At 40.0% G+C, this 61,682-nt stretch overlaps 1 protein-coding gene across 2 annotated transcripts; it reads right to left on the reverse strand.

Moving 5' to 3' along the window:
• Positions 1–1,256: 1,256 nt before the first annotated feature.
• shisal1b (shisa like 1b) lies at positions 1,257–36,233 on the reverse strand. Of its 2 annotated transcripts, XM_026175355.2 has the most exons (5): positions 35,963–36,233; positions 18,538–18,744; positions 12,606–12,819; positions 8,992–9,294; positions 1,257–1,675 (listed from the first exon to the last, which is right to left on the reverse strand). In XM_026175355.2, coding segments are annotated over exons 2-5 (585 nt in total). In that variant the 5' UTR covers positions 18,605–18,744; positions 35,963–36,233; the 3' UTR covers positions 1,257–1,674. The 2 variants fall into 2 exon arrangements, with proteins under 2 accessions (XP_026031140.1, XP_026031138.1); XM_026175353.2 differs by lacking the exon at positions 1,257–1,675 and having other exon boundaries at positions 8,988–9,294.
• Between the last annotated feature and the right edge of the window lie 25,449 nt (positions 36,234–61,682).

The raw sequence follows: 61,682 nt of genomic DNA on the forward strand, positions 1-61,682 counted from the left end.
ACTCAATGAGGTGCAAATCAATTTATAACTTTTATTTAATGTGTCTTTGTTTTATGGATTTTTGGTTGAGATTCTGTTAAAATGAAACTACTATAAAAATTAGAAACTGTTCATTTCAGCAGGGGATCAAATAATTATTTCCCCACAACATTCGCCAAATCACTGGTTTTAGATCTGAGGGATAAATAAAACAAAGATTTAAATAAATAAATACCATACTGGTGGCGGTTTGAAATAATAATTGACAGTTTTTGCTATGAAATACACTGAGCGTTAACGTAAAAAGTGTGCAAGAGTTTCTTTTAGTAAGAGATAATCATGTCTTTTTTCTTAAAGAGCTGACAAAAAAAAGAGTTCATTATCCAGAAAGAGTATATCTCCATTTAACTGACATCACCGTCTTATTAAATGCAAACTGAGCCAAAAATTCTGTGATACACCTCAGTGATTACCCATTGCTCATTTAGCTGACTCTGATTTTTACATACCATGTGATCCTCTGGTTAAGCTTCTGTACATTATTGCTGACAGTGAAAGGGGTTTACTGATATTTCTTTTGGAAACATTTTCTGTTATGGCTAGTTACTTACAGTTGCCTGTTACCCATGTGGAATTTGGAGCACTTCGTATAAAGAGACTAATGGATATTATTTTGCGTCATATTGCTAATGAAGCTGATCTCAGGCAGCCCTAATAACGAGGAAGGTCAAATAGGTCAGTGGGTGATGTTATAGAAAACTGTCACAAACTTGTAATTTGATAAGTAAGGGTTTCACTCAGGTCTTTAGGCTCTTTGCCAAGGGATACGGATATGTGTAAATTAGCATAAAGACTGTGGCTGTTATGAAGGCATCCCTGATCCTCATTAATGCTTGTGTGAAGATGGAAAACCCTCATGTTTTGAAGTTTCAGCAGTTTATTTTTATGGCCTTACGTCCTTTTCCGACACTGTTTCAAGAAATCGCTTGTTTTGCAGAAAGGAGACCAAAAACATTTTGTATAAGATGTTTGTTTTTCATCGTGGCTGCAGAGGCATTTTTTCTGGTTTCAGTAGGTAACAAAAACATTCTACTCTAAGTGAGATGCTCAGCATCAACCTAAGCCATTACATAATCAGATTGTTAGCCACTCATATATTTTCTCTGACTACTTCACATAAATAAATCACCAAATAGATAACCCACAACTGTGTCTAACTGCTACTGAACACAAAGTGACACAGCAGTTTAATAAACATGTTATATCTAGAAATAAGCTTTTTTTTCTTATTTTTTTTCTTTAAATAGGCAAGCTTTCTCACTTGTGAGTACAGTTTATCCAGTTCATCTTGGATTTGTTTGGGGTACTCCAGGCCTTGGCAGATACTTTAGGGAATCAGTTAAACCCTATAAGCAGATAAATGCATCCATCTCTCCCTTCTGTAGAAGCAGCGATACATTCGTCTGTGTGGCTTTCCAGGCTTTCTTCAGCTGTTTCGCCTGATTCTGTTAGTCTGTGGGTATTTTGTGCTCATTAGAAAGGGGACAGTAGTCACTTCTAGCTACTACAGTATGGCTAGCCCACCAGTGATGCTGTGTTTGTGGTCCAGAGAGGGGTGACTGGGGAACATCTCCTCTGTACCATGTAAGGAAACCAGGTGTTGCTACTCTTCTGTTCATCCACTCACAGCATCATTCTGCCAGAAAGGAAAAAAAGACAAAGCATCAGGGTTCATTCTTAAGCTTGTAATATGTTTTCTGAATTTTCTGAAGCTTTCAACCGTATATTAACTTTTGTGTGGTAAGCCTCAAACTAAGTCCTTTGGCCATTATCAACATGGTGTTTTCAAACAGGATGTGATAAGGAGATCTGAAACCGAAGGAAACTGCATACTAGCAGTTTTAGATAGCGACTTGTCTGACACGAGAGATACCTGCAAAAAGATCATGTCGCATTAGCCTCCTTTTTATTCTAAATCGCAGTATTTACAGTATTTTTAGTCACTTAAAACTTCTGGTCAATGCCGTAAACTGAGTTCAGTTAGCATTTTCCCATAGAGTTCTCCATAACCGGGCAAATTTTGGAAACCAGCCCTCTGCTGGCCTTTACAATAAAATGCAGGTTAAAGGCGCTTCCACACTGGCTTTGCATTTCACACTAGACAGCTGTGCCCATCTTTTATACACTGTCTATGAAATCAAAAGAGCGGTAGGATCATTTTCTCAGCCTTTTTTCTTCCCAGCACCCTGCTGGCCATTAGAAAGGATTCAGTACACTCCCGTGCTGGCTTCAGTTTTCAGACCTGAAAGAGCAGTGCCAGTCACAACACCACCAAACACAATCTAAGGCAGTTTCATACAGAATGTCTGTTGGTGCTGGATGATGTAACCACATCTAGCTTTCCATTGGCTGTGGTTTCCAGTTTTCATTGTACTGGTTAAGTGGCTAGACACTGACTGAATGCCAGAGGAACATAACTCTAACTGTCTGGGAAACAGAGGTAATCTCAGGACTAAAACCTGGCTTTAGGAGAAAACAGAGAAAAGCACTGATTTTAAATATCAGCTATTATCCACCTGTTATCACATGACTAAATTTACATACTCAGGTCACGTGGTAACAACCAGACTTTATCCTTGGTAACTCTCACACGACACCCACTGATGAAGGCCAAGAGATGATTTAAAACAATGGAAAAACTAGCGAGTGAAGAAGATGGTATTTAGGATAGCAAACATGCTTACATATTTTAAAGATCTCATAGAACTGGAGCCCACAGAATAAAAAAATGGTTGATACTTTGTGGATATATTGTTGCTTTATCCTCTCCAAAAAGCCAATTTATAGCCCAGAGTGCACATGTCTGTATCATCAAATTCCAGAGTAGCCACAAAAGTTGTTTGGGAAAAACTGGCAGGATCCCGGACAACAGAGACTCAAAACTTAATACTTTTAGCTTCATGGATAAAATTGCCTCAGTGTGTGCTCTGTGTTTCATGGTCCACACTGATCTTTATATAACAACATATTGGCTTGAAAATGAGCTCAAGGCCAGAAAACACAAAAACTAATAAAATGGGCCAGCTCTGCTTTTCAAAAAGCAGCCAGCTTCACAGGAATATTTTACAAGTCTGTAATTCTTGTTAAGACTCCCATCACAGCTCTATGAATCACATCCACCAACTGAAAATAATTTCTGCTGCCCAAACAATACGACTGCACTTTAATGGGAAAAGAAAAATTTCCACTTTCCACACCTTAGCAGTGATTTACCCTCCATCCTTGTAGGGACACAGAAATATTCTTTTATCAACAGTGTGACACAGAGTGCTTTTGGTTCTTGAAGGATACTTGACTGCACTTTAGAGAAAATGCAAAGTAAATGTGTGAAAACACGTCTAATAAAAGATCACAAGCACAAAAATAAACACAGAAAGTTGCACCAACCCCATCTTGCTTTTGGCAGTGCCAGACGTCACTGCACGACTTTCAAAGAGCTAAACCTGCTCTTCTTCTCTTTTAGCAGAACTGTCTGTGCGTCTGGCTGTCTTTGTAGCATCTATGATGTTAATTAACTCACACCACATGGTGTGTGTTGCTTTAATTGGACAAGGTCTTGGCATGCTGCTCTGTGGACAGACAGGCCAGGAATAATTTCATAATGTACAATTACATTATTACCTCAGAAAAAGGGAACCAGTGAGTTCAAAGATGGATGTGAATATTCAGGAGACAGAGGTAGGCTTTGATCACACTGACAGAAAAAAAAAAAGGGAAAAAATGTGAAATTCTGTTTTAGCCTTCTGGGTCTATCTGAGTGTCCTGTGCAGGCAGCACAGCAGGCGTTTAAGTGCAGGTGTCGGGCATGCCTACCTGTGACCGATCTGATGTAACAGACAGACTGCTCGAGTGGCGGAGGTGGCGTTTACTAGACTGGGCTATAACGCTGAGTCACTGGTGACTGACTGTAAGAAGCAGTGTTACAAAGGCTGGTGAGTCAACTATATATTGAATAGGCTGACAGATGCCACCTCACCTAGACCACTCTACCCATGGCTAAGCTCAGCTGGCCCAGTAAGCTACCAGCCTTGAGTGAGTGGGAGGTTGCTGGCATGAGGTGCTGCTCTAAGTCGGTGCCAAGTGATTCATCGGCCACCAGGGGAATCTGTGTGACGTGTTCTGCTCAAGTGAAGTGGTGTCATTTGATGTTGCTCAACACCTCATTTCTCCCGCTTTAATCTATGACTTCTCGCTGATGCTCAGCATATATTAACCAGAGTTGAGTTATGTATTTTTAATTTTACCACCAAACACGAGCAAAAAAAAAGTAATAAAAAATCTGCTTTTTTTGCCTTCCCCAGATTGCACACTTATTTTTGCTGGGTAAGTCTTAATCAGCGCTGACTGAAGGCAAACTAAATCTATCTAACATATGCAGTAAAAAATGCCAGACTGAATGACAGGAGCAGATCACATTTGTTCCAATTATGAAGTGGGGAGCGTCAAAGTGAGTACACTACACAAGGAATGTAAAATAAGTGATGATATAGAAAATTCTCACTGCCACTTCTTTTAAATCTGCCTTCTAGTGTCATGATGCTGCTCAGTACCACTAACTGCAAGGAGGTGGACAAGCAGGCAAAAGGGGGATGTGCAGATACTGGGAAGCCAGCCAAAGCTTTAATGTCCTAATAGCTGCGGGTGGACAACCAAGCAGGGCTCTAATGCTGCTGAACTTCCTGGAAGGTTTCAGTGCTTTTAAAGGGCTACATGAGAGCCCTGCTAAAATGAGTGACGCCAAAATGTTTTTCTGTGGCAATGTGATATCTTAATGGGTTCCCAGTAGTTTTTGTGCTACCACATCCTGGTCATATGAGCTCAAGAGCTACTTGATCTATGTCATCCAGGACACATTAACCGTCTCAGGCTCAAATTAAACTTTTTGTTGCTAATGCACAACCAAGTCCTGCAGTGGTACTTCTGAGTAAAAAATTAAAATATGCATGTGGGGTAATCAGGTTGTTAGTTTTTAACTGTTACAAATCTGCAACGCCTGCCTTGAGAGGGTTAATGTGAATGGATTTTAAACTGGATACTGAGTGCTAAATGGGAAAATCATTACTGCTATCTGGTAGCACATCTGTATGGTAAACATAAGACTACACCTTTATAGTTTAACCAAGCATAAAGAAAGGAAATGGGGAAAAAATGTTTCCCTGCCCAGATTATAAGTAGATGAGATAAGTAGATGATTTTTGTGCTCCAAGAGTTGTCAATGCTTCCTTCAGTTTTAAACAGCTCCATGTGATCATCTGCTGAGCCAGCTATGATAATTTAACCTCTATCGCCTGATGGTTTTAACTCATTCCACGACCACTCTGAGGCCTCCAACACCACCACCTTCTCCAGGTTCACGTCCTCGCAGGATGACCCCTCCTCTCAGTGTGAGAGCAGCAGAGTTAAGGATGACTGCTACTACTAAAGCTACTGTTGCAACGTGCATCAAGACAGCCACCATAGTTTAATAGGTCAGTTATGTATTTATTAGGTTGTTATTATTATTATTTTATTACATTTAACTTTTATAGTATTTTTATTATTTTATTTTAATTAGGTCTAATCATTGTGTATAAAGATTAATCAGGTGACCATTTACGAATCTTATTTATATGTTCCTCTTTGACCTAAACACAAATATTTGAATGATTTTTGTGAAATCATGATTTCATTTTCAGCTCATCCACCCGAAGGACTAATGAGCTGGGAAGACGTCCGTCATCCATCCATCTGTCAATAATCTACAAGAATTGCTGACATTATGAGTGAGGATTTAATCAAACCTATGCACAATGATCACCCTCGAGGTCAGGGTCATATTTGTCGTTCTCAGTGGATTTGAATTCTCATTAGTTTGTGCAGTACAGCCAGCCAATGATAGGAAAACTTATCACTGCTTTCTGTATTTCACACATTATAATAACCTGTAAATTACAATGGATCGTGTGCCAGATGAGCTGCATCAGTGATGTTCTAGTTTTTTTCTATTTTTTTCTCATTAGCTGAGCGAGTCCACAATCTTTTAAGTGCAGAAAGACTTCCTTGAACTCCTCTTAATAATCATTAGTTTAGTTCATTTGCAGGGATAAGGCGTCCCCAGGCCAGTAGATATAAGACACATAAAGGTCCAAGCCAAACAGCTCCTACATAAATGTATTTTTTATCAAGCTAATGGACAAACTATAACTGCCCATCCTATTCAACACTAGGATAAGCACTTGAACAAATAGCGTGTAGAAAAACAAAGAGTTTGCAATAGTGTTTTTCACAAATCCGTTGTTTCCACTGAGTGACATTACCCTGTGAGTAAACTCTGCTTGGAAACAAACAGTGTGCCCCCCCTGTAATGATAATCCATGACTCCTGGTGTGGCAGGCTGATCATTCGTCTCTCACCTGGATCATACATCGTTAGGTGAAGAAAGAGACAGTTATGTTTTTGTACTTTATTCAAACCGAAGTGAATACGTGAATATGAGATTTTAATAAAGGGCATCCACCGAGGAAAAGTAATAACAGTTTCTCAGGCCGCCCACGCTGAACCCTGAGCAGATCTGCAGCAGCACATACCAGCCTGCTTATGTGCAACGTGGTAAGCAGGATTCCCACACGCTGAGTGCAAAGCTGCGCTCTCTCCCCCTCTCGCTCTCTCTCTTTAAGACCTGACTTGCCATCAGGACCTGCTTTGCTGCATGGGTTACCATTTGTGCTGGATTCCAAAGTTGCTGCGCGACTGGGTTGTTTTTAGATGCTGCTGGGCCTGTAATGGGACTTGACCCGATCTCTGGTTGTTTACATTTGGCCAACAGATGTCCAACTAAGTGGACCCAGTTTTTTGAGCCATTACTCTGCATCCTCTCTGGGGATAAAGATCTGTACCCCCGCAAATAAAACCCAGCTAATGACGCACCGTGTGGGCAACGTCAACTGCGGTATACACACAGAGAGAATCGCCCATAACGGTTACTTAACACATTTAGGAAAAAGTGTAAGCGTTATCTGGATTCTCAGAAGTGTTTCATTGTGTGAAACTTTCCCCCTCCCCCCCAAAAAACTATTCTGATCTTGCCCCAGAAACTGCTCGTGACTGAATTTATCTCGCAGCATCTGTCACTTTATTATTGATGTCAATGATTATGCAAGAACATATTTAGCTCATGGTAAATTTTGTCCTGTTTGTAAAAAATGCGGTTACATTTTTTTCTTGGTATTTTTAGATAGAGATCTTACAAAAGATGATACCAAAACACTATCAATCCTAAAGCAGTTCCCATTACTCATCACAATGAATTACTATGAACTTATCTTGCTCTCATTTTCCGAGCCCACTTAGTTAATAAGCAGTTTGCTGCTATTTCAAACACCTTTTTTTTTTTTTTAAATCGACTTCCTCTGCCTTAATGCTGGCTTCTCGCCAGTGCAGGTCAACCTCACTAGTCAAGGATTGATGAGTCCTATCATACTGAACTGACTTCACGTCTAATGAGGAGGCTCCGCGGATATGTTCAGTCTTAGTTAACCACGTTTATACCAGCAGAGCAGCCCCAGGATCCCTCTGCAGCATCTCAGCTCGTCTATCTATGGCTTCTACAGTCCACAGTGCTTCTTAAAGCCATTTGTCAAAACTCTACCCACATTAAATTATCATGACCCGAGAGAGATGTCTACCTCTAGGAAGAGACTGAGCCACAATCAGAGACAGATAGGGTGCACGGTGTCTGGAGACGCGCAACCGGATGAAAAATCGACTGCACAAAAATGTACGGTTGTTCAGGCTGCGCTCTGCGATTGTGCAGCTATATTCTGAAAGTTTAAACAATGTCTGGCAGAAGAAGAAAGGTTCCCCGCAGCTATGGCGTGTTACAGGTCACTCCTGGCATCATAAATCATCGCGTATGTTCTAACAGCAGTCACATGCAGCCTAACACACCTTCAGACGCCTGTGACTGCTCTCAGCGGTAATAAAAAAGATACGCTGAACACATAGCAGATGGTGTTTTGCCGCAGAAACTCCACAAATGATTTCTAATGCGACTCACAGTCGACTCATTCAAGTTAAATATGAGCTAGGAGCCCCAGGCGGGCACTGCAGCTTTCACATTATCCTTTTCTTTTCTATTCATTAATAATGATAGCTCCCTAATGAGTTGGTCAGACTTAAAACCAAGAAATATCTCTCACCCAAATTCCTCCTATAAAATAAAAGAAAAAAAAAGGTTGCAGCTATTTTGAGATGAACGACGCATACAGATCAGACGCTTTGCAGAAAATGATTCACTGCTGGGCAGAAGGGAGTGGAGCTCTAAAAGTTCTGTTGAAGTCTGTAACCCAGTGAATTGACAGTTGGTAATACCACTGGTCGGATCTAATCGCGAGTGTGATATCTATATCTTTGTGTTTACAGTGCGCCCCTAACGAGCGACTCTAGGAAATTAGGATCCGGAATGTTTGAGCTTCCTTGCTGCTGGCTTTCGGAAAAGTATGCTAAAAATGTTTTAATTTGTCCTGCTAGACACAGTTTCCTTGCCATGTTGCTGTCTGCAAACAAAACAATGAGCACAAAAGAAAACACGCAGACAAGAAAATGAGAGGCAGAATTAAAGGAACGATTTTTTAAAGGGTCGGCCGACTTTGGTTCTTAGCATCTGTAGCTATTAATGCTTTATTTTGTCAAACAAGCAAGAGGGTCTCTACTGCATATTTGCTTATCAGAGCAGAACAAGTTATTTTGTATAATAGGCAACAAATGGTTACGTAACACTTCCTACTCTATGGCGTCAAATGAGGGTATCACTGTTTCTGAACTTCTGTGGTATAAATATTGAATTTTTCACTACTTGTAATTCTGTTTTTCTCTTTTGACCGGAGACAGATAATTTTAGTAGTTGCAGAAATGCATCTGTCTATGTCCATGGCATCGAAGTTGACAGCTGTCATGTGACGGGCAGTGACTCACCATGCGGTGGATGTGTTGTAGGGCAGGAGCGTAGGGCTGTGGCTCTCCCCTCTGAGGCTGTGTCTGGGCTGGAAGTGGGTGGGGACCATGGGCTGCGCTTGAGCCTGGGCTTCGCTCTCCTCTGGCATGGACCTGTGCCACTGACTCCGAGCCTTCTTCAGCCAGCGTCCTCCAAGACCCCATTTCTCCAGGTAGATCCGGCACAGCTCGTAGTTTATGGCTGAGTAGTAGAGAAAGTCCAGAGCCAGCAGCACCATCACAAAGAAGCCGTAGATCCACACACCGACCAGGGCTGTATAATTACTGCAAGAGACGCAGACTGGGAGAATTAATGCTGGATAATCTGAAAAAGATGATGATAAACACTTTTCATATCCTCAGAACCATCATCTAGTTACCCTTACACTGGGCTTAAATCCCAAAAGCAACGATAGTGCCTGCCAGGTGTGAATGTTTGCTGTTTATGTGGCAAGACCAAGACATTTATCAAGTCCTCCCTTGATAAAAACTTAAAAAAATAAATATAGGGGGGGGAAAAAAACACCATCTGTTCCATTTACTGCTTCTTAAATACTGCTTCCTAAATTGGACAAAGAATTTCATTAGCACAAGAGAGTTTTATACATCTCGTTTTGGCTCTTACATAGTTTTCTCTAAAAATCAGCGCTCTTATTTTTCCACCTCTCATAAATTTTCTTCATGTATTACATGATCCAGCTGGATTTATGTGGGGTGCATTTGAACTTTTTGTTTTAGTCCACCCACATCCATAAAGTATAACAAGGTGAATGAGCAGAAAGGGCTTCAGAAAATAGCTTCCTGAGAGGTTGGGAAAGCAAAATTTACACACATACACAAAAAAATAAAAATAATCTTGTGGTGTCACATTGCTGCTTAAATGCTCAGGGCATGTAGGGTGGAAATATTACACATGTTCACGCACTGAATAAATATTCTGACTCTGAGAGGCAGAGATGACACAGGGTGTTACTTCAAAATAGAGATTTATTTGGAGTGAAACCATTCTTTTAGTTATGCCTTAATATGCAATTAGTGTGACTCCACTGATTAAAGCCCTTAGAAAAAGTGATATTCGAGTGGTTGTAATTCAGTAAATCAACTGAATCCGCTTCTGTCTGGAAACAATGCAGCCTTAGGGGTGTTTATCTGAATAAACTGCTTTAAAACAAACACCGAAGCTGCTTGAATGAATACCATGTCAGTAAATGCTTAACTGCATTTACCTTCCCTCACCTCTGCATCAGAGGCATTTACCTGCTATAATTTAGTTTGTATGTGTTCTAACAGACTAAAAATGCAGGGATATATTTGAGTCAGTCTGATCGCAGAGCAAAGAACGCAGATTGTGCACTGTTTTTAGCGAAACTGATCAGAACCGCACCGCTAACACCAACGCCATTCAATATTAATCACAGCTTTCCCAGAGACAGCAGATTGAAAGGATTATCTGTCAAATATATAACAATATTTGATGTTTTCCTGTGAATTTCTTGGACATTTACTCTAAGATGACTTCTCCATATGTTTCAGATCCACGATATTTCAGCTGCTCTGTTACTTTATAGGAGACGGCGCACAACATTGTGACAAAACCCTTGGAGTCAAAATGCCTTTAGTTTTACCTCAAACTCAACTCTAATCCCATTTTAACCATGAAGTGTAAGAAGGGAGCGCAAAATTATGGCCAGTTTAACTCGCTTGGCCAGCAGTAAATATCAAGCCTGCAGTCTTATTGGCCACTGAGCCAAGATAAAAGAGAGGCCCAACAGGCCATCTGACACTAAAAATGAAATATCATGACCTGCTGCAGGGCACTGTGTACCGTTTGAGACAGAGGCATGCTGGGAGGGCATTAGTACAAAGAGCTGTGGTTTTGTCACCCAAGCCTCCCACTGGGTGCTCCCACAGAAGAAGAGGGACATTTTTCTGTGTCCTTCACTCAGTTTAAATCTGCTTATACTCCACGCCATAAGCACTTCTTTCAGTTTAGTTGTCCTCTGTGAGAAATCTGTCATATCTTGGCATGTGTGCAGTTTTTTTTAATAATGCCACACTGATACAGCTCTGCAATTTTACACAGACTTTTACTTTGAAACAGTCTAGGACTTTATAGACTCTATATGCTTAATAGCCAGCACTTAACCCCCGGCTTTGCAAAGGGTTTCATGTGGAGGCGTCATACTCAAAACACATAGGCTGCTTTTAGCATCTGCTCTCCTCTGTGGTGGTATTGAATACCGCTTCAGGTGTAGGTCAGTGTCAACAAGGTCTCTGAGCACGATACCATCAAGAAGGTCTGGAGACCAAAACAAGCTGGTTTCATATGATCTGAGATAAATTTATCTGTCGCTGTAGCAACTCACATACAGCTCTCCCAAGATTCAGCGAAGCCAGTTTTCACTAATTAACTGTGACATGCAGGTTATCTTTTGGTATTGTTTGTTTCGTTTTAGCAGGATACTACTTAATGGTGTGGGTATTTTTTTTTAATAGTTTGATTTGTATTGGTTTTTATTAACTCTCCTCTCTCGATTCGGGTTGGTGGATGATGGTGTTTTCATGAAGTACACATGAGGATACTCCACCTGACTTTCATTTTTCAGTCAGGTGATTGGGCTGTACCACTGAGGATAGAAGGAGGAATGGGATGATTTCTGTCTTGGGCTTTTGTTGAAATGCTTTTGTTATTATTTAAATGTCTGTTATAGTATTAGGATACTCATGCTATTTATTGTAGGAGTTTTTTTCTGTGAATAAATTGTAAATATCTCTAGGTTTGACCCCCATGATTACAGCGGAAAGAAAGTATAAGTTAGGGTTATTCAGGGTTGTTGGGGGATTTGATTTTTGTGGACTGGAGTCACTGTTAGGTTCTCTAATGTCCCTCTGTTTGTAAAGTTTTTGGTAAAAAATCAGTCAGAGCTCTGCTCTTGCACTTGATATAATCTCCATACACTTCAAACAATGTAGTTACTGCCCTGAAAAAGGATTGTTTTCCCCATAAAACCCTACAAGTGTGTTTCATGTTTTAAATACAGTCAGCCGAGGGTATGTGAGACATGTTTAAAATATTTTAAAACCCTCACAGCCTGAATTAAAATTCTGCACATTAAGCTAGCTAAGACTTGCAATTTTTTTCTTTGCAAATGCAACTTTTGCCTGAAGTTCACGTTTACTACTACCACAGGTCCTATTGGGCAATTATAATGCCTGATAGCGAACAGCGTGACAAAACTTATAATGATAACAAAAACACACACACACCTAAAACAAGAGGTTTAGAAACAGACTCTGATGGAAATATGTATAAAACTCCATGTATTTAGTCCTTGTCCATATGTGTCTTGTGCAGCCCATTTCTCATCAGTATGCCATGATTCTCAATATTTGACTTTGTTAAGATGGGCAATGGGAACTGGTAACCCTTGAGTAGCATTGGGCATCTAGGCCTGAAGATGCTAACTGTGATGTTTTATTTAATCTCTTTTCTAAACCAAGAAAAAAAGGAAAAATATGACAGTGCAGATTTTTGTCTCAGAAGATTCACAGTGAAAATCCATTTGACTCAAATGGCATCTTAAACGATTACTCACTTGTGTGCATAACCATCAGGGGTGGTGGTGAGGTTGACCTGCATGACCAACTGGAACTCAGTCTCGTTGCAGCAGTACTTGAAGGCGGTGTTGTTGTGGTGGCAGCAGAACATATAGGTCTTGTTGTCTGAGAGGCGTGGGCAGTGAAAGCCAAAGTGGTACCGCCCTTTGTGGTCAGAGTAAGGTTCACACACTCGGTAATGAGCAGAGAGGGCTGCAGTGGTGGGAAACAGGGGGAGAGAAAAAAAAAAAAGAAACCGTAGATGTAATATTCAGGAGCTAAACAAAGGACTCGTGACCTTTGAGGCAGAATTTGTGTTTGTCTCCCAGTTCTGAAAATGACAACAACTCTCCAGGAAGCACCTTTCAACCTACAGCATCCAAACTGCAAAAACATAATCGTGAATGCTTGTTTTCTTTGGAGGCCTCTGAAGATACACGAGTGGATTGAATTCGGTTAATACCTCTGGCGAAGGACAAGCAACACAAAACACGGTGTACTTGCAAAAATAATCAGAGAGTAGATATTAAATTATGCATGCAGGCGCATGATGGCAAAAGCAGTCATTTTTATTCTTGAAGGAACACAGAGACTATCAAACTGATTAGCTAATCATTCAAACCAGACGGCATCGTCTTATTTTCTTCATGTCGTCACGCCATCCAGAGATTTCATAGGAGCTTACTGAAGTATGAGCTGGAAGTTATGGAACCTAATGGCACTTGTTGCAGTAGTGGATTCTGACACATCAGTGGGTAAACTAGAAAATGTGTAGGTGGTGGTGGCAGACTCGCAGCTTGATTTCTTGTCTTTACCTACAAGTTTCTTGAGGCCACAGAGTTTAGTCTCTGACGGCCCGCTTACTTTTATCATCACGTCTAAACCCAAAGTTTTCCCCAAGAGGGATAGCGGCGTTTTTCTTGTTACTAGTCCAACAAGCAAGTTCTCTGCTTGTTTCACAGAAGAGGCTGATGTCAGGTGGCACATGCTATTACAATTTAGCCTGAATACAGCATTACTCTACCGGTTTAATGAGAGAGATCTGAGTGTGCCAGGTGTGCTCCGGTATACTGGACATCTTTGATAACACCCAAGCGTGATACAAACATAAGGGTGGCTTCTGTGCGTTTGTATGGAAACAACAAACATACTTCTCAGATTACTTGACAAAATGAGTATATAGCACGCTGCTTCCCCTAGGCTGACCGCCTCGCTTCATCCTCCCTCCAAAAGAAGGATCCCCTCTGTTTTTTGTGATTGTGTGTCTGAGTGTTTTTCTATTTTGTCATTCTATTTATAGGTGAACAAAGAGTTTCACTGTGAACCTGGTGCCACCTAACTATATGGTTTTAAACACTGTTGTTTAATCTTGGACCGGTTTCACTTTTATTTAACTCACAGTACAGTATTATAGGTTGTGTTTTTTTAATGCAGTTTTTGTTCTGCACATACACAATACATGACTTAAAAAAAGAATTTCAGTAAAATGGGGTAAATTTCAGAAATCTGAACAGAAATTAATCAAAGCCAAAGTCATCCTGAAAAGTATAACCAGTCATTTGGGCAGATGAAGCCATACGGGTGGAAACAGTCAGTTCTTTATGCAGCTTCATGCAGTCCTCTGGCTTATTTGCATTCAGCCAGAACTACGCTTACAAGTCCCTGCAGCTTTAGGGGAAAGTGAATGTGTTACTGTCTCGTGGGGGGAAATAATAATGTTTCCAAGATGGATTCTGGCAACCAGTAAGGATCAAGTAAAAGAAAAAAATCACAAGAATTGCAAACCAAACTCTAATAATAATAAATAACCTATCTATTTATAAAGCTGATAATCATGCCTGTTTGACATATTCATTGTTTCACAGCCATTTAAAACAGCCTATGACCTGTCCAAAACTATACATAAAGTTCTCAAAATGCCTATAAGCACTGGAAGCCAGAATAGTGACAAATATACAGAATGCACTGAAGCATGCATCATCGTGCAGTTCACTTTTATATTTCTTTGCAGTCTCCGATAGAGGGATTATGTGACAATGTTTTATGTATCTAACAGGAAATCTATTGTTCATTTCCAGCTCCACAATTTTATTCTGGGACTCTGCTGAAGTAACTGCATATGATTCAAAGTCTAAAATAATTCTTATGGATCTACTGAGACTCAGCAGCACCTTAGTTCATCCTCTGAAACAAGCAATTCTAAAACCATTATTAGTTACAGCCACACTAAAGTGTAAGACGCTTCCTCTGACTGCTAAGAAACCAAATGTTTAAAGGATTACTTGTACATACACTCACTTTATTATCTTTGATTTTGGTGTTTGTTTCATGTGAGCATCCTCCACAAAATAGGTACAACAGCTTGTATGTAAGCATAGCAGTGTTTTTGTTACTTATCTGCAGGTGAACCAATGAGATTTTAATCTTGTTAATAGCTCTATATGTGGCATTTGCAGGTCCTGTAATTCTGTTTTCACTTCTTGAAAGATGCCGCTCCGTGGGACGTGTACCTGATTGATCCTTCTCTTATGCTTTCTTTTTCATCAATAAGCTGCCAGTGCTGTCAGATTTTTAGGCTTCATTGATGTAAAACTGCGTTTTACTGTGATTTAATTCATATCAGCATTTCTGTACTTGCTTGCAGAATCACTCTGGCACTGTGTATTCTTGTTTGGCTTTGATTGATAATTCTCAGCTGAATCACAAATTGAAATGATGTCACTCCATGTGAAGTGCACTGAGCTTAGTTTGATGTTTTTATTGTAGCTTATTTATCCTTCTCATATGTGCTTCCTTTTATGAGCCCAAAAAATATGACTGTGTTGTCAGTTAAAGTGTTTCGGCTGTGATTTAGTTCAAGGTCCACTTGTGCAGGCAGTGTGATAGAAGTCTTTCACTCATCTCAGGCCAAGACAGATCAGCATTTGAAAGAGACCTCTTTCAGGTTATAATGAGCTTGCTGGCCATCTTCGCTTCAGCGATGCTAATTTCAGCAGGAGAGGCTGTAAAATGAAACACTACTGAAGGGCACGGTAGAATTAAAAGTCAAGGATGGCTTCTTCAGCAGTGAAAGGAAGCTCTTCATTTGACCCTTGCGTTGACAATACAAGTCGGTTAATCCATGAAAAAGTTCTGCAGCATGCTCATGTTTTTATGCCCTTTAAAAGAAGAGGGTCAGCGGCTGAGGGTTAGTAACCTGGTAATAAAGAAACAGAGGCCCTTCACACTGTAAGTGGAGTATAAAATTCTCTAATGATGCACAACTGGAAACAGACAAGTTCATCGGCAGTCTCTGGCTTCTCAAATGAACAACAGCTGCTTCTGGAAGCGATACCGTTGTAAACACACCCACCTGCTTAATTTCATTAACACCTCTTGAAGTTTAGGATACAGTTAACAGCTTGGCTCCTGAACTACAGTTTGTTTACTGCCTGTGGTCTGAAAACGGCTGTGGCTCTCTCTCTCTCTCAGCAGTGCAAACACACAACATCAAAACATCAGTCAGTGCTCACCCATCACTTTTTTTTATCCATAACTGCGCTCGCATCTGCAGTTTGTCTTTGTTCTGAAACATAAAGGTTTCATTCGGTGATCCTCGACAAAGAAGACAAAATGATTTTTGCTCACGAGTAACCCATTCACTCAGATCTTTGGTAAGCTGGAAATGTAATGTGCGCATCCTTTTTCTTTAGCTAAGTACAATACACTGTGTGCACCTTCTTGGTGCTATTATCTTTGCCTTTGGTTAGTTTGTCTGCTATTCACTCACAGTCTGTCCGTCTCTGTGTCAGCAGTGTTAAACCAAATCCACGATAGGCTTTTCTACCTCTTCTTAGTCAAGCATGAAAAACAGCTTTGATGAAAAATAAAAAAATAAAAAATAATTTTAAGCTTAATATCAATCTGCCTTTTTTTTTAAATAAAATAGTTGCACTTTGATTATCAGGATAATTTGATGATAATGAGTTATTATCAATATTTTCATGATGGTAAATATACTGAGACACAATTACATTTTCAGTTTACAATTTAAAGTTATTCTGTTGTCTAGTCTTTAGTGTTAACTCCAACATCACTGCACCATCGAGAGCATCCTGACCAACTGTATAACAGTTTGGTACGGGAACTGCTCTGCCTCGGGCCGGAAGGCGTTGCAGAGGGTTGTGAAAACTGCCCAGCGCATCGCTGGAGCACCACTTCCTGCCATAAAAGACATCTACAGGAAGCGGTGTCTGAAAAGGGCTGGGAAAATCATCAAAGACCCCAGTCACCCATCACATGGACTCTTCACCCTCCTGCCCTCTGGGAGGCGCTACAGGAGCCTCCGGACTAAGACCACCAGGTACTGGAACAGCTTCTTCCCCACAGCTGTCAGACTCCCGAACTCTGCCTCCTGACATCTGACTCACATTAAACACATGGACTGGACATACAAACACCCACAACCACCTACACACACACACACACACACACACACACACACACACAATGGACAACTGTACCCTCATACACACAATAATAACATGGACTGAACCACCACTCACAACCACTAGCACTTTATATAGCCTCTGTAGAAATTATCCACACCCTCACTTATCTTAACTGCACTACTGTATAATTCTGTGTAAAAAATCATTCTGTACATACGATAATTTTTAATTCTACAACTTTTTATAACCTGCATAGTTCACATTTCTGTATAACTGCATATCTCATATTTCTGTATTTTTTTTATTTCATATTCTGTATAGTTTTTCATATTTATATCCTGTTCATAGCTTGTACTCACTACAGCCTGTGCATACTTATAGTTATAACATACCTTCATACCGTGTACATTATAACATACCATAATAGACCCATTTCTGTAATATACTTACATATCTATATTATTTGTAATATATCTATATCAGGCTAAAGCACTTCTGGATGGATGCAAACTGCATTTCGTTGCCTTGTACCTGTGACATGTGCAATGACAATAAAGCTGAAGCCTATTCTATTCTATTCTATTCTATTCTATTCACTTACAGTGATCACTTACATAGATATGTAGCATAATTGCATAACCTTGTGTAACACAAAACAAATCATAAATCATTGCAGAGATTGTTTAGTGTTGTATTTCCTTGTACATTACTACCTAAGTCAGTAAAATTTGGGTTTTATTTGTCATTTCTGGCACTCATTCAGCATTCAAAGCTGTGCTGTACACAATTTGCTTTGTAGTTGTAATCATCGGTCCTTGGGTTTGATGCATTTTTCTGGGAACACGAGGATGGCCATTTTCAAACTAAAGATGGATGTTGAGTGAGGAGGGCAATAACATAAATAACTCACTGTTGACTCTTTTGGTTGTTATGGGTTTTCAACCTGCTGCTTGGCCCTGCCAGCCATAGCGCTGATTTCTCGCTCTCGCTATTCATCCTCCTCCTCCTCCCTGTTTTGTCATTTTCAAACTTGAGTCGGCATATTTTTTTTTCTTCTGCATAATGTGTGTTTTATATCTAAGAGATATGTGTTGGCTGGGTTCTTTGCTTTGTAGCTTCTGGGGTTATAATATGCTCTCTTTTACAGTTTACGCTGCTTGGCCTCATTTAGAGAGCACCCTAAGGTTCAGTGCGTTTCCTGCCAAATAAAAGTAAGTTCTTGGCAGTAAATGTTTGAAAGCACCCAAATGTTAAATGTGTCTGACTCGACTTCTGGCCATCACATGGCAACATCAGTCTTTCTGTTCCCTGAATTCAGTTTATAACACTGCAGTGGCTTCTCATGCAAAGGACTGACACCTATATTTTGGGTGAAATCCAAAGTTTGTAGAAACTGAGGGCATGTGTAATGTCAGCAGCACTACCTGAAACTCTGATTTGAGTGTCTGCAGAGGAACAGATAAACAGACTCAAAGACAGGCTAGGACTAAAATTCACAGACCTGCAGTGGACAGTAGGAGGAAGATGACCGTCAGGACATTGAAGGACTGCCGGCTGGAGATAGTCATCTTCTTGTCCTCATGTGGGAAGAAGGGAGGGAGCAGGAGGGTGGGGAGAGAGGGGGGGGAAGGGCTGCTTTAGCTGGACGTGGGCATCCTCTGCTCGCTGACAGCTTCTCTCACATGGCTGCTTCTTAGACTCAGGGCTCCTAATGGGAACAAGACAAGCAGGGGGGGGGAGAGAGAGAAAAGATTAAGATATTTGATTTGGATTTCTGGAAGTTCCATCCAACTGTGTGGACAGCTTGTCTGGCAGTGAGCGTCCATGATGCCTTTCCCGAAATCTGTCCTAAGGCTTACATAACAGGACCGCTTGGGCATTCAGTTTAATTGAAACTGGCACTCTGACAACACTGGGGCCAAAAGTTGTTCCATGCTTGCTTTTTCTTGTCTATAAGTCATGGTAAATTATAGCGATAATCATGAATATGTATACTTCCCTGAGCTGAAATTGTTGTCATTTTTTTAGTTGATTCTAATAAAACTGACTTTTTTTTGAGAGATTAAAAGAACATCTTAAACTAGATGTCTTAGTTATGCAACTCTATAAGCTATGCGTTGCAGTAAGGAAAAACTGCACATATCATGCATTAAAAGTACGGTGCTCTAAGTAGAGCAAATATTTAATGAATTGCACAGAATCTGCTCTTTCAGCACAGTGTAAAGTTTTGTGATTGCAGAGCTGCTGTGGAGCACTTTGCTTGTAAGTGATGCATTGTGGGGGTTCGTGAATTCCTCTTGCACATTATCACCATTCGAAGCTTCGCTGTAGTCATCCCTCTACTGATGATAAGTAAGATTAATGGGGTGGCAGTACATTTCGCTTAGGCACACTTGTTTCTGTTTTTTTTTATTTTATTTATTGCTTTAATAGCCTCATTATGTGCACAGAAATAGTATCTCTCTGTGCATTCGTTTAAGTTGATGTTGCTGATCATTTATATACGAGCCATTTGCAAATTTCGCATAAAAACACCCATTATTTGCTCCCCGAACCTATAAGATCCCATTTTTCTGAATGTAAACTTCATTCAAACATGTACCAGGATCATAGATTGCTTTAGCTGCGTGTATGTGCCGAGAAACTTAAGAGTCTTCTTCTGCACGAGCTAGTTGGAAAATATTACAAGCTCGGCTCCTAAATTATTGAGGACCTGACAGAGGCTGACAGAGAAGGAGAAACTAAGGAAAGAGAGCAACAACAAGGGTGTAGAAGGCCCATCAGTGTTCCTGTCATAAAAAGAATTCAGTTTATTGGTGGATCAAAGCCAGTCTAATGTTGCATCACCAACCTCTGACTTTTTTCTCGAGCTGTTTTGGTAACACTCCGAAGTATGGCGCAGATACAGCTCCATTTGGAGGGCGACTGGAAAGTTTAGTTTCTTTCACATGAGCACACAGTCAGAAGAGAAATGGTGCTAGTGGTGGGGCACTGCCTACGAGCCAAAAATTATTTATCAGAAATATGCAGACAACGTTCACCAGGTCAGATTTAAAAAGTGCTAGAGGTCAGAAACAAGCTATGTTTCTGTTTTTTGGTCAAGAGTTTACACGAGTAGCCACATCTGCCGATGAGTGGGTTCACAGTGAGGTAATGTTTGTGCAGACTAATGCTCAACATTCGTTCCAGATTTCCATTCTGGTCTTTGAAAGTTGAATAGCATCAATTAATTAAATGTTATTATGTTATTATGTTGTAATTTTTCAAGTAAACAGAATATTTTTCAGCTTTGGTAGTCAAATAAAGACGTCAACATGTGCTGTGGAATATTTTGCACAAATCTTTCAGCTCCCTTATTTTTAAACCAAAAACTCACTGAGAAAATTATGTAGAGATACGTCAATTTTGAAAATGTGCTGTAAGTTGATTGCTTACTATGGCACGGCCTGTTTTGCAGCTGGTACACAATGGATCACAGAGTGAGGATGAAACGGGCTGGCTGTGGAGTAAATAGCATTTGGCAATTTTTACACCTTTAACACCTTTTTGCACACTCGGGCAATTGATGCAGAAAGCAGCAAAGCTGTCAGGTCAGTTTGTCAGTTTTACGGAGCTGTAAAAGCAGAAAATGCAGGCCTCAGATATTAGAGGCCTTTCACAGGTCCAGAGCTTAAGATTTTATCCAAAGCCATTCATGAAAAACCAAAACCTCAAAGTAACCTGAGGGCAGAGAGATTCGTCAGATTAAAATACCTAGCCTTTATCCAAATTGCTGTTGACCTTAACAGACTTAAAAATGGGAGGCAACGCCAGTACTGGCAGCAGGATGATAGCCTACACCAGTTAACAAGCATCCAACGTTAATAAGAGAGGAAAAGATGTTTTTCCCCAGCAGGTCACACGAGTTCTGCTAATGGCACAAAAAGAGAATTTTTTTCCTCAAGTGATAAAAATCTCACGTGATTAGAGGTGAGAAAATGCCTGCTGTCTTGAATTGCATACATGGACACACACTCAAGAGGAGCAGCAATACGATTAGACTCAAATGTAGACTCTATCCTTAAGAAGACATACGCTCCTATTCCAGGCTGGATAAACCATAACCTTAATAAGACATACAATTATCTTTATCTCGCGGAGACACAACCTATTGCTTTCTATAAATATGGCATGTAAGCATGTGAGTGTGAGGTCATGCGCTATTGAGAAACATATCAGGCTCCCAAACTGAGCTACAGAGGCTAAACAAATATTTTAGAAGAAATTAAAGCTGTGCAAACACTGTGGAGAATCCCACTCTCTGTCACAGGTGCCGCCCCGTCTCCTATGTGTTAAATGGTTTCAATCCCAGATCAAGGAATAAATGCTGTGCATAACCCTTCCAATATACAATGAAGTTACTGTGGACCACATGGACAGACTGTGAGCTGCAAGTGAAGCACAGCAAGCTTTTTCTGTCAAAGTCTTTTAAAGCATTTTTTGATCTGAAAAGCTGTTCCTTCTTCAGAAAGCCAGGCAACGGGGGTCCCGGGAGACTTGTTAGAGTGGCATTTCATATATTTTTTTCCAGTCTTTTTATTTCTGGTGAAAGCTTTAGTGTACTGTCAGATGACAGCATGTAAAGTATAACGAGGGATTCCCATCCTTTCTAAACCCACTCCTCACAACCAACTCACTGCTGTGGTCTTTTATATACATTACTTGTTTTCCTGTATTGTCACATGGAGTCACCCTGCTCCCTACGCAGGCTATAAAAGGGCAAGGTTCACAGCATCACGGCGCACGGCTTGTTTGCGAAGACGTAAATGTTCAAGGGTTTGTGTAATGAGTCTGATGGTAGTGAAGCAGAGTATGTACTGTAAATACACAGGAGTGCATGTATACAGGCACACACAGCACAGCACACAGTGCATAGCTCCCTGGGACTTAAAATAGAACAAACTGTTCAGCCGAACAGACACACGACACAGATGGAGGGTCTAGATACTTGCTGTGTCTCAAATCAAACTAAAATATACATAAAGGCCATGGAAACACCCACTCTCTGAGTAAATGTGAAAGCTGCTCTGAGGGGAAACACTGTATTTCTACGAAAAAGCATGTAGATTTCATTTATCTGCCTGCGTGTTCCTCATTACTCGCTGAGAACAGAAGCAAATATTAAGTGACCAATTGCTGCAGTAACCACTGCGAAGCTAGCAGCACACTTTTCATCACAACACAGCAGGAGACCCAAATCTGTCAGAAGTTTGATGAGGAAGAGCGCAGTGGAAGATTTTTGGGCTATTTGAAGATTACACACAGCGATAAGCGGGGCCTGTCTCAAGAACATCCTTGTCCGAGTCTTATTTTTGTTCAAACATTAACTTTAAAGTATGCGACATGTTATTATGCTTTCTAAAAGTCATTATTTATTTATTTTGGCCTGCAGTGTCCCTTATCTGAGAAGCTTTCAAGTTTGTAAAGGCAAAATCTCGACATTACAATTCTCTCTCTCTCTCTCTCTCTCTCGCTTTCTTCCTCTCTACAGCTTAACTTTATTTTTAGACTAAACATTTAGGCCTGTCTTTCTGAGTATTCACATAACCTTTTTCTTCCATGGGTGATAGTAGTTGGATATTTATTCGCCCTCTGTGTCTCATTATAAGAGTAAATGCACTCTCTCTTACTTTCCTTGCTCTTAATCCATGTTAATGTGCGTTATCAATCACCCTAAAACACATGAGCATCCGCAGTGAAGTACAGTTTAGAGATGAGACTCCCACTTCACACAAGGGGAAGAGTGAGCAATAGCTAAGTGACTGTGGGTCTGCAGATGGGCTTGCGTCCAAATACATTCTGTTGCAGCCCTCTACCTAATTGATGCTCCCTTTGACTATCATCATAATAAATTGGATTTCGTTCACGTTTGATGGCATTAGAGCTTCACTCAGAAGCCCGACAGTGCTCCATTAGGACATGAGCCCATGTCAGGAGATTTAGAGCTGTGATCTAATGATTGTCATTGGCACAGAGGACTGAACTGTGTGCAGCATCAGTGAGTAAGGAGTGGCAGTCTAAGTCATTAAAAGCAATGACTGGTGAACATGTACAAGATGTGACACAGCTGATGATAAAAGAAAAACTGTCCTTAGAGGATAACAGTAGTCTGGGATATTTATTTATTTACTTAGGGGCAGTTTTAAAGTTTAAAAAAAAGAAAGAAAAGAAGTACAAAGTACTTTTAATTCACAATGCATAAAAAAGATAAACCTCAACCGCCTTTGCTCGTAAAATCAGTCCGCAGGAAAGAAATTGCATCCTCTTTCAGTTTTAAGGTTTTACGTATAAGGACATAAGATTAGATAAATATAACCTCAGATGAAGTACAGGACATGTCATGAAACGTAAACGTCAAACGTGTGATGTCATTTGCATGCGACACAACAATGGAGGACGTCCAGGCGTTGCTTTTTGTCACACTCGGGGACCATGGTGCTGATCTTTGTGCAGCCAGTTTCAAAAATAGCAGTTTTGATTTTTGTGAAGAAGACGCTCTCACAACTCATCGAGTGACACCATTGACTGTCCAATCGGTGGGTTGCAGTCTGCTGACGTCACAATTTTGGATTGGGTCAGCTCACTTGGAACCCCGGCCATGCAGACACTAAGGAAGTACCTGATATAAGGTACTGCCACCTAATAGAAAACCCTAAAAACTGAGTAAAGTTAAGCCGAGTTGAGTAGGTACAAGTGGAATAGAGCAAATAGTTGCATCTAAACAAATCTCTAGACTTCTGGAACAAGACCAAAGTGGAGAAGTCTGGCCTTAATTCATGTTTACTGATGTTTACCATGTTTACTGAAAGCATAACACAGCATATCCACAACAACACTTCATACCAACTATCAAGCACGATGCTTTAGAGTCAAATAGCAGACCATCTGTCTAATAGTTAAAGCTTGGGAAAAAGTGTATGATGACACTAAGAACAGCAAAAAATGTACAACAAAATGGCTACAAAAAGAGTCAAAGTACTACACCGATATTTTTCAATGGCCTGTCTCTACATTGTACAGAAGAGTGGAACAAAAGAAAAAGAGACTATCGAAGTCATACACAAAATGATTAACTCGAGTTAACGCTGCTAAAGGTGCTTTTTCTGTTTTTTACAACATCTGATGTTGTCATTTTTTGGATTATGTCCTGATATGTTAAAGCTTGCAGCTAAAAAGCCCAGTCGTCCATCAAAATGTATATATTGATAAATCTCCTATTATAAAACATAACTTTTCCTGCTTCAGCATAGAGTTATCTACCCAGGACAGACCTCAGGAATGAAAAGAGAGGTTTTTAGTGTATGTTTGGGGAGATGCTGCAGACAGCATTTCAGATTGCTGCTCGCATCTTTAACAGTACTGAACGATGGATCTAAATACCTAAAGTGAAGCATGACATTTAGTGTTATGGTCTTGAAAGCAGTTATGAAAGCAGCTTCTCCCAGTGGCTCTAATTTTGTAACGTAAACCAGTCGACCAAGATAAAAGGACAAGTTTCTCCATCATCTTCTGTTTGTGATCCTAAATATATCTTTCAATAAATCACAAGAGGTTGAAATAAACATTTAAAAAAATTACAGTTACACAGCAAGCGTCACATTAGCAACAAGGTTGTTTTTGATTCATCAATCAAGTGCGTTTCACACAACTACCCATAATCCTCTCTCAGGAGCCTTTTTCTTTTTTTTGATCTGACGCCTTTTTATTACAAAGTGATCAGAGCAATAAGAGCTTATTTGTGCTGTGTCATTTTGAGCTCCGGGTCTGCAGATATGAATTTGACTGATGAACAGAGTTTCTTCTTCGGTTTACATGAGCCGTCACCTGAATAAATTTTCCAGGTCAAATATTCTAAATAAAGCCCAAAGGCGGCAGCAACATGTTTTCGTCTAAAGCCTGGATGTTGCCTGGGAGACCTTAACGTCACAGAGGACATAAGGAAGAGTGTAGCCTGTAGTAATTACCACCCACAATGTGGTGGACAGGAAATGAATACTTAAAATCCTTAAATATGCTAAGGGAGGAAAAACAGCAGTGTTGCCATAGGGCTTGTTGTGGAGAGTTTGGTCGATACGGCAGCATAATAACCTCGGCTATTGTGAAGTGCACCTAGCTTGCTGCATGGGTGGTCTGTTTCTGTTTCTGACTTGGTAATGGTTTGTTAGCATAACACAAGCAGAAGATGAGAGAACAACTGTAATCAAGCTAGTGTCTGTGGAGGCACACAGTGCATCTACCTGCTGAGAGCTGTCATGTTGATGGAAACCATTCTGCCTTCTATGTTCACTTTATCTCACACCCTTAATTTATCATCAATTTGAATTACAAAGCAAGATTGGAAAATAACAGAGGTATTTGTCTGAACACCCCCTCCCCCATCAGTATAACTAGAATTATAATTCAACTTGCTTTTAAAGTTTCATAGCGCCTGGCAGAAACGGCAGCACCGCATTATATTGTTGAGCTAATCTACTGTAGATAGAAAGACTTCTGGCTGGTATTTCTGAGGAAGGCAATATCAGCATCCATCTGGAAATTAACCTCCCCCAGCAGTGGCTCCAAACACATCTGATCACTGCTCAGTGCTTCTCGCGACACTGCTCCAGCCACATCTCAAGTTGAATAAACAACTAATATCACAACTTTGGAGGTTGGAGAAAAGGAATGTGATACTTTTTCTTAAGCTTTAGTCACACAAAATAGAAAAACAACACAGAAAAGGCTAATTAGTGTACATTTAAGCACTTGGGAAATCTGGGAAACCCTAACTCACAGGAAAAAAGGTCTCCTCTGCACCAAATGGGAATTTAACAGGGCGATTCTCTCACAAATAATTTTGGCGGGGCAATAAATATATGCACGGAGAGAGGGAGAGGGAACTAATGAGACAGCTACTGGAGTCTAATAAGTTGAATTCATTATACAATCAAGGTCTCGAAGTCAGCAGGGGGGATGAGAATTCTTGGAACCTCATCTAACATAACGCAGATCACAACAAAGACCTTGTTTCTATGTGATGCAGTATGAATGAATCCAGCTCACTTGATGCTGCATTTGGAAGGGACTGAACGCTTAAGGTTAAGCATTGACTCATAAAACCTTTATTGCATAATAAGAAAAGCAGCTGCAGTGCTTGGTGTCTTTCACAAAGTTTTTCAATCAGTTATTATGCTTTTAACGTGCCGCTTTTGTTTGTTTAATATCTTCTCTAACGTTTGACATATTTCATCTTTTTTTTTCAACAAGAAATAATAATAATAACTACAGCGGGGATCAGTTTCAGACTTTCTTTTTGATTTGAGTTTGCTGCCGCTATAGCTTTGAGAATTTGGGTTTCATCAAGCGACTCAGAGGACTGGGTGTTCTTGAGTTTGACTGCTAAATGTCACAGAGATACAGTAGCTGTCACCCTTAAATCACTTTCAAGGCCACAGAACGCCTTCCAGGAATTGTTCTGCAGCAGCTCCCAACACTTGCCGTTCCATCAAAGTTCAGAGCCACCAGCAGGCAGCAAAGTCCTCATCTGTCAACGCATCCGCGCTTTGGCACTCGCATTCAGTTTTCTTTGGTAGCGAGACTGTGACTCATGCAGAATAACTGGACTTGTTTGGCTCTGGGATTTGGGAGACATATCCTGGGGAATTTTTCGGTGTCTCTGATGCAGACTGACACGGCAGTATCTCCCAGACAATAGCCAGCATTGTTTGTTTGGATTTGTTTTAAACACCCCACTCTGGGCTCTTTCCCTTTTTTTTTTTCGTTGGAAGTGCTCCCCACCATCATCATCCGCCTGACCCTGGATTTAAAATAGCTCCTACTTGCAGACAAATATCCCAGTGGGAATTTCAAAAAATGAAGCAGAAAGTTATGACAAATATAAAAATATCACTTTGCTGTGTCCCTTTGGCCTGCATTAATTACACAGACCAAAATGACAAAGAGGCAACACTAGCCCTAAAGCTGGCACTTTTGTTCCATGTGTGATGGTGATAAATGGTAAAGACACAAACTCAAGGTTTGCTAATGTTTACTAACATATTTCCGTGCACATTGTTGGAACCATTCGTAGTCCATGTGATTTTTAAACAGAAGATTACGGACTCAATGACTCAACGGCATTCAATAAACCCAGCTACTTTACAAGTTTTGGTTGCCCGTGTAAACCTACACTGCCTGAAAATATCACTAATCCTCAGTGACTTTTACAGTCGCGTCAGATCCAAAAGTAGCACACTGAACTTAACGAAGTGGGTACACAGCAAAATCTCCAGTGTTAAATTAACACTGGAGAGTGTCTATATGGGTCCACACCTCTGAGTGTTAAATACAACACTGTTGAGTGTTAAATTAACACTTTTGACAGTGTTATATGTTTAAAAGTAACTTAGTCAGTTTTGAAGATTAACAATGGCTAACACTGAGCAGTGCTGATTTTCTAACACTGGAAAATAACTCAAAATGTTAGAAATATTCCAGTGTTAGAAAATCAGCACTGCTCAGCGTTAGCCATTGTTAATCTTCAAAACTGACTAAGTTACTTTTAAACATATAACACTGTCAAAAGTGTTAATTTAACACTCAACAGTGTTGTATTTAACACTCAGAGGTGTGGACCCATATAGACACTCTCCAATGTTAATTTAACACTGGAGATTTTGCTGTGTAGTTTTACCCTCAGATAACCCCCACAAGCAAAAGTCTTAAGAGGTCAAAGCCCATGCGACTTCACCCCAAAATAGCCATTACAGATACACTGTAAATCACCTGGAGGTCGCAGAGGGCAGTGGTCATGCACACCTTCACATAGTGTGGCCAAGAATACCTCAGATGAGAATGGATAATACTCCCCACTGCTTCCCTTCCAAATGCTAATGGTGTTTTGGCAGCCAGTTTATATAGCCTGTTAGAAAAATCTTAAACCGCAAGAAACGGTTTGTGAACCGTTCCAGCGATCGTTATTGGAAGTGTTGGTTGACTGGCCATCGTAGTGATATTACACCTCATTAATGAGGCTGTCCTGCTTTTGACCCACATAGAATGAACTCACCTCAGGTTGCATACGTTTGGCAGATTTTTGTGAATAATAACTTCCTACTATGTCCTGAAGTGCTCCCTAAATGCCATTTGAGTTCAACTCAAAGCTCTAATATTATAAGTTTGTGCTAAAAGCCCCGACACGTCTGCAAAACGCTTCTGTTGAACTGATTTCCTGAGACTGTGAATGGATTTATTATCAGAATGAAGAGTTACCTGCTGCTGTTCACTGATAATATGGCGGGTGCGATCAAGCTTATTTAAATATATTCGTCATTATTGGCGAGAAGGATTATAGTGAAGCATTATATATCGTGGTGAATTAAAAATTACAGTCATTTGAGCCATAATGACTCATGGATTATACTTAGGCTTTATATAGCGTGTAATGTCTGCCAGCACGGTGAGCACATATGCACCATGTTTGATGCTACAACACAGACAAATGTTTACACACGCATTGGTTGCGTGACATTTTCTTAAAAGCCCCTGGCTCAGTGGTAGCTGACTTTAGAAACAAAGCCCAATCTCCCGCAGACACACACCTCTTAATCCATATTCATGCATTTTCTGCTTAGTAACAAAAGGCGGCATCGCTTATATTCTCTTTTTTAACAATATGGACTGCCACAAGTTAAAAGGCAAACCAAAAGGAAGGCATTGAGTAAGGATGACCTACAGTAAAGATTTGCACATGAATACTCTCGCCGAGGACCCAGTCTGTCATTTTTTAGTGTGGCCGTCCCAGTGCCTTTATAAAAATGATGATCTATTTGACGGAATGGCATTTTTATAATGGGGGTATTGTTTGAGGATTTTGTTGCATGTACCTTTTAAAAATTAAAAGGTGTGTGTAGCTGTGGTCTACCAGTCAGGATAGGATTTCCCAGGCTACTCAAGTCTGCATGTCAAAGCATTCTTTAGCAAGACAGTGAACCCTGAGTTGCCCCCATTGCATGCAAGTGACTGTGAGTATGTACATGAATGTTAAACAAAGTGCTTAGGTATAGAAAAAATGTTAGTATGAATGTCTGTGTGACTTGGTGAATGAGACATGTTGTATATTTTTTTAAAAACACTTTGAGTGCTCAGTTGGAGTAGAAAAGACCTTTAGAAGTCCACGTGTTACAGGAAATCCTGCAAAAAAACCACATTTACTTTAAGTAATGCTTTACCAATCCTCCCCACACACACAAACACATAAAAAAATTACATCTAAACTTGGAGGTTAAATTTAGCTCTTTATATATGTGCACTTTGACATTATTTCATCCTTCAACTAATGTCAATGAGAAAGGTTACTGTTTTGTGAGATCAAAGTGCGCATAATCCAGAAATTGTGTGCTCAGCTGTTGTCAGTCTCCTTATCTGCCACTTCTCGTTGACACTGATGAATTTATATACCATTACTTCAACACGCTCATTTTATCTGGTGATAAAAGCTTTTTCTCTTTCCTGCATGGTTGAGCCAAAGTGACAGAGGCTCTTCTGCACCTCTGGCTCTGTTATCATCTGTAAGCGTCTGAATTGAGCGTTTAACCCTTTGTTCACTCCAATCGCATCGCAGCTGTCTGTCACAGCTGCTCCCTCTTCCTGTAACACCTCTGAGGAAGGGAGGTCAGGCAGGCATACGGTTACATATGGAGGCTGTTAAGAGCAGGAGACTTCACTGCTCTCCATTTCCCCAATTATTTGGGGTGATTCCTATTATGAGGTGAGGAAAATGTAGATTTGTACCAGGACTCAAACCTGGTGCCGTCATTAAAACTGCAGGATTCCTACCACAGTAGAAATAAAAAGCTGTGTGTCTGCAAAGGAAAAACAACTGAGTTCATGACAACAACAACTTGCACTTGCAAGTTATTTTTAATATGCTCCTAAACCAAATTTCTTCGCTGCTCTCAAACGGGCTTTTGGTTCCCCGTGTCACACATTTACTAAGATTTTTTTTCCCATGCAGCTCCGTTTTGTTTTCTTTCTGTCTGAACTCTCTAAGAGTTTCCTCTCTCTGCTGCTTATTTACAACACTGTGAAATAACATGTGCTTTTATATGACAGCATAGGCACAGTGCGTAAAGACACAGAGCCTCTCTTATCTTATATTTACTGTGCTCGCCGAAAGTTGCTGGAGTGCAGTAATTTAAAATCATCGCACCTCAAGTGGAAGTAAATACACATGGTTTTGTTCGCAAAATCTCTAAATGATCTGATGGTGATTAGGTTTTGAGTAGATTACGTTTGATTTCACTGACTAAGCTTCCCCTCAGGTTTATGATACACTGGATCACACATTGTAATCAAATAACAACACAGATTTACGTGGAAAGATGTTGATCACCACAGGTTTCCACTTGTTATTAGTCACGTAATAACACTGATCCACGGTTGATGCGGTGGAGAGGCTGAACTGGAGGTTAAACTCAAGTCGATGAAGCATCCATGTGCTTTAGTTAAAGCACAAGAGCAAGGTCAGAGGTCAGATGCTGCTGCACCAATTACTGAGAAGTATGAGGTCATGCATGAATGTCAATAAGTCAATATTAAGATTACCTCTGAGAATGAGAGCTGCGGTCCGAGGTTGTTTTTCTTTTGTCCACTCATACCAAAGATCTTCCCATTATTGTGAATTTAATATCTCTTAAAAATCTTGAGGGAATTTCTTTAAAATTGGAGCAAATGTTAAAAGATGAACGCATGGGAATGTGCTCAAAGGTCACTGTGGCCGCAGGGATGCAAGTGCTAATTAAAAAAAATACACAGATGTTTACTCGGTGGTGTGATGTCGATTGTTTAATCGATGATCAGACATCAGACTGGTGACACAATTTTTTTTTTTTAGTTATCATATTATATGATGAGTTTAAAAGCCAAAGGATATATAAATATCTATACTGCAAACCCTCAACTAAGGTGTCACAGACTGACAATATTACAATATAAAAATTCTGGCTATTCTTTATGTACAGGAATAAACATGCACAGATACTAATTTGAATAATGACTCTGCTCAAGTTAATATTTTCCCAACCTCTGATTTCCCCAAGTATTCCTTTATTCTCCTGTGAAGTATCACTCATCTATGATTTAACTGTTTCAGCTGGATTAATGCTCAAAGGAGTCTGCATTAATGTGATTTCTTTCTTCCCTTTTGTGTTGACCGGAGATACACTCACATACACAGAGCAAACACTGCATTAATATTCAAAACAGCCACTGGGTGAACCTGCTTCTGAATTTCAACAGCTTGTCTCTTATTCGATTATTCTTTCAGCCTCTAATTTCAGAAGCTGCTGAAAAAAAAGAGGAAATGCCTTCCTGATGCCAAACGCCCCCACCCCCCTTGAGGGAGGAAAAGACAAAAAACAATACAGAGCAACAGACCTCAAAGCAAAGCACAAATGTGAAGGAAAAAAACTAAACTCACCCCTTCATATTAGTGCTTATAGATAATGATAAATGTTTAATGGGCCATTTTGCCAGTTGCACCTATGCATACGAGTAAAAAAGTGCATGTTTATGTCCACATAAAGGGATCGGGATGCAGATAGTTACAAGCAAGCTACTAATATTAGCAGTAATATAATAAGACTTCTGGCTTTCCGCCCTTGGCATTGTTACAGAAGTGAAGTACAACAGGGGCCACACAGAGGGAAAGTGAATGCATACAGTTGATGAGCACAGGCCATGTTTTGCCCTAAAGGCCTCTGCTTATTATCTCAGTGGTGATTATTATCTCCCCTGCATATCAGTGGATTCTGATATGGAGGGGAAGTCGGACATGCAAGGGCTCAGTTATGTTGTTACTCACTCAGCTGTAGAAACGTATACATGCATACGGTACACACTGTCTTACTAACAAGCGCACAAAAACAAATGAATGTGGAGATAAAACATACATAAAAACACTGTGCACACATACACAGAGGCAAAACGGGGCAGGGGAACTCGGCGTAAATCATGCAGAGAGATTTATCGATGACAGACCGGATTAACCAAATAAATGCAGTTTTCTGCACCACAGTTTGGAAAACAAGACATTTCTGAGCTCACAGAGTGACTACGTGTTGCTGTTTATTTTGGGTTGGACAGTGTAATTATTTGGCTGCTACTGCTGCATGCTGTTTGCAATATTAATCAGTTATACTCACAGCTGGAAAATGTTCGTGATTTTTTTTTCTTTTTTGCAGGGTGTGTAGTGGATAAGGGCATCGAGTCCACTTGGAACATCAGATCGAAGTCTTTGTTGTTTTCAGCGTGCAAGTAAAAAGTAGATCAGTGTTTTGGGTTAGGTGTTTTTTTAAAAGCCGTATTTAATTTTAAATACCACTGAAGTGAAATGATTCAAATAGTAGCCAATCAAAACCAGAAGAAAATGTCCAAAGGGATTTTCATGCTCGAGCGTACCTGAATGATGTGGTCAGAAGTTCCTTTGGGTTGAAAGTGCGGTAAGATTGGCCTACAGTCAGAATGTAATTTGACTTCTAATGAAAGGATTGTGTGCACATCACTCTAACATTAAAATTGGCTCTACTAAATTCTCAGTGAAATAAAGACAGACCGTCTCGCAAGCAGTGTTCACATTTACTACTAACAATTTGGTAATCGTTTAACCGTCGAGGCAAAAATATCAAGACAGCTTCTAAAATATAAAAATGTGATGCTTGGGTGCGTTTGGACAAAGTATTCAACAAGTTAAATCAGGGATTATAATCATCATTGCTTAACAGTAAAACTGTAACTTTTTACATAAACATACAGTGTGAAAATAAACCTTTTTTTCCCCATTCTTATTTTATTTTTTGTGGCCTGTGTGTGCGCTTCATGTGGCCACTTCCACCTGCAGAGTGTTCTTCCCACAAATGTCAAACAGGCAACAATGTGGTTTGTAAATTGGCAGTGATGTGGTTTGTAGCTGCCCTTTAGCAAGAAAAGTATAACGGAAATTCACCTCAGTGTTAACGCAAACATTGAAGTTACTTCAAAGAGTAAGAGGGATAGGGTTGATCTAACTCACAGCTGAAACTACCAGTGAAAGTTTTTCTTTTCATTTTTTTTCTTTTGTGACCACAGCTTAACTAAGGTAGTTTCAATCAGTCCCATTTACTCTTTTTTAATTTTGCTGTTGTTTTATCAAACATAGCAAGTACAAAATAATGAACATTGTCCTAACTGTGCAGGACAGCTTCTTTTTTTGACCCGTAGTTCATGACAAGCTGTTACAGTTGCCTGTAAACCTAGAGTGGTGCTTCTTTGTGCGTCTGTGTTGTTCACTTCAGAGTTTTTTTTGCTGTTTTTTTGTCTTTGCACATTCAGAATATGTCTATTTTGGAATTCAGGATGTGGGAAGCAATTAGAAGATATTCGAATAAGATTTATTATTGAGTTTAAATTGTGACATTCTGTATACTTTTCTCAATTATTTTAGGGTCATTACTTTACAATATAAAGCTCCGTGAAGCGTCTCTTGTTGTGATTTGGCGCTACAGAAATAAAACTGAATTGAACTGAATTAATGGCAAAGAACTGGTAAGTAGCTTCTTGGCTTATATTAAGTAAATATTACCCCGTATTTTATGCTCAGTGCTCAATGTTCAAAGCTGTCTTCTGTTTAGTGGGAAATAAACATCAATTTCGTAATGACCAGAGAGAGACTCTGAAACGGCGTTTGACTCTGTGTTTACTTCTAAATAACCTTCTCTGTCTGCACTCTGTTATGTCTAGATACATGGCTGGATTACGTGTGCTGTGAGGACGGTCGTATAGCTGAGGCTTTGTGCCTCATCTGGACCGCGATAAGAACCAGCGTCCGTAACACGGTGATAACCACAGTTGTATTAATTTCAGCTCAGCGCCTCTGACTTTTTATGTCTGAGACTCAGGCACCAAAAACTCTTCCTCTGCCAAAAGATTGTCTGCATCTGGTGCCGCCAGCTACTCTGCAGTTTCAACGCCGGTCTGATCATCTGTTCTGAATTTGAAATGCTCCTCACTAAAAATTTTCACCTTGAGGGCTCCTGCCAAGCCAGTGGTCACGACGCCTCTGCTGGCTCCACCTCTGCTGATGTGAGCGCATGTATGTGTGTGTCTACGTTTGTGCACGGATGTGTGTATTCAAGTATATGCCTTGGTGAGATAAGAGTGTGTATACTGTACGCAGCATGCACGCATCAGTACCCTTTCAATGTCAATGACTTTTCTGAGTTGGGACAGTCAGCTGGTCACCGATGGACTCAGCATGGCTGTCCCTGTGAGGCGCAGTGGAGTGGCGGGGTGCGCTTGGGACAAGGTGACAGAGGAAATTGTGCTCAAGTAATGACTGACGGTCATGGTTATGTCCTGTCCTGCCTGTGGAGGAGACTGTGTGTGAGTGACACAAACATGTGAAGTCCAGGACTAAACACAAAGCTCTAGTGTGCTGCTGGGCAATCCTTTTTAAGAGCAAAATGTTTCACTTTAGGGGTTTCTATATAAACACACCGCTTTCCTGTCACTGAAATGAATATAAGGTAGACTTTGGCTGATGCAACAGCCCTCCTTTTGTGTCAAAGCACATACACGCACAGTCCAGACCAACTGCACTTTCATGCCTCCACCTGTGTTTACACTGTGAACACAATACTTTGTTCCCTGGCGTCTTCCCAGAATACATTTTTAATCAAACTGCCCATCAAACCCAACGGCGAATATTTAACAAACTTCATGGCTCATCGGCTCCCTTAAGCCTCCATCAGAGCCCCTTTGTTGCCACCAGACAGAGACCAACCTTTGCATCTGAAGGCACACTTCTTCTATAAGTGCCGGAAAACAGCAGCAAGAAGGTTTTGTGACAAATAGTGAGCAGTCATATACTTTTCAGTCATATATTGTAAGTAAGCAAAAGCTAAACAAAGCCAGAGTCCTTGGGGAGCCTATTTATTTATGCAAATTATGAAACTGCTCATTCTTAGGGTACAGAAATTACCCAAAGGTACCCAATGATTCACAGAGTAATCACAATATTTGGAAGGGAGGTGTTGTGTTTATGAAAATAATTTTTCTGCTTCTTTTGTTTGACTGAATAATTTCTTCCACTCATGGAAATGAAAGGTGAGGGCTCACTTGAGAGACTCAATACATCCAGTCCACACTAGAACAAACGCGCAGCCACACACATAGCACGCGCACTCTGTCTACGCACATACCCTTAAGAGTAAACACACTTGAACAATGTTCACTGTTGAGCAAAATCATAAAAGCTCGCAACTGCTGCCTGTGGGCCAGGTTTCAGACACCCAGGCGAGAGCAGGATTTTTCACAGAGGAGCAGGATTTTGTGTGAACGAACAAAAGGAATCTCCTTCCTCCGCTGCTCCTTCCTCCTCTAAATCCTATCGTGTGCCACCATGTGTCTCCCACACGCCTGTTTCTAAGTTACCGGCAGCGTCAGCTGCCAATCCCGCTTAATTGCCTCCTGTGTAAAGTGACAGCTGAGGAGTGGCGATGAGAGCGAGCTGTCCTCGCCTTTTCCTGAAGCTCAGTCTCCGCCACCTTGCTAACGAGAGACTCCACCTGAGAATTGTACTGTATGCCTTGGGAAAATTACACAGTAGTTTTGACCTGTAGTGACACTTGAGTATCCAACCTGGGGACTTGCTTTATTAGAAAGAAATATGACTCAAATGTTTCTAGGCACTTTTAAAAAAATAAAATGTTCTCAATTTAGAAAAATGCTCTGCAGGGACAGTTAACTGAAGCTCTAAGGGAGGGAGGGAAATATTTTGAATATGTCTTGTTAGAAATGAAACTAAGTAATAGACATAGAACAATAATAGCAGGCACTGTTTATTTCAATAACAAGAAGCTTCCCTTACCAACCTTGCTTGAGCCTGGAGAAAAAGAAAAGATCTTTTTGCTCACTCCCGCTTGCAGAATTTGCCACCCTGTTGCTCCTTGTTCTCTCTTCCTTTGTTGCGTCTTCCTCACAAACAGATCCTCCTCATCCTCAGGACCAGGGCTGGAATTAACAGCTCATGAGGGAAGCCAGGCGGAAGAGAACGAAAACACACCAGAGAAGAGAAGAAACACACACTTCTCACCCCTAAGTCCTCCTTGGCGGTGTATCCCCATCCGTTAGAGCTCAGCGACTGAGAGTGTGGTGAGAGAGAGAGAGGGAGAGAGAGATGAAATGATACTAAGTGGGCGAGTGAGAGAAAAAGTGAGAGAGGGAGGGAGCGAGAGAGAGAGCCCGTGCGTCTGCACTGGAGGGTGATCCTCTGTACTGTATGATTCCTGTTTATCTCTCTGTCTGTCTCCTCTGCGTGCATTCCTTCCCGACAGAAAGGCACGAGGTCAGCTGTTTTTACAGTAACAACACTTGGTTTCCTCTTGAGGGAGAAGACTTCCTGTTAGTTCTCTGCTCAACTTCTCTCATGGGTGAAATTACTAGCAGTTTTGTGCTTTTTTTTTTAAGAAAATCCCCTCTCTTCTACTTCCTCTCTCCTTCGCGCATAATCTCCCTCTCTATTCATGACTCCAGATTTATTAGCGCCCGAGCAAGCGTTAATCTAATCTCCTCTCTCTAAACATCGCTTGTCCAGAGGTTACTCTGTTGACAAAGAATGCTCTGCAGTTTAATTTTGGACACACACAGTACCAATACACAAACTAACTGCATGTTTGGTAGACAGCGCTCCAATTTGGCTGTATAAAGAATGAAAATGTGCAATTAACTGATATACTGCGTGAAGACAGAATTGCATGATTAATATACGATTCCATCATCTGATACTGCTCTGCATTCAGTCAGTTGTACTGACAAGGCTAAAAAAAGAAAAGAGCTCATTTGTAATAATGCAAATATTGTCATTAGTCAACATGATAACTGAAATCTCTGGGTTTGAACAGATAAACCGATGAATAAATAAAATACTTTACTTTTTTCAACTCGGTCATCACAGATCCAATTAATCACGGGATCACGCAGTAAATTGATAATGTGGGGCTTCGTTGGGGTTTTTTGTTTGTCTTTTTCATTATAGTCTTAATGTTTAAACAAATAATCAGTCATCTGCAAAAGAAAGAAGACAAAGACCAAAACATTTATTTAACTCACCAGTTAGCAAAAGACCATGCACTTCCTGTTTCCATCTTTTAAAATATTTTTTAAAATATTAACAGATTCATTAAAGATAATTAATTCATCAACATTCTCATCATTAGCATTAAAATGTTAATAAGGTGGTTCAGTATGCATCAAATTACAATTGCAATTTGCCATCTTGATAATGGGCACAATATCTTCCTAAGACCCAGCCATTCATTCTTGTCCTCTGTGGGAGGACATGCTTTGAGAGCTCTGCCTCAAGCACAATTTATGCGATGTATTTGAGCCTTACTGTACTGACAAGAGGACATCCTGGGCTTTCTAGTGATACCACATCTGAGGGGGTTTGACTAACACACTCCATGGACTTTCTTTTCAAGGAGCAGCTTCCACATTTTATTGCAACAAGGGAGCTTGCGATGAAAAATTTGCAGATAATTGGGTTTTATGAAATTAATGAGATTGATGAAATTGGGTTGAAAATTTTTTGAACATGACTCATGAAAACAGGACGACGTTGCCCACAACCACCGGCAGGAAGGTGGAAGCTCAAAGGATGAGATACGAGCTTTCGAGGAGCCCGAGCAGGACTGTGTGAAGGCACCTACCATCTATAATAAAAAGAACTGTTTGATGTAGAGCTCTGAAGTTTTCAGGCATTATGATCTCTAGAAGGAGAAACGAAAACCTCTTCAGCTGAATTCACACACATACACACAGTCAAACACACACATAGGATGAAACAGGACACACAACCACCAAACAAAAATTAGGCAACCGGGTTTTACAAAACCATGCTAGAGCTCACAAACCAGATGGTGTTGCTCATCTCTGAAAGGAAAGTAGCACTAATATCATACTGAAACTGGGTTGAAATTGGTTTTTTTAGCATGAAATATGAAAGCAGGATAACCACCAAATGTGGTGGTCTGATTACATCAGACAGAAAATAGGGTGCTAGTTATAGCCTATTTAACAAGTTGAGGCAGATTCAAATAATCTTCATGTCACTGATATGCAGGAAGAGAAGGAAGACCACTGGAAAGTGGGAACTCTGTTAAAGAGGCTGCCGTGAAAAATATGATTCCATGTGGGATTGGTCAAGAAACATCTTCAGAGCTCTAGCTTACACAATACTTCTTATCCATACTGGACTTTAGGTGTCGTCACTTTGGTCCTGTGAGGCTCCTCAAAACCTGGTATGCCCTCCGTCTGAACCTTCACCTTCTTGTTCTAATGCCCACTCCTCCTCCACCTCATCTCCCGAAAACTTGACTCAATTTCCACAGTTCTGAATGAAATCCTGTGTGCCTCACTCAGCCGTCATATCATTCTGTGATCAAGCGAGATCTGATGTCCACTTCAAGGGACAGAAGATGAAATTTAAATAAATTCCAGTTTAGACATATTATTTGATGCATGTTTCTAATAGTTCACTTATGTATAAGAAAATCTAAATATCAGAACTTTACTTTCAACCCTGTTGAAAATGGGTTGAAATGTGAAAACAGGACAAACCACAGTCATCAAGCCTAGAGGCTCTCTGCTTACATAAAATATAACACGGGCAACCAGGTTTCTGAAAAAACATGTCAAACCACAGGAAGGTGCTCATCTCCAGAACATTTGTTGTTTTAAGGGTGGAAACACTGTTCAGAACATATCTGCTTATTGCAAGACTCAGATAGTCTAGGATCCAGATACACTGGGTCCTAGTTATAGCCAGTTCACTAAGCTGAGACAGATTCTTCAAGATGAGGCGGCTCATCAAAGTAATAAATGATCTTGATGTCTCTGACATAAAGGAAAAAGAATAATGCCTTCCAAACAGTGTTCAGATGTGTTTCCATCAGTTCCTCGTTTTATTGTTCATGCAATAAAAATGCTGTAACGTTTTTCTTTTAACCACAATACTTCAATTATCAAAACAATTTTTCCGGGCCTCAGGAGGATATGAATCATTTTTGAACTATTTCTTGGCACGTTCATATTTGATAGTAGCAGACAACCAAAACTACAGTTCAAGGGACATTTTGGCAAGCCCAGCTTTATGCCACTAAACAATAAACAAGTAACAGGTGTTTGTTTTGTTGTGTGCATATATTGTCATATGTAAAGGCAAAATTATTTTGTTACTGAAAACTCGGTCGCAAAATGTGCCGTTTCTGTGATACTCTGCTTGTCTTTTAAGCTTTGCTGGTCCCTGTTGTGTGAAGGCAGCCACAGCGCTTAAGTGTGTCCCCATGTACAGTGCATACTGGGTCAATACGCCCATGAAGTGTTGGATCAATCAGGTCACAGACATCGGTGAAAGGTGATTCAGGGGACAGCGTAACAGCTTTCTGAGTTATGTTGATAAAGTGTCAAAATGTCATACTGGCAAACACGCCACAGGCAAAGTGACAGAAACGCTCAGTTACACCACTGATGAAGTGATGGAGGATTTCTCAAAAGCGGGGAGTCGAACGATATGAACATATGGCCGCGTCGTGTGGATGCTGCACGTTGGCCTGTTGACCGGGTAAGCAAGAAGTGCTCCTATTGAGCACTTTGGGTATTGTGCTGTTGAGAGTGGTGGGTGTTGCTCCCAGACACGTGGCCACATGCAGCCGGAGGAGGCAGCTGTGATAACTGCCAGCTCCTATGAAAGGGAGGATGAGCCTATGTGGACGCCTGAAGCAGGATGTGTGGTGATTGGGCTGCATGATGTTCAGCCAGGAGGAGGTGGTATGCACGGGAGAGATATAGACTTTGCAAGTGTCGCTGGTTATTTCACCGCATTCATCTGCATGCCATCTTATGTGCCATTTGTTGCAACTGATGTTAACTAGTAATATGCCATCACAAAAAAAAAAGTAAAATAAAAAAGCATAACAATTGCTGGATAAATAAATGCAAAGCAAGGAAGCTCTTTGGATAGTTTGCTGGTGGCACTTGGTTACAAAATAATGCCTGCAATGTCAGTCAACCAGCCAATGCACTGCAGTCTTTTATTCTGTAAATAGATCAATCATTTTTTTCTTGCAGCGGTTTGACAAAGGTGCTTTCACTTCCAGGTCTCTATCCACTGGACGGTACTCAGAGAGCGTCAGTGACCGTAGCGAGGTGTCAGGTTGTATTCACGACAAGCTCCTGGCCTTAATTGCCTTCCATGCAACTGGGCTCAATAATAATCAGCATGGAGGCGTTCATCACCCCCATCATACCTGTACCCTCTTACATGTGGAATTTAATTTATCTGGTGCAGTTTCCTTTTCTGTTCAGTGTCCCTCTCGCTTCAACTGCAAGAATCAAATGATACGAGTTATTCTGTCTAGCTTCGGTTTCCTTCCTTTCAGCCAAGCTCCAGATTTCTTTGAATCTTTTTAGGACGCTCTGTAAATGTAGAGGATCAGCTTACACGGTCCACCATTAAACCTAGAGGCTATTTGATACTGATACAGTGATTTCCAATCTTCAAAAAAAAAAAAAGGGTGGGGTGGGGGGTGGAGGAGTGTTATTTCAACTTAGCTTTGTATTATAAGGACTGAGAGCAAGAAAATGACTATTTAAAAATGCTTTTCCATGATTCTTCTTATTTCACCCTTTGAAATGCCATCCTCAAACGCAGAGTTTTCTCTCTTTGGAAAAACAGAGTTCAGGTTCTTATGCAAAATGCAGCCTGGCACTAAACCTGATTCCTGCAGCTGATGCTACTTTGTCTCCTGGCTATAAAGTGAGTGTATGCTGTTGTCAAGCACTTCGCAGGGGCACTGCTTAAGCACACCACATAAAGGTCAGACAACAAACAGGGAATTGTTTAAATCTCTACAAGTCATTACATGTCCTCTGGTATTTATATAGATGCTATAATAGAAAACGTCTGATGACTCAGTCAATCTTCAAATGAAATTGGGGCGCAGTTCTTTTTTGTTTTGGTTTTAACTCAAAAGGTTAATGAAGAAAAATGAAAACGTGGCCATTTAAAGGGTAACTTTTAAGGTGGGCTGTTCAGCTGGAATTGGCTGGGGAGGAAGAGGCGTGACTCTGGAAGTCAGCAGTGACACAATGATCCCCAGACCAGAGGAAAATGGGATCTTGATGCCGCAGACGCCTCTTTCCTCCCCAAATCCCCTCAAGGGGTCATTAGTATGGTGAAGGGCCTCTGCTGTACCCATTCAAGCTGTTGGCTCCAGGTTCAGTAATTCCCGAAGGCTGAGTTCTCAGAAGCAGTTTAAGTGCAAGAGATGGGTCCAAGTGTCAGCATAACATTAGCAGTGGTGCTGCTGTTCGGGGACCGCGCTGCCATCTGAGAGGATTGCCAAGCCATATTAGAATCTGCAGGGAAAAAATGCCAAAAAACACAGAAAGAACCCAGCTCTCTGTTAGCCAAACCCATAATGGGTAGCTGTCCATGTGATTTCCCTCAGTTAGTAAAGTGTGTTCTCTTAATTGCCTTGAAGGCAGCATTGCCTGTTGCAAAGCTGTAAACCCCATCTTGAAAGCAATGGGGTGTCACTTAACATCAGAAATTACAAGATTCAATCATAAACTGCTCAGCCATCTGAAAGGTATTAAGATAATCATCTTTTCCTCCTCCAGAAACAACAAACCTTATGAACACAATAATATGCTACTGAAAAGGTGAATACTTATTATCCTGAGCTGTATCTCTCAGCACATTTAACATCTGCAGAGTTGGGGAAGGAGGTTAGATGCGCATTTACATGCAGAGAAATTAACTTTCACTGTGCATCATGTAACTTTGGGCAAGACCATAATTTTGTGGATATATTTTATGGGATCGTGATGAAGTAAAACCTCAAAATAAGCATTTTCAACCTTGATCTTTTTAGCCATACTGACGGAGCAGAAAGGCTCTCTGACAGGTTTTAAATCACTCCTCCAAAGAGTTTTGTTTTTTCTGTAAATCACTCATATGTTCAATCAATGCCATGTCCAACAGCACAAGTGACAAATCAGTCCTGGTATTTCAGTCATGGCACTGAAATAGTTTTGCTCTCTCTGAATCCTTCTGCGCAAACTTTGAACTCTTGCAACTGTCGTCACGCTTCCAAGCTTCACTTCAGCTGTGGTGCTTTTTCTTTCAGCTCTACCATTACTTCACCATCATCCTCTAATGATTCATATTTGTGTTAAATCTCACAGTGCTGTTGGTAAGTATTCAAAATTGAATATCAGAAATGATATGACATTCATTAGGAGGAAAATATTCTATCATATACCTGTTAATCGAGAGAGAAAAACAAAGATTTGTGTAATCAACAAATCATTTCAGTTATTTTTTTCTGTAATAGTTTTGTAAGTGAAATTATTGAATATTTAACCAGCTGTTTTACCCCCAGGGAGTCCAGAAAATGAGAGGAAGTAACAGGAAAAGAGTACAGATAAAAAGCAGACACAGGGGAAGAATGAAAATATATTTTTTAATTAAACTCAAAGAGATTGTCAAGATGCTATTACCCCCTAAAACAAACAAGATCATTAAACCACTGCGATTGTTGTTCAATGCTTACACTTTGGACATTATTATGGATGTAAAAAATTACTTTTGAAGGATTTGAGCTCTCCAGTAATTACTTTACATACTTCAAATGATAAGGGCATGCGTCTGAAAGGTCTGTGATGTACCAGAACTGTAGCGATTATCCTGAAATTTTGCTATGAGGGCAAATAATAAGGCATCAATTATTTTTAGTGTCCTTAAAAATCCCTTTTCTTTTTCAACATATTCAAAGTATGGAGAAGCTGAGGGAATTTTTAGATGACAGAGGACAGCTCCATAAAATATTTAGCAACAGGCAATGGTCCCTCTGCTTTTTTCCTCCACACCTGTGTGTAAACAACAAAGTCTCAGATCACTGTCACCTATTGTGATACTTCACTCTGAAGCCCCAGTGGGGGAAAGAAACCATCAGTCACGCTGACAGAGACTCATGAAACTGGAGATCCATCTTAAATTTTGCATGAGGTTTTGTGTTAAAGCTTTAAAAAGGGACTTGTGTGACTGTCGGCATTAATGGCAACGTGAAAACTTACTCTGGGATAAAAAGAAATTGAAATAAATAAAGCGCTTTTCACAGTCGCGGTCACCGTCACAGACGAGGAGTCGTTATTGCTGTCATAAAACACAAGAAATGCTTTGGTGTTTGTAAATGAAGATTATGCATCATTACAGCAATAAGCCCCCCGAGATGAAGTTGTTTTTTTTGTGCAAAGTTTAATAGCATTTCACCTCAACAGCAACTGTGTCTTTCCCAGTGATTGATGCTTTCACTCTTGATTTGGTCCAGGATAATTAGTGAGAAAACAATGTAGGGATTCTTGGAGCACAGTTTAATTCTCTCAGCTAGAAGCAGTGGCTGCAAAGGATTTTTTTTTCTTTCCAGCATAGATAATGGAATGAAGCACTGCATCAGGACAGCGGGCTGTAAAAATGGAAGTTACTGTAGCATAACTGATGAAAGCAAGGATGTAAATTAGCAGTTTTTAAGGATTCACTGACAGGTTTTAACAGTAACAAAGACTGAGAGTCTGACATCAGACAAAAAGAAGGGGGAAAGGAGAGCACAAATTATAGAGCATTCAGCACAGAGACGTGTGCAGTTTTCAAGTTCAGAGTTCCTGTAAAGAACTGGAAGTATCTCATCCTGACCTGCCCTCCACTCTTGGGCACCAATAAACTTAGAGAAGGTTAAAAAAGAAAAGGTCATTGAAACAGCTATGTAAAGATTAGTAAGAACAAATAATTCACGTTTTAATGAAAAATGCAATTTAGTTCTTTTTAATGCAATGTACAGTACTAGAGACATATTTGAGGACAAGAAGTAGGCTGGAAGTCCTTCAGGTGTCGTCTTTTATGTGAAGTACTTGAAGAACTTTCTGCTAATAAGCCTAATAAGCCTTTTATAGTTCAGGCTCCTGTACCATGCCAAATCTGCTGATAGCTTCAGCAAAGTGGGGCTACAAATTAAAACCAGAGAAGAAGTGTGGGAGGAACAATCCAGCAGTATAAACTGAAATACAACTCATTTTGGCATTAACTCCAAAATGGTTTTTTTTTTTTTTTTAAAAAGGTTAAAAATGTTAAAAACAGCAACATTAAACTGCAAATCTTTGTGGCAAGAGGCTTTTGTTATGTCTACCCGAGTCCAATCTAACACACCTGGAAGTCTGGCTCCTCACATCTCAGGAGTAGATTCATGGCTCTTGCAGGCCTGGCATGCTCCCAGCAAGGAAAGGCAAATCTAACTTTTGAAAATGACCTCTTTTATCAAGATTGGATAGTAAAAAGTCATTTTAAATCTTCCACAAGCAACGCACAACCATCCTCAGTTCTGATTTGTAGCAAAAACTGATTAGGCTTTTAAAAAAAAAAAAGTTTTTTGTTGATGATTTTTGTTTTCTCGTAGTATATTAAATATAGCATACAGTCCTGTGAAAACTACAATAAGTAAACGCCACATGATTCAGTAGCTTGCAGAACAACCTTTGGCACAAAAACCTGAATCAACTGTTTCTGTATGACTTTATCAGTCTCTCACATCATTTTGGAGGATCTTTGTCCCACTCTCCTTTAAAACGCTCCTTCAGTTCTCTGAGGTTTGCTTTATGCATATTCCTCTTAAGGTTCTCAAACAGTATTTCAATCAGGTTGAGGTCAGCACTTTGACTGGACCATTATGTTCTACATGTGCTGCTGTGCTTAGGATCATTTCAGCCAAGCTTTAGCTGTCAGACTGATGGTCTCAATTTTGAGTCTAGAATATTTTGGTATACAGAAATACTCCAAAACAAGCCCAAATCATTACCCCTCCACCACCATGCAAGACTGTTGTTATGACTTGTTTGTGCTGGTACGTATGCTACAGTCATTTCTTTGCTTGTTTGGTTTTTGTATTTGTTTTTGTTTTTTTCAAATATGGAGTTATGCATGATGTCCAGAAATCTCCATTTTCATCTTATCTGTCCAAAATACATTGATCCAGCAGTCTTGTAGTTTGCTCAGACGCAGCATTGCAAACCTAACCTGACCTGCTGACCTGCGCTTCTTTTTAGGCAGACGAGGCCTTTTCCTGGCAACCCTTCCAAATAAGAGACATGTGGTCAGTTCTTTTCTAATTGTACTTAACTTTAACACAGTTTTCTTTCCATTTCCCTGTGTATTGCACAGTTTGACTCGGGATGAGATTATCCCACTCCTGGGAGGATTGCAGCATTGTGTTCAAAGATGTTTGAATGCTCCAGACCAGCAAACCGCCTAAGTGCTTGCTTTCACACTTGCTCATGATGACTGAACCAACTGCATTTGGCTTCTACTTACCCTCTTAACTCCTACTGAAAGACTACAGGCGTACTTAGTTTTTCACAGGACCTATGAAAACTTTCTTTTTCACGTTTTCATATGACTATATCCTGTTTATAACAGGTAGCTGTTTAGATGATTGAAAGTGGTCTCTGCATTGAAGTGTTGTTTTTATATTGAGCACAAACCTTTTTATTATAGGAGAGTCGTCATCAAAAACACAGGCTTTCCCAACCTTGTAACATCTCATCCCCAGTTTGTCTTTACTCACTTCAACCCTCAATGTTCAGATTTTACAGATAGCCTTACACATACAGACAGTACATTAAAAAAAGCATCTTTATTTACCTGTAGCATGCATGAAAGCAACAAGAAGAACATTTGTTCCAATTTTGTGGACTGGACATAATGAATATATGGATTTACCTTTTTTTGTGTTAGATACGGATTTAAATAAAGAAAATGAATACAAAGTTTTATATATTTTTTGTCTTAATATGACTATTTAATTAGAACCTGTGTCAGGAGTGAGGGGTCAAGAGTTTGCTTGTTTAATTTGGTGGTCTTCTCTTGTATTGTATCAAAACCACTCCCTGTATATGAAAATGATCAATAAATAAGATAGGTGAGGAGAGTTTGAATTATATATTGTCCCTGTGTCTGAAATGGAGAGAGATCATGAGGTTTTCTCTGACGCAAACAAGAGCATCCATTCAGGCTTTAAAGAAAGTCCTCCAAGTGGTCTTTTACAAGAATAACACACAAAGCCTGTCAGCATTGAACATGGCTCTTCGTATTATGTTTACATTTGAGGCTTTTAGACACATATTTATCCAGAAGGATTTAAAATAAGTTGGTAGTTAATAGGGACAGCCACATGACAGCTGCACAGTTGCTGTGGGAACCAAATCTCTAAAGGTTCCTCTGTAACTACAACACTGCGACCACAGTGCCACCTTTACTGGACATATTTATTGACAACAGAAACTTGTGACACAAAGGATTGTCACCAACCTACTCACACTGTGTGGCCTTACCCTCTGCACTAAAAAAAGGTCCTCAGTTTATTTATATAGCACAGGTATTGGTGCACAGAAGTCAGTAGAACAAAATTACAAAACAATAAGGGAACACATATTAAATCATAACTTAACATAGTTAAAATTACTAACCTACAGAAAGACACAGCTGTAAATTAAATCTATAATAAAAAGTTTAAAGAAAGAGAAGAGGTTTTAGTTGCTACTTGAAAACTGTTAGTGAGGCAGTCAACCTGATCTAGACGGGAAGGCTATTCCAGGTTTTCAGAGCTGCAACCTATATATATATTTATTTATATTTATTTATTTAGGCTATCCCATCAAAGCATTTAGAAGTAAACAAAAGTATTTTGAAATGAATCCTAACTTGCACAAGTAACCAGCATAATGTTGCCAAGATAGTTGAAATATGTTGACGTTTCAGACTAATTCAATTCAGTTCAGTTTATTTATACGGTGCCAAATCACAACAACAGTCGCCTCAAGGTGCTTTATATTGCAAGGTAGACCCAGGAGTCTAACAGCAGCATTTTGGACCAAAGTAATCACAATAACAGAGCCTTGCTTCAAATGTAACCCTTTAAACCCCCTATGGCTTCATATTTGTAAAGAAAAAAAGTCTTTATACATCCTTATACATACTTACATCACAAAGTGTTTACTTTTGGACAGGGTCAAATAAATGGTAAGAATTAATTAGATCCCCAGGAGTTACAATTCTCTTTAATGTAGAGGGTGCTTACTGTTCTAACATAACTACTTTGTCTAGTCTTAATATTACTTTTAGCCATAAGTCTACCATATAGAAACTTAGGCAGACTTTTAATAGGTTGGGTTTAACACCATGTGACAGTCTTCCCTGAGTGAATTTAACCTGTGTGTTCTCCTCAATGCCTGAAAACTGCCCACAGTCTTTTTATTAGAAATAGGCCTGTGGTGGCTGAAAAGGTAAAGAACTGCAATAACTTATTAAACAATTGATAAACAACAAACCCTCGATTTCAAGCTGAATTTGGAGAAGCTGAAAATGGCAGGGGGAAGGGGGTGGGATGGGATGGGCCAAAGGTCTTTCCTCCGAAATTGTTGCTGATTAGAAAGAGAATAATGATCATCACTTTAATTGTCAATCAGCATAAGGGTCTTTTCATGTGATTGCACACGGTCATTAGATAGTTATTGAATTGCCTTCAAGAGCACACTAGCATAGCTGTGCTTTTAAAGAGGTCCTTCTGCATAATATCAGGAGACCTGGGGGATGTGAGGGGAGCTCACGACCCATGACTGATGAGATGACCTCTGACCTCAATAAACTCACGATATTAAAAGACAGTACCAATACATTCACACACTTAAGTCCGAGCTTGAGAATTCTAATGCATGATGATGCAAAAAATCTGTTTAATCGATTTTATGTGCTTCATATGTTTTGCGTAAGATCAGTGAGATAAATTACAGTTTGATGTGGAAAATGAGCACAGAAAATGATAGCATTAACAAAGTGTTGCTGTGGTCAGACACAAATCTGAAATATATAAGTGGCAAAATACAGAGAAATTTCATATTATGATAACAGAAGGTTAGGTCAGTCAGGGTACTATAGTTGCTTTTAAATATTTTATGGCACTTCAGTGGTGGTTACATAGGAAACACTTTCAGCTACGGTAGGTGAAGGTGAGTGTAGCTCAACAGCCAGGGGAATATGGTGTGAAAGACTATACACCATATTACTCTGAATAATTCATCTATCTACTCACAAGGCTTTCTTTGCCCTACTGACAAGCTTCAAGGCGGTGTGAGTGCACATTTCAGGCTTTCATGTTATCATGAATGTTTCTTATCTGTGTTGTATAGATAGCTATGTGCTTTATAGATGAGTGCTGACCTCTGTGTGTTTTCAGGCATGACCGTCAGTCATAAGCAGCCTGATTGGAGTTGCCATCTGCTCGGTGACTCGTTGAAGGCCATGTAGCCTTACACAATGGATGGATAAATATAAACTGTTCAGTTGCTTTTTCCAATAAAAGAAACCCAGTATGTGGATGTACTGTCATTTTTAATGTTGGCATAATCAATAAAATGTCATTTCTAGTCCTCCTGTAAACTAAGTGTGCAATCATAATTTCAAAGCAGCTATAGAAAGTACTTTTGTTTGACTTGCAAGTGTTTCCTAAAACTTTGAACAGGAAGGTGATTTAGATTCTTGGATGGACTAAGATTAAAAATAACATAATAATTCATACAGTGGTGTGAAAAAGTATTTGCACCGATGTCATTGTTGCCCAGTATCTTTTATCTTCTATCTGAAACAAGTATGACCAATATGTAAATGCAATGATCTCAGTTCAAAATGAAGCAAAACCTTTAATAGAAGGCACAGTTTGTTTCACCACTGAGAGAAGTTGTTATTCACAAACCGTTTGTTTTACAGCTTCCCATTTCTGCAGACTAAACAACAGACTGACTGGAAATGCCTTTACAATTCATCATATTCTTAAGGGATTCTGCCAGTGCATTACAACCCCAGTGGCCATCAGGCCTAAGCTGCCCCGCAAGGTATTTTCACACGGTTGTTTGTTTTGGCACATGTATTCAGCACCCTTTATTCTGTACATCTTACTAGCACTGGGTTGAACCCCCTTTTAACTTCATGGCATGGATTCAACAAGATTCTGGAAACATTCCTCAGAGATTTTCGGTCAATACTACCATGATACTATTATTCAGTTGCTGCAGATTCATCAGCTGAACATCCATCATGTCAATCCCCCATTCCACCACATCCCAGAGGTGCTCTACTGGTGGAGCTCTGGTAACTGTGGAGTTCATGAACTCGCTGGCGTGTTCAAGGAACCACTGTGGATCATTTGAGCTTTGTGGCATAGTATATTGTTCTATTTGAAGCACCCATCAGAAGTTGAATGCATGGCAGGCATAAAGGGATGGATATGATCAGAAACAATCCTGAGGTGGGCTGTGGTGTTTAAATCATGCTTACTTGAAACTATATCCAAACTGGGCCAAGAAAATATCTTACAAACAATTGAATTACCACCATCAGCCTGAACAGGTAATACAAGGCAGGATGGAGTCATGGTTTCAAGTTGTTTACACCAAATTCTGTCCCAGTGGGATTCAAGACTTATCAGACGAAATAATATATTTTTAATCTTCTACTCTGGTGAACCTTGTTCTTACCTGACGGGAGCGATATCTGGTCTGGTGTTCTTCTGCTATAGGTTCGATGTGCTGTGTTTTCAAAGATGTTCTTTTGCATACCTTAGATGTAATGAGTGCTTGAGTTACTGTTGCCTCCCCACCAGCTTGATGTAGTCTGTCCATTCTCTTCTGACCTCTGGCATCAATGAGGCATTTCCCCCAAAGAACTGGTTCTCATTTTCTCTTTTGTGGTGTGGATATAGGTCCTCTGGAAGCTTGGGGCCTGGTTTGCAACAATAATTAGATGGGTGAGAAGGACCATAAAAAGCTATAGAGTGGACAGAAATAATATTTAGCCTGCTAGCAGCATGACTGTAGGAATGTTTTGACTGGTTTGACCACTTTGGCCTTTACTGAAACATTTCAATAAATACGCTACTGGATAGACTGTCATGAAATCTTTTATACAAATTTGTGGAAGAAGTTTGAGAGTTTACATAAAAGAATCAGCGTTGCTTAGGATAACCTCAAAAGTCTCTTGGTACATTGGTCTGCTGTGTTTAACCATCTTAATAAAAATATTATTAACCTTAATAAGATTTGCTTTAGTGCACTTAATAAGTTCTGTCTACCAAGTGGTTATTTAGAAAAAGAACACTTTCTTCATGAGTGAGGAACAAAAACCCCGACCAATCTACCATCTTTCCAAATTCCAGAGAAGAAGAGGGATGGAAAAAAACAAAACAATGGATTTTAATTTTGTGATTCTTAATGCTGTCACAAAAAAGCATTAACTACTACAAGTAAGGGCAGAGAGCCAAGGACATCTGCTGACATTCTGCATTTGTCCTGCCTGCGCAATCCTTGATTACTGGTGTCCTTGGCGACTGGCTGAAAATAATGCAGTAAAAAGAAACAGACTCCTCTAATACATAAACCTTTGTTTTTCCATGCACTGCATTGGGTTTGGCTGCACGAGATAGCACAAGAGTGACTCATCACCTCGAAGACCATTTATAAAACTAACAATATAATTTTAATAGCTCAAACGAAACAACAGGGAACACAGAGTACGAGAAGGGGAAATTCTAAAAGTGTTAAAACAACATGATCATAATTTTGTGTACCAAAAAATATATCCACTAGATGTGCACTAAATAACTACTGCAACTGAACAGATCCCAGTTACTTCATCCTTGCAGAGCTAAAACAGGCTGTACTCTTATCACGTTTTGCGCTCAGTGGCCAATTATCTTCTGGTAGTTATGCAATTTATCAATGTCCTTGCTGATCTAAATCCCACAGTCAATGGTCTTCTGATACTAGTCACACACTGCTAATCTAAGTTTCCCCAATTTGCTTTGTTGCATTTAAATAATCACTCCAAAGAAACCAGGAGAGACCCCCAACAAGGAAGATAGATGGGCAAGAGATTTATTAGCAGTATAGATCTCATTGCTCCCGGCAGACCTGCAACACAGCATTGAAAAATGTTACGAATGTAAATGTGATATGAGCTCTGTGCAAAGTCTCAGCAAATATCAGTCATCTTTTTTTCTCTCTGTGCTGTGACGTTATTTGAGTTATCGATATTTATGTGAAAACGACAGTGCTCAGAGGTTCTCAGCTGCTGTACTAAATCTCCTGCAAGGTGTCCTGAGATCACGCTACATGGTTGAGAGGATAATAAATGCATATCTGATTTGGAAATATGTTATCCCGTTCACTATAAATCTGATAAATCCTTTGTGAGTGCTGTGAAATGGCGCAGTGAAATGATGGCATTTCATGACCTGAAGGCTTCCACCAGTGGTTCTCAAACGAGACACAATTAAAATCTAGCAAACGAAGGTGGAGGGGTTTTCATTTCACTATCAAGGCCTTTTGGCATGTAGAGAAAAAAAGAGATAATAAAAAAGATTGCAGCTACTTCCTGTCTTGACTTGGTGCTGACCTGCATTCTTTCCTTGGGATGTGAAAAAAATTCTGTAATTCCAGTCGTAGCTATGTATTCACAACCAGGCCTATGCTGAGCAAACAGTGACACTGTGTTTTGAGAGCTCGCCTTAAGAAAAGGCAAGATTAGCTTTGATCATATCCACACACACACTTGTGCGCGCACACATACATACACACACAGTAACCAACAGACATTGTGTGCCTTGTCTTTCATCTGTTCTCACTGTTTGATTCCATCTGTCAATTCTTCAGACTTAACGCACATCAGGGTCTGTGTTTTATCTTTCCTGTGTGTGTGTGTGTGTGTGTGTGTGTGTGTGTGTGTGTGTGTGTGTGTGTGTGTGTGCACGTGTGTGTGTATACGTGCATCCCTTTGAAATTGGTGGGAGGAAGAAAGAGACAAACTCTCTTGCCCTCTCAAAAGCCTTGCAAAAAGCAGACAAGGTGATTTCGATTTGATTTGTCATGAATCACAAAAAACATTAATTCAACATGACACAAGACAGACATTACACACAGGCACTGACCGAACACTCGGAAGCCTTTTGCATTTAGAGGAGCATCCACTGCAGGCTGACAAAGCTCAGTGCTTTTCGGACTCTTGTTTCTTTCTGATTCACCACCACCAAGATGTCCAAGTGTATTGTATTCTTATAAGTCCAGTTCACTTAACACATACTGTTTATATAATAATCTGAGGTATAGGTTTCAGATACATTTTAATATTATATAGCTACTCGTGAAATATTTAAGCTTATAATAATAATACTTTTATACAAAAGCCTTCAGTGTTTGAATCAAGTAGTTCATAAAAAATAAAGTGCTCCAAACATCATTTTACTACTATTATTTACATTTGTAAGATACACAATTTCACTCATGTATAAAAAAAATGTGCACAGACTGACAAACCACTTGAAATTGGGATGATGGTGAAAGAAAACTTTTATGACACACCTCATGAGTTTTCCTAAATTATAACTGATTTTGGCAAAAAAAAAAAAAAAAAAACAGGTGCGGGGGAATAACTGCGTCCTCAGTTATAATAATATTGGATTACTCTAGGCCGCAGAACGTTCAGATTTTATTTTTATGCTCAGCAAATCTCAAAGAACAATTACAACATGCACTGATCATTAAACCGTAGGAGGGTTTGGCAAGAGCTCTGTTTTCTCCCCTGCACTGGCATGTAAACACACACGCCTACATGCGCATGCACAGATGCACCTGAGCGATGGATAAGAAAAAGAAGTTTGACTGTTCACTGAAGAAGGCAGATGCGTGTTGACAGCATACAGATAAAGACACGCAGCTGCCTGCAGCTTCGTAGAAAACAAGCGACCAGGCGGAAATTAACAAATAGAAAGTAATTTAATTTGATTGCATTAACATAGCGAAAAAAGGCCCCTCTTCTGTTGCAGTTAACTGCTGTTGACTTAAGTGCTGTCCATTAAGCTTGTTAAAGTGGGCAATATTATTACTGCCACATGGTAAACCAGCCTACAGTGGTGTAATTTTCTCTACCATCGCTCTCATTGCTTAATCACTTTCTGAAACAAACAGTGGTTTCAGTGGTTATTACTCAAAACATCCTGTATGTTTTATAATTAACAGCCAAATTACATCAAGCATATTATTGACAGAGTGAATCAACACTAATTTTGCTGGGAAATGACTCATTCTTTTAACTATTGATGAAAACAGGATTGTCAAGAATTTAGAAATCTATACAAGAAAATATCCTTCCAAGAGTACATATTATCATATCGTTTTAGGTATAACCCTAACCCACATGCTTAATCACTCACTCATCAAATTTTACTCTCCAAATTCTGACAGGAAGCGGTTACTTCTTGTAGGATGTTATCCTAAATCATAAAAAGCAGGAACATTTGGACAGTGCTGTTATCTGTTAAGTGCTAGATGTGTTTTATTTTGAAACTTCAGCTGGTACAAAAGTAAATTTTGTGTCATGTCTGTGTAGTTTCTCGGTCATCCAGGTCATGGTAGTAAAAAGAGCTTAGAAATAAGGCGGCTGGACTTCTTTAAGTTTCTTTTTTTGTTTTTGTGTTTTTTGTTCAGCTCTAAAACCAAAAGATGGAGCATTCCAGTTATTTAAACCCTAGTGGGGGTTGTCCCTCAGGAGGACCGTTGACCCAGTAATAATCATGTGTGCCATCAGATGAGCCAAGGTATAAAAAAATGTCAGTAGAGGTTGAGGTGCCTATGATCCCTTCCCAGGCATCTCAATCCCCATTCAAATCTTGCATCAGGCGACTTCAATAGGTCAGGCGCGTCTCCACTGTCACTCAAGATGCACTGTATTGAACTGCTGTTGACAATGTTAGTCCAGAATTTCTGTCACTATACCAAGTTCAGCATGGGGGTGCAGAAGAACTAACATCACCTACCTATTTATTTTCCCTGGTATTGTCTTTAGTTTAGATATATGACTAAACACAAATTTGCAACTTTTTTGTAATTTTACACTTTCTGAGGTAGACCATTCTAGTCCCAGTTTGAACCCATTTTGAATTCAGAAGTGCCATTAATTCTTCACAAAGGAGTCCCAGCAATGTGCTGGGAGCATTCCTCAGAGATATTGGCATGGTAGCACCATGTAGTTGCTTCTGATTTGTCAGCTGCACAACCAATATGTCAATCTCCCATTCCATTGCATCTCAAAGGTGCTCTACTGGTTTGAGGTCTGGTGACTGTGGAGGCTATTTGAGTACAGTGAACTCACTGTCATGTCCAAGAAACCAGTTTGAGATGATCTGAGCTTTGTGACATGGCACATTATCCTGTTGGATGTACCAATCTACTCTGCTCATAAAGGAATGGACATTTTCAGCAACAACACTGTGTCATTTAAACAATGCTCAGTTGGTATTAAGAGGCCCAAAGTGCGACAAGAAAATATCTCTCACACCATTACCACACCATTACCCACCCTGGGGCGCCTCTGTCAGTGCGCCCCAGGGTGGCTGTGGCTACAATGTAGCTTGCCATCACCAGTGTGTGAATGTGTGTGTGAATGGGTGGATGACTGGTTGTGTAAAGCGCTTTGGGGTCCTTAGGGACTAGTAAAGCGCTATACAAATACAGGCCATTTACCGTTTACCATTACACCACCAGTAGCAGTCTGAACTGCTGGTAGAGTGGATGGTGCCAGATGGGTTGGCACCATCAACCATCTCACATTCAAAGTCATGTAAATCACCTTTATTCTCCATTCTAATGCTCAGGTTGAACTTCAGCAGGTCGTCTTGTTCATGTCTAAATGCAAAGAATTTCTCCAATTTGATTGGCAGATTAGATATTTGAGTTAACGAGCACTTGAACAGATGTACCTAATGAGGTGTCAGTTAAGCCTATACACTTGGAAGTCTATACGACCCTGTGACTTTGAATTGTTTGCTTTATGTCAGTAGAAAGTAGTTTAGTGTCTCACACACCAAACTGGAAGAGTGTCAAATAAGGTGGCCAAAAGAGGACAGATGTGGGACAGCAGGGCCATTTCCTGAAGCCAGGCCTGAGGGAGCCGGCCAGACTTGGAGCTATGGGCCTTGGCTTTCAACAGGCAAGGAGAGGAATGTTGAGCAGCACCAACAAGATCCACAGGCTTGAGCTTTCCCCCTGTGCTCAGTGCTGGCTCTACAGCCAACCTCCACAGTCAAGACTGAGCCCTCAGTGACAACAACAGGTCCCTAGTACTGTGAAAAACAATAACATCTAAAAGTTAATTTGAAGCACCTGTAAATTTAAACGAACATAATAAGAAATAAAAAATGACTATATGAAGGTAAACAGGATTGCTTGTAGCGATAAATCAAAGCAGAACGCCCCACCCAACCACTTCTACCCCACCTCCACCTCACTCTTCCCTCTACCTTAAAGGACCTACAGATCTCTCAGCTCCCTGTTTTGTTATCCACGCTCAAAGTTTCACTTATTTGATTCACTCCCGGGCAGCTGCTTTGAAAGTTTGGAAAATGAAAACAACCAACCTCCCCCAAGAACCGACTAAACACTACCTGCCGAGCACAAGAAACTGGTGAACATATTGATGCACTCAGCAGCTACAGAGTCAGGTGTGTCCCTCAACACAGGTTGTAGAGTGCTAAGAAGCAAAAGGGAGATTGGATCTAGGACCTATGTTAATCTACTCTGTCCACAGGACGTGTAAACAGGTCACCGTTTTCTAATTGTCTTGTTTTTCATTGCCCCAATGCTCAGCTTTTTGAGTTTGAAAATGCAGTAAAGACAGAATAACAACTGGGATTCACCATGCTCTGTGCAGCAAATCACATCTGAGTACCCCGGCGGAGGCACGCAAACAATTAAAGACTTAACATTTCTTTTGTGATACACTAAATGTCTGATCAGGCTGATGAAGCAGAAATACATCTGTATACTTGACACACTTGAGCTGTGTTTTGTCTGCGTGTCACTGTTTTAAAGTAGTGCTTCTCCTAATCCGGCAATAGGCTGCTTTAATACTGAATTTCAATTTTCAATCAACCCTCATTTGTAACATAGTGGTCTGCAAATGGAGTTACCATGCAGCACGTCGCACATGTAGAGAACAGCAGAAGGGGGAGGAACAAATAAAAGGATGGATGTAATACTTGTGTCACTCTCTGCTGTCCCCTTTGTACTGTTTGAGCGTGTTTGCTCCTTCAAACCGCATATTATAATGCTTGATCATTACGTGACGCACCGCAAACAGAATACAGCGTGCTGTATTGGTGTGGACACTCTCTGATGTTAATAAAAAGAAACATTTGAAGAAGAAGGGGAGACGCTCACAAACAAAGACCAGTTGCTATGGCAGGGCTGACGCAAAGAGAGGACCATCCACACTCCCTCCACACACACAAACACAGAGACACACACATACACAGATCCTGGCTATTTTAAGCTCCACAAGACTGTAATTTGAGTGCTCCATTTTTGACCATTGTAACTCAGGGTGCAAATGGGGAAAAAAGAGAGGGGGACAAAAGGCTCACAGGGCTGTGGTGAGAGCCTAGCGGGTGAGCGCATTATAGGAAGACAGCCTGAAATGCCAGCAGGCAGGTCAAGGGAGGCACTTGTTATCCCGTCCACCTGTGCCCCTAAACACACATCTGTTTTCAGAGACAAAGCCCTCCTGTAGACACATGGATTGCCTGTCAAATTGCAATGTAATCTCAATGCGTTTTCACAGTAAGAAGCAAAGTTTTGCTTCTGTCTTGCTTCTAAAGTTTAAAAAAAAAATAGTAAAAACAAAAACAAATTGCTGTTTCATTTGGAGTCACAGATTCTTCACAATCACACATTTTCCTAAACACACCAAGGGACCCTAACCCCTTGTGTGACAGGAAAAAACAGAAGCTTTAGTGACTCATCCATGTGTACTATTCTCTAGTCATACATCATACCCATACACTGACAGGAGAGTAAAAGCACTGGGCAGATGCCACTTTGGATTCTTTGCGAGGTGAGTGGGTGGAAGTCAGATCTATTCTTGGACCTTGATGGGTTTGCTTTTCAGACATCAATTAGTCTGGGAATAGCAGCGAGTCAGAGAGAATATTACCAGGATGATTCTGAGAGGAGGCAGACACCTGTGCCTGGCTGTTTGTTACGGAAGTTCCCAAGCAGCTGTCCTGCACATCTGGGTAATGTCACAAAAGCTTATGTGTTACTAGTCTCCAAGACTTTGTAAACCACTGGCCCTCATTTGCTTACTATCATTAATATTGTATCATCTTTTTTTCACCATTTAAATTAGAAACCAAACTGTTGGATATATTTACTTCATGAGTTTTATAAAGAGTGATCTAAAAGCTTAGGCATCAGACCACTGTAATGATTTTTGTTTTTGTTTTTTAATTATGTGCTGGAGAAAAGGAGGACAATTTGTAACACAAGAGTTGCCCCTTGTTGGTCATTAAACAAAATATAGACTTCAGTTACTCCCTGTCTAACACCTTTTATATAGAATATATGACATCAAGAAAAAAATTGCTACTTTTTTCTGTCTTCTACATTGTTGGACTTCTTTTTGTAACCACACTCAACCACCTATGTTGGCTTTAAAAAACACAAAGCAGAAGCCTAAGCCCATGATTAGTATACACAGTATTTTAAAACAATAAAGCAGAAAAACTGTTTATAATTATTTCCCACACATTTAATATTACCAAAGACCAATAAAACTAGTCAACTAAAAACTTTCATATGTTGCATTTGTCATACTTTATCCATTACAATTATTGCCACTTAATCATCAAACCATTGTAGCTATCGACTCATTTACCTCAAGATTTATCACATACTGCAACATGCATGCAATATTATCTGTAATTCCTTTCTTAAGGAATGCCATTAATTTTGGTCTTTTCTCGATTTAGGGTCCAGATAATAATATAGTTAATGACCAGGAATTTAACCAGGAAGAAGTTTTGCATCTCCGTTTCTTGTAACGCAGCTCATTATTTGCACTAGACGTTAGAAAGATAATTGGATATGGTGAAATATTTTGGCATGGACCCAGAGTGAAGCTCTGTTTTGGATGCAATTCATTCCATTTTCAAAGTCTTGTATGCTACACTGCATAATTGGCTTGTTGACAGCAAGCCTGTCACAATCAATATGAACGTATAACGTTGTGACAGTGTGGACATCTAGCAGTACTGGGTGAGTTATGAAGGCTAAGTGAATACCAGATGAAACGAAACCATAACCCTCTGAATACGGCTGCGCAGCAAGGAATACTCATAAAACATTCATATACAGAGTGTTAAGGTTCAAAATTGAGGAGGGAGAGTACAAACCACCCTTGGTCCAGGAGCTCTTGGTCAAACAATGATTTTTAATGAATACACACGTGTGGGAAGACAACTCTGTACGCTGACAGCAAGTAGTCTTCGACTTAATCAAAGCATGAACAGATATTTTATAGCATCAGGGTTTGATTTACTGACGCCCCTTCATGCGTCACAGATACATTTTATACATAGATCAGATCAACACCACAATGACTTTTAACCCAGAAGATCATCTTCTATTTTCATGGCTGGTACTTTCCGTTCTTGTCTTAAAGTGAATTGTTCCTCTTTCTTGCCGAGACAACAAGGACGGTTCCTCTTTTACCGAGACATGACTAATCTCTCCTCTAAATAAATCTAACTCATGTGTGTGTGTCACGACCTCACATGCTCTTTCTCAATTCACCTGTTGCACTTCTGACCTTTTACCAGACCAGAGGCTCACTGAGACTATATGTATGTCTTCTACTAAATAAATGTTTTAACCAAGAACCTCTACTTAAACCTTAATATGAAATGACCTGATATATAAGTGTTTTGTAAGCATGTATTGCAATTCCTTCTATGGCTCCAAGTCACTTGCACAATAGATTGTCCGGACATCGCGCCGAACAAAGCTTCCAACCCCCAATTAATTGACCGAGCTCCAACTCTTTAATAAGCACAGATATGCATTGTGTATAAAATAGTCATAACTGCACCTGAAATACAAAATTAACATCATCATAAACATCTTAAGGCCATCTTAAAGCTATCTGTTACATTGTTAAAGCCTCGTCTTAGCCTGCTGCTCAAAATAACTTCCTGCTTCTGCAAACTCTCTGCAAGCCTGTTTCCTGTCAGCCTGTGACTTTTAGCCTTTCTGAAAGACACACTGTTCAACCCCTGAATGCAATATAAACTCCAGATTATATTATTAATGCAATGGTAATGATGACAATTATTTAACAATAGCAGTAAAATAATTTCCCTGCTCCACAAGAGACAGCAGTGAAGATGTGGACAAAAAAACCCAAAAACTGTAAGCAGTTTTATTGTTTTGTTTTTTTAACTGACAGCTGACATATACATTTGAAACTTTATTTCAACTGGTATATGCAGCATTGCCCCATTCAGACCAGACAATGTTTTTCCAAACTTCTGTTGTTGAATTTTGATGAGCCCGTGCAAATTGTATTAGGAAAATCCTAGTAGATCATATCAGCACATCAGGTATTAACTATCATAGATTTTTAAAGTCACTTAAATCACCTTTCATTCTGATGCTTGGTTTAAACTTCACCTGGGGTGAAATGGGGCTACATTCTTTAGGGCGATGGCTGTAACACTCTGCGTATTGCCTTCATATTAAATCATTTTTGTGAATAATTTTTTTAAAATATTTCTTCATGTCATTATGCGAGCCGCAAGTAGGGGTGACATGGCCTGCGAGATTGAGACACAGACATTAGAGCCTCTTAATGCGTGTTTTGTTTGTATTCTGTAATCTGTAGTGGAATACATTTTAAAAGTAACCTTCCCAACACTGTTAATATTACACATGACCAAAACCTTTCCCTTTCTCTAGGCTTCTTAATCACTATGGCTCTGCTTCAATCAAAATTAGCAGTTTATTAACATCTAGCAGACAACATGGCTGTTTTCATTCAGTATAAGTATTCCTCTTTGCTTTGGACACCCTTCCACTAATCACTGTGATCCCAGTGTCTCCGTGAATGTTGCTCCTGTGACATGCATATTAATTTCTCTTTTATTATCAAGACTAAATACCAAAAGAATATAACATCTAGCATAGGTGCTTAGAAAAGGTGTTATTTACTGAAAATTGATAGCACTCCATAATTAAGTCGCATCACTCCCCTGACAGTCTTAGTCGCTTTCTGAACTGACAGTATGCTTACAGACTGTGTGTGATGAGGGACCTCAGTTTCATTAAAATACTTTATGCAAACTAAACGAGGTAACAAGGGCTTGAATCAAAAACGAGTTTTTGCACGGGAATGCAAATCATCCTTAGTTTGCAAATTGTTGCCACTGACACAGAGGAAGAGAATGAGGGAGAGAGAAAAAGAAATGTTTCAGTAGGAGTTCAAAGGCAACAGCAAATACGAACCATCTGTGCGAGCCCCAATTTCTTGGTTGTAAAATAAAGAAAAAAAATATTTTTTTTGTATATTTTTGTTTCTAATAACTGGGCAGAGCGCCTTGTGGCTTTTTGCGAGGCACAGATTTCACAGAGTTCACTGGCGAACAAACAGTGAAACAATTAGTCATTGGTAAAATATACAATATAAAACAGTTATAATGCTACCCAGGGGTCACATTTAGTTTAAAGTTGCCTGACATTCTTGGTAGCGGAAAAAAAAAAACAATCTGCCCACAGTTCTGGATCTTCAAACACTGGTGGCAGCTGATAGAAGAAACAAAAGAAAGTGCCCTTCACAAGTTTCTTTCCATTGCTTCTTTTATATCTCAGAGTTGTAAAAAACTGTTCTGTGTCTTATTTCTCTCTGTCAGGAACTGAGCACGTTTCCATGGCGACCACACTGCCGTTAGCCAGCTGTCCAACGTGAGATAATGCAACAGACAAAGTTGAGAGGGAGTTCTATAAATCCCATAGATTAGGTGCAGCCATTGTGTTTGTAGAGGTGGAGGTGTGAGTTTACCTCATACCATCATACCACTGCCTCACGTCAGCTGATTTTAATCTGCTTCACAAGGAAAGCTCTCCGAACTTTTTTTTTTAGTACATTTGATACATTATACTACTTAAAACTGGTTAGCACTAATTAGCATAACTGTTGGCAGAAGTTTTGAATGTATTTAACACCCTTCCTGACAAAGTACAGCTGTACGGTGCAACCACATGCCCTATGGCAGCGGTCCCCAACCCCCGGGCCTCGGACCGGTACCGGTCCATGAGTCGTTTGGTACCGGGCTGCGAGAGTTGAGGCTCAGGTATGAAATGTATGGTTTTCAGGGTTTTTATCGGTTTTCAGCGTTATTTTGTTATCGTTTTTATCATTAACTCGGTTTTCCTGGGTCTTTTCACGTGTGTTATGAATAAATCTTCTTTTTTTTCGGTACCGGTACTAGTTTTATTTTGTTGTATTTATCCGCGACACCTTAAAGGCCGGTCCGTGAAAATATTGTCGGGCATAAACCGGTCCGTGGCGCAAAAAAGGTTGGGGACCGGCCGCTGCCCTATGGCATG

Source organism: Astatotilapia calliptera, chromosome 7, assembly GCF_964374335.1.
Source record: "Astatotilapia calliptera chromosome 7, fAstCal68.1, whole genome shotgun sequence".
NCBI classification, from domain to species: Eukaryota; Metazoa; Chordata; class Actinopteri; order Cichliformes; family Cichlidae; genus Astatotilapia; species Astatotilapia calliptera.

What these genes read in the sequence shown, in the direction of transcription:
- shisal1b (XM_026175353.2), bottom strand. Translation starts at nt 18,604, where the DNA reads ATGACTATCTCCAGCCGGCAGTCCTTCAATGTCCTGACGGTCATCTTC. An exon ending in CCTCCTACTGTCCACTGCAG is followed by an intron (nt 12,820 to 18,537) that starts GTCTGTGAATTT and finishes CCACCACTGCAG; the next exon opens with CCCTCTCTGCTCATTACCGA. An exon ending in CCTGATGGTTATGCACACAA is followed by an intron (nt 9,295 to 12,605) that starts GTGAGTAATCGT and finishes CGTCTCTTGCAG; the next exon opens with TAATTATACAGCCCTGGTCG.